Raw genomic sequence first — 72,089 nt, forward strand, 5'->3', positions numbered from 1 at the left:
GAGAGAGAGAGAGAGAGAGAGAGAGAGAGAGAGAGAGAGAGAGAGAGAGCTCCATGTTAATGTATAGGGGACATGAGTCAGTCATGGTTACTCATGGTTATGTGATGAAGTAGCCCCGCCTTCGACTTCAAAATCAGTGTCGGCCCTCGGCCCAATAGGGAATGTCCTCTTGGTGAAACAGTCAAGATGTTGGTTTCTCCCTCAGTAGACCCGGGTTCATATCCCGCCGGTTACATTAAGCAGTCTATTCTCTGAAAGGGGTCCAGACAGCCTGTTCCCAACAGTGGGGTCTGTTGGATTGGATAGGGGCCTCTCTCCCTCTCTCTCTCTCTCTCTGACTGGAGGAGAGATGTGAAATGGTGTGTCTCCTCTGGTCAACAATACTCACCCTGAGACACTCCACAGCCTGTTGGAGCTCCCTTCAGCTCCTCTCTCTCTCCTGGAATCTCTGCTGGACTTTCTGCTGACTCATCCCCAGCTGCCTCTGTGGAGAATCACTCTTCAATGAGCTATCAAGCTTTATTTGTCCAGTAGATCAATAGTATAGTAATGGGACATAGGGCACATTGAAGATAGGGATTAAAATGTTGAGGAAGTGTCTGTGTGAAATTATATTAATAAGTTGTTATGTGAATGATTATAGTTTTAACAGTGCACAAAACAGGGGAGCTGATTGGGTGTTTGATAACGAATGATAATGGTGTTTGACTTTAGAAAATGGTGATACATTTGGAGAATCTGGGTTAGCATATCTATATAATCAAGGTTTGTGTTCATATTTGTTCTGCCGTGGATCGATATCATTTGAATGATCTCATATTCAAACAGCCTTAGTTCCTACTGTATCTTTAATTCTTTGTTTATCAGACAGTCACCATCAAGTAGTTCTGGTCTTACCTGTTTCTCAGTCCTCTCTGCTGCAGCTGACACTGTATCATGGCCTTTATGTTCATCCATTGTACACTGATAACAGATACACTGCTGATCGGTACGACAGAAAACCTCCAGCAGTTTGTCATGATGAGAGCAGATCTTCTCCTGTAGTTGTGCGGTGGCTTTGACCAGCTTGTGCTTCTTCAAAGCAGGAAATTCATAGTGAGGTTGGAGGTGAGTCTCACAGAAAGAGGCCAGACACTGCCAGACAAGACATGAGGGCTTTCTGCTTTCTGGTCCCAGTGCAGAAATCACACGCCACATCTCCAGGTCCAGCATAGCACAGAGCAGGAGGGGGGAGCAGCCTGGAGTCCTGTCTTCTTCAGTTTCTCCACCAACTCAGCCAACATGTTATTTTTCCTCAGATTAGGCCTTGGAGTGAAGGTCTCTCTGCACTGAGGACAGCTATAGACCCCCTTTCAGAACATCCTGATCCCAGCAGCCCTCAATACAGCTCCTACAGTAACTGTGTCCACAGGGGATGGTGACCGGCTCCTTCAGTAGATCCAGACAGACAGAACAACAGAACTGGTCCTGGTCCAGCAGATCTCCGTGCTGAGCCATTTGGACGGTTGTTCACTCTCACACAGACAGACGACACAGAGAATCAGATCAGTTTCGTTTCCTCAGAAGAGAGTTTGTGGCAGGGGGATGGACTTCCTGGTTCTGCCAGAAGGGTGGGGTTAGAGGGAGGGAGGGGTTAGAGGGAGGGAGGGGTTAGAGGGAGGGAGGGGTTAGAGGGAGGGAGGGTTAGAGGGAGAGAGAGAGAGATTGAGAGAGAGAGAGAGAGAGAGAGAGAGAGAGAACTGTACGCAATGTTAATAGAGACAAAGATTTGTGTTCCTAGGTTAGGGCCCTTAATATGGAATAAATTAAATAGATTGGTTAGAATATGTAAAGGGTAACAGTTTCTATGAAGTACATATATATAATGCTTTTAATGAATTGTGTAATGCCTTAAACTTATGTGCTATGACACTAACTATAAGTGTCCATAATAACTAACTCCCCTCTCCTCTCTCTCTCTCTTTCTCTCTCTCTCTCTCTCTCCTCTCTCTCTCTCTCTGTACTCCTGAGTGGCGCAGTGGTCTAAGGCACTGCATCGCAGTGCTAACTGTGCCACTAGAGATCCTGGTTCGAATCCAGGCTCTGTCACGACTGGGAGACTCATGGGCGGCGCACAATTGGCCCAGCGTTGTCCAGGGTAGGGGAGGGAATGGCCGGCAGGGATGTAGCTCAGTTGATAGAGCATGGCGTTTGCAACACCAGGGTTGTGGGTTTGATTCCCACGGGGGGCCAGTAAAAAAAATAATAATTATGTATTCACTAACTGTAAGTCGCTCTGGATAATAGCGTCTGCTAAAAAAATCTTTTCTCTCTGTCTCTCTGTCTCTCTCTCTCTGTCTCTCTGTCTCTCTCTGTGTTCTCTCTCTCTCTCTCTGCTCTCTCTCTCTCTCTCTCTCTCTCTCTCTCTGTCTCTCTCTCTCTCCCATCAAACCGTATAGAAAGCAGCCAACCTCAATATGGTTCCATTCCTGTAGTTATCAGGACTTGACTTATTTATTCTCTCATTAGACTTATTCTGTTTCAATAACATAACTGCATAACACAAAATAAGTAGATTTAAGGAAGTATCCATGTATTATAGATTTTATAATCACTTTTGTACTATTTTCACAAGTATGTGGTAGAATTTCACAACTCTTAATACAAAACTCAAAACAGATCATCAAAAAGGCAGTTTTTTCAAAACTTTAAGCACATTTTCAATTGACTAAGTACAACACACAAAGGAAGTATCCTTGTATTATATCTTAATATGTGAAATGCTCTACTTCCTCCCATAAGTCATCAGTAGTTGATGTAGGGTTTCATCTGTCAAAAGGTAAATCACACCTGGTGACTTATGAGTTATAAATGTTATTGCTGTGGAGTCACCATGATCAGATTACTGTGTGTGTGTGTGTGTGTGTGTGTTAGTCTTTGATTAGTTTAGTCATCAAGGCTGAGAGGATGTATCTATTTGAAAGGGTGTCCTGGTCTTTGATCAGACCAAATGGTTGTAAAGTCCTCAAGACAATAGAATGGTTGTCAGGCAGTGGAGTCTGGTGGGAGGAGCTATAGAGACAGGCTCATTATGATGTCTGGAATGGAATAAATGGAACTCAGTCAAACATGTGGTTTCATGTGTTTTGTGTTTGATACCTTCCATTGATTCCATTCCAGCCATTATAATGAGCCCGTCCTCCTATAGCCCTCCCACCAGCCCTCCTCTGGTGTCAGACCTGCATGGTGCCTCAGGGTCTGTGTAGGAACTGTGAGGTGGGTTTGTTTGGGAACATTATTCCCTATTTTTCATAGTTCCACAATCTATTAATAGCAGAGATGTGAATTAAACATTCTGCCAATCATGGTTATTTTATTTATAACCAGAGAATTGGGCTGATTCAAACAAGACCAAACATGCTTATTTTTAAAGTAAGGACATGTCCAAGAAATGTTACTTGGAAAACTAAAATAACCAACACCCTTTCTTGTGATTGTAATATATAATAATATATTTCCATTCACATTGTGTGTGTGTAGTCCAATGTGTGAGGGGCTTGTTGTGATCCTGGGGGTAGTGCATTGGTCTGTACACTGACTGTATGCCTTCTTAATATTGAGTTGCATCGGGTGGGGGGCTGTTAAAACTGTTTTGAATGGAGTGTGTTTTGGGGTCTGGGGGTGAAATCAAACCGTGTATTCAAACTGGTTAGGGGTAGACTTAGACCCCCCAGAATATTCACACCTGGTCCTTTGTTGCAGGATTTGTTTTAGACATGTTTGTACATTAATTTCTTCCATTTCCATTCCCAGGTTGAATGTCAATAAGAAGTAATATAATTGTGTGTATGACTTGACAATGTCCAGCTACATTATACTCCACATAGCTTATAGGAAGCAGTTCTAATCTACTGAAACTTCTACATTATGGGAATAATTTTGACCCACCCTTGTTTTTTTAATTTATTAAACTTTGAATTTGGCTCTATACACCAGCATTTTAGAATTGATATTAAATGTTTTATATGAGGCGACAGTACAGAATGTCACCTTTTATTTGAGGGTATTTTCATACCTATCTGTTTTACTGTTTAGAAATAAATATACTTTATTTACAGTTGAAGTCGGAAGTTTACATACACTTAGGAGTCATTAAAACTAGTTTTTCAATCACTCCACAAATTTCTTGTTAACAAACTATAGTTTTGGCAAGTCGCGTAGGACATCTACTTTGTGCATGAGACAAGTAATTTTTCCAACAATTGTTTACAGACAGATTATTTCACTTTTAATTCACTGTATCACAATTCCAGTAGGTCAGAAGTTTACATACATTAAGTTGACTGTGCCTTTAAACAGCTTGGAAAATTCCAGAAAATGATGTCATGGCTTTAGAAGCTTTTGATAGGCTAATTGACATCATTTTAGTCAATTGGAGGTGTACTCTGTGGATTTATTTCAAGGCCTACCTTCAAACTCAGTGCTCTCTTTGCTTGACATCATGGGAAAATCAAAAGAAATCAGCCAAGACCTCAGAAAAACAATTGTAGACCTCCACAAGTCTGGTTCATCCTTGGGAGCAATTTCCAAACGCCTGAATGTACCACGTTCATCTGTACAAATAGTACGCAAGTATAAACACCATGGGACCACGCAGCCGTCATACCGCTCAGGAAGGAGATGAGAGAGAGATGAAGGTACTTTGGTGCGAAAAGTGCAAATCAATCCCAGAACAACAGCAAAGGACCTTGTGAAGATGCTGGAGGAAACAGGTACAAAAGTATCTATATCCACAGTAAAATTAGTCCTATATCGACATAACCTGAAAGGCCGCTCAGCAAGGAAGAAGCCACTGCTCCAAAAAGCCAGACTACGGTTTGCAACTGCACATGGGGATAAAGATCATTTTGGAGAAATTTCCTCTGGTCTGATGAAACAAAATAGAACTGTTTGGCCATAATGACCATCGTTATGTTTAGAGGAAAAAGGGGGTCGCTTGCAAGCCGAAGAACACCATCCCAACCGTGAAGCACAGGGGCGGAGCATCATGCTGTGGGGGGTGCTTTGCTGCAGGAGGGACTCGTGCGCTTCACAAAATAATTGGCATCATGAGGAAGGAAAATTATGTGGATGTATTGAAGCAACATCTCAAGACATCAGTCAGGAAGTTAAAGCTTGAGTCGCAATAGAATTGAATGGTAAATAATGTATGGTGTCATTTTGGAGTCACTTAAACATATTATGTTCTTATTTACAATACAAGTGACTCCAAAATGACTCGATATGTAATTTACCATTCAATTCCATTGGGATTTTGTTTTTATGCAGATTTTTGAATATTCGCATGAAAATCTGTTTCCATTTGACTGGCGACAGATTTTCATGTGAATATTGTAAAATCTTCATAAAAACATGGTCATTTTACCAGCAGAGATGTTTCCATCAAATTGACGTGTTGAAGATAAATGGCTGTGCGTGATGACGTAATGCACATACAAATATATATTTGAGAAAATACTAATATATTTTTGCAGTTAAATTCCCATGTACCGGTTAAAAACGTTCTGTTAAATGGGTTTCCATCACATTTTCAACTCTACCGATGGTTTTGTCAGATTTGGTTGTGCATTATATAGTGAACGTGCCCACTCTGGACAGGCTACCTACATGATGACATTATTATGGACAAAAAGACCCTCCATATTTATTGGAAAGGAGCATCAAGCTCATCACCGTGCACTTTCACCACCCTGTGAAGTTCAGCATAACTTATTTCATCTGTAGCTTAATAAACTGCATGGTTTCCTGAGTCGAAGTGGGAGGACCACACCACATATCATCGTGTGACTCCAAGTTTACTTCAATATGATGGTTATTATATCAATATTTGTGCATAAAGCCATTTCCACCGCCATTTCTTGCTTAATTAATTCTACAGAGGTATTTGCACCCCACTGCATCCACGTTTCTTTACAATTTATGATCATTTTACATGACTGAAAATGAAAGAAAACTTTTTGATTTGACATATTCATCATTCACCACTGTGGCTTCTGAATAGGTCACTGTACATTTATGGAACCTTTAAAACGTTGTAATGTTTTACCACAACCTTATATTTGGTTACACGTCACTATGGCTTCCATCCCTATATACCTCAGTGCATCCATCCAGGACTAACGTCTCCAAACAGATCTAAAAGGCCTCCCCCACCACTCAGACTTTCAAAGAAATTAAAGTTATCTCTGATACTCTGCTGTGCTGTTTTTTGTATGGACATTGCAGAGGCCCTTTTAAAATATCCACTCTGCTGTCTGGATCTACCAAAGGATCCAGTTACTATTCCCCTGTGGACACAGCTGTATGCAACGTCATCTTCTTAGCTTGACTTCCATCCCCCAAAAACCTGTAGATACAGAGTACACAGTCAAGAGGAAGCCCCTCCCTGTCCTCTGGTGTAGAGTTCCATGAAACAGAAAGTTACCTTTGACACCCTGTTGCTCAACCTTCAGGTGAAAGCACTAAAATGGCTGACAATCTAGAACTGTTCTGTTGCTCCGTGTGTCTGGATCCACTGAAGGATCCGGTGACTACTGCCTGTGGACACAGCTACTGTATGGGCTGTATTAAAGAAAGCTGGGATCAGGATGATCTGAAAGGGGTCAACACCTGTCCCCACACTCTAAACAATACTGGGTTGTTTGGTTGACCCAAATGTTGGGTTGCAGGCGTTGGGTCACTTAGTTGGGTTGTTTTCTTTAAAAACTGCTGGGTTATGGATGCTGGGTGTTGGGTTATTGTTGCTTGGTTATTGAGATATGACCCATCAGGTCAGATCAGAAGACTGTAGGCATAGTTTAGTAGGGGTGTGGCTTTCAGATAGTTATTTTTAGCCACCCATGAGAGTAAATATAATTCCTGTTCATCTGGTCTGTTGCGTAGTTAGCACATGTTAAGGTTGAACATTGACATTTTTGACCCAGTTGCTAGGTCAACCAAGCATGACATTAAAACAGACCCAGTTGCTAGGTCAACCAAGCATGACATTAGAACAGACCCAGTTGCTAGGTCAACCGAGCATGACATTAAAACAGACCCAGTTGCTAGGTCAACCAAGCATGACATTAAAACAGACCCAGTTGTTAGGTCACTGTCACGATCGTCTGACGAATGAACAGACCAAAGCGCAGCGCGTTGAGCGAACATGACTTTAATATATAAAGCACAGAAATACAAAAACAAAAGACGACTCGTGAAGTCCACAGTACAACGACTGAAACACGGAACATGGAACAAAAACCCCCAACCACAAGGTGAAAACACACAGTTTAAATATGGCTCCCAATCAGAGATAACGAGCCGACAGCTGACACTCGTTACCTCCGATTGGGAGTCACATGACTACGACCGCGCTCAACTAGGGCTAACCAAGGGAGGGCTGGGTGGGCATACCTCTTCGGCGGTGGTTCTGGCTCTGGTCGTGGTCCCCACCCCACCATAGTCACTACCCGCTTCCGTAGCCTCCTCCAACTGACCACCTCCAACTTAACTCACCCGGATTAAGGGGCAGCACCGACAAGAGGCAGCACCGACTAAGGGGCAGCACCGGACTAAGGGGCAGCACCGGACTGAATGGCGGATCCTGGCTGGCTGGCGGATCCTGGCTGGCCTGGCGGATCCTGGCTGGACGGCTCTGGCGGATCCCGCTGGCTGGCGGATCCCGGCTGGACGGCTCTGGGCGGATCCCGCTGGACGGTCTGGCGGATCCCCGCTGGACGGCTGGCGATCCCGGCTGGACGGTGGGATCCCGTGGACGCTCTGGGGATCCCGCTGGACGGCTCTGGTGGATCCCGGCTGGACGGCTCATGGCTGGCTGACGGATCTGGCTGCTCGTGGCTGGCTGACGGATCTGGCTGCTCGTGGCTGGCTGACGGATCTGGCTGCCATGGCTGGCTGACGGATCTGGCTGCTCAGTAGCTGGCTGACGGATCTGGCTGCTCGTGGCTGGCTGGACGGATCTGGCTGCTCATGGCTGGCTGGACGGATCTGGCTGCTCATGGCTGGCTGACGGATCTGGCTGCTCATGGCTGGCTGACGGATCTGGCTGCTCATGGCTGGCTGACGGATCTGGCTGATCCCTGTCTGGCGGAAGGCTCTGGCTGATCCTGTCTGGCGGAAGGCTCTGGCTGATCCTGTCTGAGGCGGAAGGCTCTGGCTGCTCCTGTCTGGCGGGAAGGCCCTGGCTGATCCTGTCTGGCAGAAGGCTCTGGCTGATCCTGTCTGGCGGAAGGCTCTGGCTGATCCTGTCTGGCGGAAGGCTCTGGCTGCTCCTGTCTGGCGGGAAGGCTCTGGCTGCTCCTTTCGGGCGGACGGCTCTGAAGGCTCATGGCAGACGGGGCGGCTTAGGACGGGCGTTGGGCAGACGGGCAGTTCAGGCGCCCTTGGGCAGACGGGCAGTTCAGGCGCCGCGTTGGGCAGACGGGCAGTTCAGGCGTCAGGCAGACGGCAGACTCTGGCCGCCGAGACGCACTATAGGCCTGGTGCGTGAGTGCCGGAACGGTGGTCCCGGTTGAGGACACGCATCGAGGGCTAGTGCGGGGAGAAGGAACAGGGCATGCTGGACCCTGGGGACGCACATAAGGCCTAGTGCGTGGTGCCGGAACTGGTGGTCCCGGGCTGAGGACACGCATCTCTGGCTTAGTGCGAGTAGCAGGAATGGGCTGGACCAGGCTGGCGACTCGCACCCCTGGCTTGGTGCGAGTGGCAAGAACAGGCTGGACCAGGCTGGCGACTCGCACCCCTGACTTGGTGCGAGTGGCAGGAACAGGCCGGGCCGGGCTGGCGACGCGCACCGTAGGTTTGGTGCGAGTGGCAGGAACAGGCCGGGCCGGGCTGGCGACGCGCACCGAGGTTTGGTGCGAGTGGCAGGAACAGGCCGGGCCGGGCTGGCGACGCGCACCGTAGGTTTGGTGCGAGTGGCAGGAACAGGCCGGGCCGGGCTGGCGACGCGCACCGTAGGTTTGGTGCGAGTGGCAGGAACAGGCTGGGCCGGGCTGGCGACGCACACCGTGGGTCTGGTACGTGGAGCAGGAACAGGTCGGGCTGGGCTGGCCACGTACACCGTAGGCTTGAGTACGTGGAGCAGGAACAGGTGGGCTGGACTGGCGACGCACACCGGGGTCTGGTACGTGGAGCAGGAACAGGTCGGGCTGGACTGGCGACGCACACCGTGGGCTTGATGCGTGGAGTAGGAACAGGCGGTCCGCACTGGGAACACACACCACTGGCCTTAAGGGGATCAGGAACGGGCGGACCGGACTGGTAACACACCTCAGTCTCTTACGCGTGCCTCAACTGCTTCCCTCCTCTACTGCCAATGGCTCCCGTGAAACCGGTAGCCTTCTCTCCACGCTCTCCCTGTGGCAGCCTCCTGCTGCCCAGCCGCCGAAGCCATGTGCCCCCCAAAACATTTTTTTTGGGGTTGCCTCTCGTCCTTCCGACGATGGCCCTGCCGACGCCGTTGCTCCTCTCTCCGTCGCCTCTCCACTGTTTCGCTCCATGGACGGCGATCCATCCCATCCAGGATTTCCTCCCAAGTCCAGGACCCTTTTCCGTCCAAAATCTCCTCCCATGTCCAGACCCTTTGCTCCTGGAAACGCTGCTTGGTCCTTTTGTGGTGGGTTTTTCTGTCACGATCGTCTGACGAATGAACAGACCAAAGCGCAGCGCGTTGAGCGAACATGACTTTAATATATAAAGCACAGAAATACAAAAACAAAAGACGACTCGTGAAGTCCACAGTACAACGACTGAAACACGGAACATGGAACAAAAACCCCCAACCACACTCTACCCACAATACCACATAATGACAAAGCCAAAACAGGTTTTTATTTTTACACACTTATTGAAAATACAAGACAGAAATACCTTATTTACATAAGTATTCAGACCCTTTGCTATGAGACTCAAAATTGAGCTCAGGTCCATCCTGTTTCCATTGATCATCCTTGAGATGTTTCTACAACTTGATTGGAGTCCACCTGTGGTAAATTAAATTGATTGGACATGATTTGTAAAGGCACACAGCTGTCTATATAAGGTCCCACAGTTGACAGTGCATGTCAGAGCAAAAACCAAGCCATGAGGTCGAAGGAATTGTCTGTAGAGCTCTGAGACAGGATTGTGTCGAGGCACAGATCTGGGGAAGGGTCCCAAAACATTTCTGCAACATTGAAGGTCCCCAAGATCACAATGGCCTCCATCATTCTTAAATGGAAGAAGTTTGTAAGCACCAAGACTCTTCCTGGCCAAACTGAGCATCGGGGGAGAAGGGCCTTGGTCAGGGAAGTGACCAAGAACCCGATGGTAACTCTGACAGAGCTCCAGAGTTCCTCTGTGGAGATGGGAGAAACTTCCAGAAGGACAGCCACCTCTGCAGCACTCCACCAATTAGGCCTTTATGGTAGAGTGGCCAGACGGAAGCCACTCCTCAGTAAAAGACACATGACAGCCCGCTTGGAGTTTGCCAAAAGGATCCTAACGTACTCTCAGACCATGAGAAAGAAGATTCTCTGGTCTGATGAAACCAAGATTGAACTCTTTGGCCTGAATGCCAAGCGTCACGTCTGTAGAAAAACATGGCACCATCCCTATGGTGAAGCATGGTGGTGGCAGCATCAGGCTGTGGGGATGTTTTTCAGAGGCACGGACTGGGAGAATAGCCAGGATCGAGGGAAAATGAACAGAGCAAAGTACAGAGAGATCCTTGATGAAAACCTGCTTCAGAGCGCTCAGGATCTCAGACTGGGGCGAAGGTTCAACTTCCAACAAGACAACAACCCTAAGCACACAGCCAAGACGCAGGAGTGGCTTCGGGACAAGTCTCTGAATGTCCTTGAGTGGTCCAGCCAGATCCTGGAGTTGAACCCGATCGACCATCTCTGGAGAGACCTGAAAATAGCTGTGCAGCACTGATAGCAACAACAACCACCGCAGAAAAGTTGGTGTGTTTACAGACAGACAGACGTACAGACAGACAGACAGAGGTTGTTTACTATGACTGGATGAAGGGATACAGTGTTGAAGGCTTCCTTTAGGTCTCCTGGTCTCTTGGGATTTAAACAGTGAATACAGTGAGATAGTCCTAACCATTCAATCAATGTACAGAACAAACAGTCATCATTAACACTATACAGAGTGGAGCCTATGGATATAATATATTATCAAAGAATATAATACAATAGAATTTTATGAATAGAAAATAATAAATGTTTTGACATGAAAGCACAGCCAGATGTTTTGAATTGACAGTGTGTCTCTATACCTCAGTCTCTGAAGACACCCAGCAATGGTTAGGATTATTAGAGAAGCTTTTCCTGCTGAAAGGCAGTTTCATTTCATCTGGTTGCAGAAAACAATTCATTGGATATGTTCAGAACCCAGTCCACCTATAAGATGTGGGGGGTTTCTGTCTGACTAAGAAGAGATACAAAGAACTCTGATTGTAAAACGTCTTCTCTTTTTAGTCCTAGATATGGCTAGGGTTAGGGTTACTGCTGAATGTAGTAACTCTAACCCTGACCCTAGGCCTAACAGTAATAACCACACTGTAATGTAAAGTATTACCTCATTCTCAATGATCAGTCAATACATACAGTATTCATTTAAACTACAGTATATTGTATCAATATCAAGCCCCCCCATTACAACCACTTATGAATTATTATAGACACTTATAATCAGTGTTATAACACATAAGTGTATTATAAGGCATTATGAAGCTTGTTATAATAATTATAATATGTACTTCATAGGAACTGTTACCCTTTATATATTCTAACAACTCATATTTGTTAGATTTATTCCAAATGAAGGGCCCTAACCTAGAAACTAAAATATTTGTCTCCCTCTCCACGTTGAACGCAGTTCTCTCTCTATCCCTCCCTCCCTCCCTCCCTCCCTCTAACCTCACCTATCTGGCAGATCCAGAAAGTCCTCACCCTCCCAAAAACTCTCTTCTGTGGAAACGAAACTGATCTGAGTCTCTGTGTCGTCTGTCTGTGTGAGAGTGAACAACTGTCCAAATGGCTCAGCAGGGGAGTTCTGCTGGACCAGGACCAGTTCTGTTGTTCTGTCGTCTGGATCTACTGAAGGAGCGGTCACTACTGCCTGTGGACACAGTTACTGTAGGCGCTGTATTGAGGGCTGCTGGGATCAGGATGTTCTGAAAGGGGGTCTATAGCTGTCCTCAGTGCAGAGAGACCTTCACTCCAAGGCCTAATCTGAGGAAAAATACCATTTTGGCTGAGATGGTGGAGAAACTGAAGAAGACAGGACTCCAGGCTGCTCCCCCTCCTGCTCTGTGCTATGCTGGACCTGGAGATGTGGCGTGTGATGTCTGCACTGGGACCAGAAAGCAGAAAGCCCTCAGTGTCCTGTCTGGTGTGTCTGGCCTCTTACTGTGAGACTCCACCTCCAATCTCACTATGAATCTCCTGCTTTCAAGAAGCACAAGCTGGTCAAAGCCACCACACAACTACAGGAGAAGATCTGCTCTCATCATGACAAACTGCTGGAGGTTTACGTCGTACCGATCAGCAGTGTATCTGTATGCTGTGTACAATGGATGAACATAAAGGCCATGATACAGTGTCAGCTGCAGCAGAGAGGACTGAGAAACAGGTAAGACCAGAACTACTTGTTGGTTACTATCTGATAAACAAAGAATTAAAGATACAGTAGGAACTAAGTCTGTTTGAATATGAGAGAAATAAAAATGAAATTGATCCTCAGCAGAACAAATATGAACACAAACCTTGAGTATATTGAGTTTGATCCAAATGTATCACCATTTTCTGAAGTCAAACACTATTATCATTCCGAATGCCCTTTAAGAGTTCAAAGTTCAGTCTCAACCTGATACATGTACACCTACCATAAACACTATAATCATTAACATAGCAACATAGAAAATGGCATATGGTAAAGGGACTTCCTCAAGATTTTAGACCTTCCTCTCTATGGGCCCTATGTCACATTACTATACTATTGATCTACTGCACAAATAAAGCTTGATAGCTCATTGAAGAGTTATTCTCCACAGATGAAGCTGGGGATGAGTCAGCAGAAGGTCCATCAGAGATTCCAGGAGAGAGAGAAGGACCTGAAGGAGCTCAAACAGGCTGTGGAGTCTCTCAAGGTGAGTATTGTTGACCAGAGGAGACACACCATTTCACTTCTCTCCTCCAGTCAGAGAGAGAGAGAGGGGCCCCTATCCAATCCCACTGTTGGGAACAGGCTGTTTGGACCCCTGTCAGAGAATAGACTGCTTAATGTAACTGACGGGTTATGAACCCGGGTCTACTGTGGGAGAAACCATCATCTTGACCAAAAGGACATTCCCTATTGTTCTGACTGATTTAAAGTCACAAGCGGCTCTACCTCTTCACATAACCATGAGTAACCATGAGCGACTCATGTCTGCTATACATTAACAGGGAGCTCTCTCTCTCGATTCAATTAAATGGGCTTTATTGGCATTGGAAACATATGTTACATTACCAAAGCAAGTGAAATAAATAATAAACAAATCAGAAATTAACAGTAAACGTTACACTCAAAAAAGTTTAAAAGGAATAGAGACATAAAAATAAATCAAAATCAAAATCAAATGTTATAACTCAAGTGCAAACAGAGTGAGCCATTCGCCAGACTGAGTTCTGGAGGTGAAATGGAAATGAATGAGGGAGAGTTAAGTGAGGTAGAAGGTGTGGTGAAGAGCTCAGAACCAGAGCCTGGCATCAATGGACATGATAAAGAAGAATCTGGTGCAGTAGGAGATACATTGTAGGAGAACGTGGATCCATACCTTTTGGCAGATTCATTTGTACTTTCAGGGTGGGTGGGAAAGGAGTTGGGGGTGCAGTTGAATCAGTGAAGGTAACCTGTAGTGGACTTGTGATATTTGTTTGTGTTTCTTCTGACCAGAGGGAGGGGCGCTCCGTGTCACGCAACTTGGGTCAAGATCTGTTTCTTGCTTTGCTCTTAGGAACAGGGCACCATTGAAAGGAGTGATTTCTGGGGGTAGCGTTAGTGTGGAGGTGGAGAAATTGAAGATGAAGATTCCTGGTGTTTGTGATTCCCGCCGTTTGGTGTGAATCAGACCCGGTGGTGAGCGTGGTGAAACAGAGGAGTCAGTCCTTTTGAGTTATGAGTCTTTACCCAACAAAGTCATGGTAGGATATATCAGTTATCCTGTTAGAGCTTTTGTGGCGAATCCACTGTTTTGTTTCAGGTGCAACGTTTATGGTCAGCAGTTTGTAGGAGGGAGATTCAAGATGTGGGAAGTGTGCAGGCGGGCAGTAGGGGATAGAGGATTGTGTAGTTTCGGTGAATAAAGTGTGTGTCAACTGTTGGGATGCCCATGTTGCTGGGGATCGGAAGTGTCCGGTGCGAGAGAGGCAGGTTGAGGTGGCTAGAGTCAGAGTAGTGCAGAAGGTGTGTATGCTGAGACAGTGAAGGAAGTAGAGGAGGATGGGTCAAGGGTGAGAGATCCTGAGAGGATCACTGTGAGTAGTAGATCTGTGCCAGCACAGAGGGATAGGCCAACGAGGGATATATGCTTTAGAAAGTTAGCTTCTTAGAGTTCATAGCAATGGTTATCAACTGTACTGCACAAATGGAACGTAAATCACAGAAAATAGATGTTGTGGTGGCAGCTGCAGAGAAGTATTTGGGCATACAAGATTTGACTTCAGAAGAGTTACAGGTTGTGTTGAGTGGTGGTGTCCCGTGCCTCCAGGCCGTTGGCATGGTGCAGGAGCAGATAGGGTCAAAGTAGTGGAATGGGGTAGTGGGTATTTAATGAGGTAGGGTTAGTTGGAAGGGTATTTTTTTAAATTATTATAGTTTCTCCTTTTCCCATTTTGTATCACAAAGTATAATGGATTTATATTATAGTCCAGTTGGGGGCGGTAATGCAACATATTGGATGCCAACCACTGTTAAACTCCAAAGAAGAAGAACCGTTATATTAAGGCTATGTACAGTGGTGTAAGGATGTCTCTGTCTCTCTCATTCCATCACTTTCACGGTAGTTGGTTGTGTGGGTCTCTGGTTATGAATGGGGTGCTGACAGACAATTGTTGATGGATATTTATAGAGCTCTGATCAGGACGACAATTGATTTCGTGTACAGTTTATGGAACAGAGTTAAAGACTTGGCTTCAGAAGCTGGACATAATCCAGTAAATAGCTTTAAGGATATGTACTGGTGCATTTAAATCAACATCTGTATGTGCCCCTTTACTGGTGGAGGCAGGAGAGATGCCTTTGGATATACAGCGTAAAATTGTCATTATCTTATTGGGTTGGAAAGGCTGTGAGGTTGAGCATCCCACTGCTACTGTTCTAGATGACTGTTGGGAATATACTAGTAGACAAGGCAGTGGTTTTGGTTGGACAGTTGGAAAGCTTGCTGATGAGAGTGGTTTGAGGGAGTTGGAGGTTGGCCCTTCTGTGGTGATAGGGGATGTTCCTCCATGGTTACTCCCAGACCCTGTTGTTGATCTAACCTTGGTAGAGAAAAGGAAATATTCGTCAGAAGTCAGTGATATAGAGAAATTGGATGACAATTACATTGGTAAAAGTTTTTATGCTTTTTTAATGCTTTTCAAAGATGGATCCAAGGACCCAGATAGTGGGCTCACAGGAGCAGGCGTTTACGTTCCTGAATTTGATGTGGAGATATGTAGAAGACAAACAAATGAACTGTCAGTATACTCAGTTGAACTGTTGGTGATAATAGTTGCCCTCCAGTGGGTGGAAGACGTACAACCTGTTAGAATTATAGTTTACTCAGATTCTTTGTCTGTATTGAATAGTTTATCATCTGGTAAATCTAATAGGAGTGACCTGCTATTGGAGGTATTAATGTTATTATGGAGAATTGAGAGAATGGGTGTAGTAGTGAGATTCTGCTGGGTCCGAGGACATTCGGGTGTGGAAGGGAATGAAATTGTAGACCAGTTAGCTAAAAGAGCTTTGAAACAAGATATAATTGATATTAATGTTCCAATGGGTAGAGTGAGGCCAAATGTAAGATCAGAGACATTTTGATAGATGTGTGGCAGAAGAGATGGTACTCTGAGCACAAGGGCCGGCACTTATATGAATAGTTTATAGTTTTACAGAAAGGTCGATGGACCAAGATTCAAAAGTCAGATTAGGAAGGAAGATGTGGTGTTTACTAGATTGCTCTTAGGACATTGTACATTGATCTCGTCATTACATCTGGTTGGCAAGCATGGGAATGGTTTGTGTCTGGGGGGTACGGTCGATGAAACGGTGGAGCATGTGTTGTTATATTGTTGTAAGTATGTTGAAGAGACGGAAAGATTGAAGTGTAGGGTCATTGAGGTTGGACGGGGTTGGGGGGGTTTGGAAGGGATTTTGGAGATGGGGGTCTATTATAAGTTAGTAGGGCTCTTCTTTATTTTCTCAGAAGTACTGAGTTAGGTAGGAGGATTTAGAAATGTTGGAAACCGTGATTGACCACACACTCCAGCACAGTAGGTGGCGCCATGCACCTTTAACGTTGGTTTGTGGACCGCCATTATATCATAGAAGAAGAAGTTGGTTGTGTGAGAGACTTTGTGGTTCATGAGGAGGGCTACTATTCTTTTTTCTTTTGGTTCTTGCGTATTTTCTGAATTTATTTTCTCAAGGTGGAGGGTTTATTTATTGGTTTCCACTGTTTATCGTTTAGAGTTGAGGGGGAGTAGGGGTAGTTTGTTAGGCGGCGTGATGGCCTCAACCGAGTGGAGAAGAAACGCTGTCGCCCGGGTCCGTTCTGGAGAAAGGTGTGGAGGAAGTTTTGCTCATGGTCAGGCGAACAGGTTGGAGCGGAACATCTGGACTCTGCATCCAGAATGAACAAGGCGGTGGTTGGGTTAATGAAAAAGGTTTGTCTTGTTGTGAGGGGTGTGTTGGTGCAGATGTCGCCTCTTTCGATAAGAGTTGTGGTGGCTAATCTGCCTCCGTTTATTGCTTCCGAACAGACCCCAAGTAGTTGGTTAGTTTTGGTAAATTTGCAAGTGGTTTCCGTGTGCTCTCGGCTGGGTGCCAAGCGGAATCCGTTAAACATGTTGTCTCTTTTCGTAGACAAGTGTTTGTTTCTTACCAAACCTCAAGGTTACACAGGGGAGGGGTGGAACACAGGGTTTGGTAGCACAGATAGTTTTGGGTGTTTCTAGTGTGGGGATCATCAGTTATAGGCTACAAGCAGCAATATGATTGATAGGTAGGACAGGTATTGAACCCAAATCATCCCTACTCAGATGCGCTAACCTCAACCCTAGTAAACATGCATTATAAAAACCTTCTATAGAAAATGATCTCATATTGGGAGTAAATAGCCTCTGAATAGAAAAGAAAAAACACTGCATCTTCCAGCCCACCAATAAATGACATAATGCAACCTTTGGCGGTCAGCATATTTACCTCAACATGCCCCTCGCTTGCCTGAGAAGGCAGAGTGCTCGATGCTGGTTGATGAATTTGGCAATTAATGTACTAGGAAAATACGTTTTTGTCGACCAGAGGTGACTGAATTAATGTTTAGGCTTATTGATAATCATTATAGTAATGAAGTATAATTTCAAAACATGACCATAAAAACAGGTAATAATAAACATGAATCATCATTATACCAAATTGATGTTTTTTTCTGGCATGGTGGCTTGATGGGCTTCTCTACTGGTTTCTGATTGTGGTGATTTCCCTCCCACCTCTTATGGAGATTTCACGGTTAGACTTCCTTAACATGAACGCCGGCAAAGACTGGGGGAATATGTAAACCAAAAACATTTAAATGCCATGGCAGAAATCTTAGTGCAGGGGTAGCAAAAGAGGTGTGTAAGGGTAGGTTGTTAGTGTTTAGAGCCCAAATAATGACCTTGTCTTTGCTTTCATAAATGTGTCTGCACCTGGTCCTCTGTAGCTCAGCTGGTAGAGCACGGCGCTTGTAACGCCAGGGTAGTGGGTTCGATCCCCGGGACCACACATACACAAAAAATATATATATTATCGACTGTAAGTCGCTTTGGATAAAAGCGTCTGCAAAATGGCACATTATATTATATTATAGTACAGGGCTCAGTTCTCTGTTTCACCAGAGGGGTTGGAAAAAACAGAGTGGGGAAACCAAGAAAATCCCTTGTTTTACGTTTGTCTGATGGGCGGGTAACTTCTGTTGTGGGGAGATGAGGGAGCCTGATGGGTGGGTAACTTCTGTTGTGGGGGAGATGAGGGAGCCCTGATGGGTGGGTAACTTCTGTTGTGGGGGAGATGAGGGAGCCTGATGGGTGGGTAACTTCTGTTGTGGGGGAGATGAGGGAGCCTGATGGGTGGGTAACTTCTGTTGTGTGGAGATGAGGGAGCCTGATGGGTGGGTAACTTCTGTTGTGGGGAGATGAGGCTGCGGCTGTGGAGTTGTACTCTGATTTATAGAGGGCAGAACTCTGTGGTCCTCTGTAGCTCAATTGGTAGAGCACGGCGCTTGTAATGCCAGGGTAGTGGGTTCGATCCCCGGACCACCCATATGTAAAAATGTATGCACATGACTGTAAGTGGCTTTGGATAAAAGCGTCTGCTAAATGGCATATTATTATTATTATTATTATCCTGGGTTTTCTCAGGTTCTGCCTCACAGACCTTTCCAAATCTCTCTGTCACAGATAAATCAAATTGACATTTCCCTGGCCTTTCACAAACTCTCAGCTGCCGTCTCTCAGACGGTCTGCCTGTGGATTTTTATAAAAAGTTCTGGGGAATTATTTTACAGGACGTGTGTTGCGTGAGTGCGTCGGGGTGGGGGAGCTGTCGCTAAGCTGTAGACGGGAGGCTTTGACTCTCCTGCCCAAAAAAGGGGATTTGAGCGACATAAAGAACTGGAGGCCTGTGGCATTGCTCTGTTTGGACTATAAGGTCTTTACCAAGGTCCTCGTTAACAGACTGAAGTCCCACCTGGACTCTATTGTACACAAGGACCAAACGTACTGTGGACCAGGACGCTCAAACACAGACAATCTGTTCATAATCAGGAGAAAGCCTTTGATAAGGTGGACCATGAATATCTGTTCAATGTGTTGTTTTGGTTGTGGGGAGAATTTTTGTGGCCTGTGTTCAAATGCTGTACGCTGGGGCTTCATGTATGGTCAAGGTGTGGGGAGGGCTCAGTAGGGCCAGTCTGGGTAGGGAGGGGCATTCACCAGGGATGCCCTCTGTCAGGGGCAGCTATACACTCTTGTTATTGAGCCCTTTCTGGGCCTGCTACGCAGGAGGCTACAGGGAGTGTGGGAGCCAGGCATAGGGTTGGGGACAGGCATAGCAGTGGCAGCATACGCTGATGACGTCTGTGTTGGTTAGGGATGAGCAGAACCTACAGGCCCTGGAGAATAGTTTGAGGGTGTACGAGGGGGCGTCTTCTGCTTAGGGAAACTGGGGCAAGAGTGAGGCTCTGTTATGTGGGGCATGGAGGGACAGGGCACCTCCGCAGCTTCCAGGGGGGTTGCAGTGGGGCTGTGAGTGGCTCAAGATGCTTGGGGTGTATCTGGGGTCGGAGGGTTGGGATAGGAAGAACTGGGAAGGAGTGTCACAAGCGGTGGTGTCGAGGCTGACGAAGTGGAGGTGGCTCATCTCGCAAGTGGCATACAGAGGGAGGGTGCTGATCATCAACAACTTGGTGGCATCCTCTCTATGGCTTAAATTGGCCATTCTCAACGCCCCCGGTGGTCTGCTTGTGGACCTGCAGCGCAAGTTAGTGATTTTAAATTCAATCATCATGCGGCAGGAGAGACTCAATACAGCAGGGGTCTCTGATTTCTATGCTGCAGTACTGAGGGCTGGAGCAGCCTGAGGAGGGGCCACCACCGTTTCCACCACTGCAAGTGACAGCAGAGACTGGGGACTGGCAGGAGAGTCCGGAGGACTTACTGACTTTTAACACTCTGAGCTTAGTGGGAGTGAAGGGGCATCAGTGGCAGGGGGTTGTGGGGGCTGAGAGCATGGCAGGGTATAGGTGGAGGGTGCTCTATAAGCTCCCAGTGCTGGAAAGGTCAGGGGGTCGTCCAGTGGAGGGTATTACATGGAGCCCTGGACACCAATAGCTGGTTGGCTCGGGTTGACCTGGGAGTTGGGGAGGGGTGTCCGTTTTCTGCAATGACAGACTGTTCATCATGTTTTACCTTTACCTGATGTCTCTCTCTCTCTCTCTCTCTCTCTCTCTCTCTCTCTCTCTCTGTCTCTGTCTCTGTCTCTGTCTCTGTCTCTGTCTCTGTCTCTGTCTCTGTCTCTGTCTCTGTCTCTCTCTGTCTCTGTCTCTGCTCTCTCTCTCTCTCTCTCTCTCTCTCTCTCTCTCTCTCTCTCTCTCTCTCTCTCTCTCTCTCTCTCTCTCTCTCTCGTCTCTCTGTCTCTGTCTCTGTCTGTCTCTGTCTCTCTCTCTCTCTCTCTCCCATCAAACCGTATAGAAAGCAGCCAACCTCAATATGGTTCCATTCCTGTAGTTATCAGGACACATGAGGTGTGGAACTATTATCTCCTTTCTAAGTGTGAACTTGTCCACTTCCTTCATGGATTTAAAAGGAAATGACTGGTATATGTAAACTCCCTCTACCCCATGCCAACACCAATCCAATGCTGTACAATTAATTCCATAGCTTAACAACATACATCACTCACACACACACTCACACAGACACACCTATTCACTTGGGCCTTCTCCCTCATGCCCTGCTGACATCCATGCAGGCCCACATTGACCTTGTGACCTCTGGAGCTCCATGCATCTTGTTCTACACTCCCTGCCTAGTAAAACCCTTTCTCCCATGGGCCTGAGAGTACAGCTCATTTGAGACCATTTTGGAAAAGATTTTCTGTCATTTTTAAATGCCCACAAAAAAAATTCACATTATACTGCTGTTTTGAATGTATAGCAAAACCAGGTAGTTTTGAGGTTGAATAGCTACTTGAGTTGCTTGGTTCTACTGAAATTACCAACAGGCATTGGTCCAGGGTGATCAGGCCTATAATTTGAGACCATTTGGGTAAAGATTAGAGCTTTCTTTCCTTTTTAAATCACTCCAGGCAATATGTAATACAAATCTGATTTGGTTGCAATGCTGGGAAGAACTACACCACAGTAGATCCACGTTGCCTTTCAACTTTTTTCAAATAAGAAAACCAGGTTTTTATCCGTTAGTTTTTTTATAAAGCTAGAAAAAAAATATATATAAAAAAAAAAAAAAATATGAAGAAAATATGCATCACTAACTGTAAGTCGCTCTGGATAAGAGTGTCTGCTAAATGACTACCAAAAAAATAAAAATAAATTTTTTTCTTAAATATGAAAATGAAAAAAAAGACGACTACCAGGTGAACGCATAACTTACCACGTGCCCGTAGCCAAACACGTCTTTAAATGACCAGTGGGGTCGAATCCGGGTGGGGGGTGTGATAACTGCCTGAATGGAGGTGAAGCTTCACTTAATCTTGTCACGCTCTGGTTCCGGGACGTTGTTATTGAACCAGGGTGTGTTTGTATTGTTGGGTGTTGTGTGGGTTAGGTTGGGTATAGGGTGTGTTCGTTTTGTTGTGTGCTGTTTGGTTGGGGTGTCTGGGTGGTTGTGTTCCTTGTTTGTATTCATGTGACTCCCAATCGGAGGTAACGAGTGACAGCTGTCGGCTCGTTATCTCTGATTGGGAGCCATATTTAATCTGTGTGGTTTCACTTTGTGTTTGTGGGTTTTTGTTCCGTTTTCGGTCTGTGTACCGTGGACTTCATTGAGTCGTCTTTTGTTTTGGATTTTGGTTACTTTGCTAAATAAAGTCATGTTTCTTGGACACGTTGCGCCTTGGTCATACTTGGACGACATAGACGACCGTGACAGAAAAACCCACCACAAAAAGACCAAGCAGCGTGTCAAGCGGCAACAGGACCTACCTACACAGGATTTATGGACTCCCATAAAGGATTCATGGACATGGGAGGAGATTCTGGATGGTGAGGGGCCTTGGGATCAACCGGGAGAATATCGCCGTCCTCGTGAAGAGCTGGAGGCAGCTAAAGCCGAGAGGCGGCGATATGAGAAGGCAGCACGGAGGCAAGGCTGGAAGCCCGAGAGTACTACCCAAAAATGTCTTGGGGGGGGGGCTAAAAGGGAGTGTGGCGAAGTCAGGTAGGAGACCTGCGCCTACTCCCTGTACTTACCGTGGAGAGCGAGAGTGCGGGCAGACACCGTGTTACGCAGTAGAGCGCATGGTGTCTCCTGTACGCGTGCATAGCCCGGTTCGGTACATTCCAGCTCCACGTATCGGCCGGGCTAGTTTGAGCGTTGAGCCGGATGTCATGAGGCCGGCCCCACGCATCCGGTCACCAGTGCGTCTCCTCGGGCCGGCTTATATGGCACCAGCCTTACGCATGGTGTCCCCGGTTCGCCTACATAGCCCGTGCGGGTTATTCCACCTCCCTGTACTGGTCAGGCGACGGGAGCATACAACCAGGTAAGGTTGGTCAGGCTCAGTGCTCAAGGGAGCCAGTACGCCTGCACGGTCCGGTATTTCCGGCGCCACCTCCTGTCTCCAGTCCAGTACCACCAGTGCCTACACCACGCATTAAGCCTCCTGTGTGTTCCCCGAGTCCTGTGCGTCCTGTTCCTGCTTCCCGCACTAGCCCTGAGATGCGTGTCCTCAGCCCGGTACCTCCAGTTCCGGCACCACGCATCAGGCCTACGGGTGCGTCCCCAGGGTCCAGTATGCCCTGTTCCTGCTCCCCGCACTAGCCCTGAGATGCGTGTCCTCAGCCCGGTACCTCCAGTTCCGGCACCACGCATCAGGCCTACGGTGCGTCCCCAGGGCCAAGCATGCCCTGTTGCTGCTTCCCGCACTAGCCCTGAGATGCGTGTCCTCAGCCCGGTACCTCCAGTTCCGGCACCACGCATCAGGCCTACAGTGCGTCTCAGCCGGCCAGAGTCTGCCGTCTGCCCAACGGCGCCTGAACTGCCCGTCTGCCCAACGGCGCCTGAACTGCCCGTCTGCCCAACGGGCGCCTGAACTGCCCGTCTGCCCAACGGCGCTTGAACTGCCCGTCTGCCCTATGGCGCCTGAACTGCCCGTCTGCCAAGCGTTGCATAAGCCGCCCGTCTGTACTGAGCCTGCAAAGCCGCCCGTCTGCCATGAGCCTTCAGAGCCGTCCGCCAGACCGGAGCAGCCAGAGCCTTCCGCCAGACAGGAGCAGCCAGAGCCTTCCGCCAGACAGGATCAGCCAGAGCCTTCCGCCAGACAGGATCAGCCAGAGCCTTCCGCCAGACAGGATCAGCCAGAGCCTTCCGCCAGACAGGATCAGCCAGAGCCTTCCGCCAGACAGGATCAGCCAGAGCCGTCCGCCAGACAGGATCAGCCAGAGCCTTCCGCCAGCCATGAGCAGCCTGATCCGTCAGCCAGCCATGAGCAGCCAGATCCGTCAGCCAGCCATGAGCAGCCAGATCCGTCAGCCAGCCATGAGCAGCCAGATCCGTCAGCCAGCCATGAGCAGCCAGATCCGTCAGCCAGCCATGAGCAGCCAGATCCGTCAGCCAGCCATGAGCCGTCCAGCCAGGATCCGCCAGAGCCGTCCAGCCAGGATCCGCCAGAGCCGTCCAGCCAGGATCCGCCAGAGCCGCCCAACCCGGATCCGCCAGCCAGCCAGGATCCGCCAGAGCCGGCCAGCCAGGATCCGCCATTCAGTCCGGAGCTGCCCCTCAGTCCGGTGCTGCCCCTCAGTCAGGTACTGTCCCTTAGCCCGGTGCTGCCCCTTAGTCCGGTGCTGCCCCTTAGCCCGGTGCTGCCCTTATCCCGGTGCTGCCCCTTATCCCGGTGCTGCCCCTTAGTCCGGTGCTGCCCCTTAGTCCGGTGTTGCCCCTTAGTCCAGGTGGGGTTAGTTGGAGGGTGGTCATTGGGAGGAGGCTACTGAAGCAGGTTGTGACTGTGGTGGGGTGGGGATCACGACCGGGGCCAGAGCCGCCACCGTGGACAGACGCCCACCCAGACCCTCCCCTAGTCCCTATGTTGGTGCGCCCGGGGTTCGCACCTTTAGGGGGGTACTGTCACGCTCTGGTTCCGGGACGTTGTTATTGAACCAGGGTGTGTTTGTATTGTTGGGTGTTGTGTGGGTTAGGTTGGGTATAGGGTGTGTTCGTTTTGTTTTGTGCTGTTTGGTTGGGGTGTCTGGGTGGTTGTGTTCCTTGTTTGTATTCATGTGACTCCCAATCGGAGGTAACGAGTGACAGCTGTCGGCTCGTTATCTCTGATTGGGAGCCATATTTAATCTGTGTGGTTTCACTTTGTGTTTGTGGGTTTTTGTTCCGTTTTCGGTCTGTGTACCGTGGACTTCATTGAGTCGTCTTTTGTTTTGGATTTTGGTTACTTTGCTAAATAAAGTCATGTTTCTTGGACACGTTGCGCCTTGGTCATACTTGGACGACATAGACGACCGTGACAAATCTACTTTGAAGCAGAGAAAAAACCGTCATGTTGGAGAAGCTGACTTAATCTACTTTGAAGCAGAAAAAAATATGAAAAATTATTTTTTCAAAAATATGAAAATGAAAAAAAAGAAGACATGGGGGGCGTGGGGACGCACTCGCTAAGCGGACCCGGCACATTGAACGCGGGTCGGCGACTCCCCGCTTGCCAGGAGCCCTCCGAAAACGTGGGACGGATCCTGCCGAGTAAGAAATGATACTCGGGAGGAGACAGAGAGAGGGAGAGGGGACTCTCTCAATCCCACTGACCTCACTGTTGGGTACATGCTGTCTGGACATTAAAACAGACCCAGTTGCTAGGTCAACAAAGCATAAACAGATAAGATAGAGAGACAATTCATACCCAGGGGAGTTACTGACTCTGGCCCAAATGACACCCTGTTCCCTACGTAGTGCACTAGGCTACTTCTGATCAGATCTAAAGTAGTGCACTACATAGGGAATAGGGTGGAGATTTGCTCACTGTCATTAGAATGAAGATTTCCATACAGGAGTTACTGTCTCTGTCCCAAATCTCTCCCTGTTCCCTGCGTAGTGCACTAGGCTTCTTCTGACCAGATCTAAAGTAGTCTTCTAGATTTTACATGTTTTCTCCCTGTCGTTAGAAAATGACAATATGGTAATGACTTTAGTGGTTTCCTCCCCCTTTGTTTTTATTGGTTGTGTGTTATGTGTGTTGTTGTGTTAGGTTTTCCCCCTGTGTTCCTAATGGAAAATACATTAACAATGAATCACAAACAAATTATATTCCAGTTGTGTTTAGACAACTTCATGGCTGACATCCCCCAGTTCTGTTAAGACCCATTGAACTGGGTCACATTCCCTAAATGGTCACTTGTATTGATAGTCCATACTGGGCCTAACTGGGGTTAACCATACTGGAGGGTTTCTTTCTGCACACATATTCCCTCATCTCCAGAACTTTACCTGATGTCCTCTCTCTCTCTCTCTCTCTCTCTGTCTCTCTCTCTCTCTCTCTCTCTCTCTCTCTCTCTCTCTCTCTCTCTCTCTCTCTCTCTCTCTCTCTCTCTCTGTCTCTCTGTCTCTCTCTGTCTCTCTGTCTCTCTCTCTCTCTGCCTCTCTCTCTCTCTCTCTCTCTCTCTCTCTGTCTCTGTCTCTGTCTCTGTCTCTGTCTCTGTCTCTGTCTCTGTCTCTGTCTCTGTCTCTGTCTCTGTCTCTGTCTCTGTCTCTGTCTCTGTCTCTCTCTCTCTCTCTCTCCCATCAAACCGTATAGAAAGCAGCCAACCTCAATATGTTTCCATTCCTGTAGTTATCAGGACACATGAGGTGTGGAACTATTATCTCCTTTCTAAGTGTGAACTTGTCCACTTCCCTTCATGGATTTAAAAGGAAATGACTGGTATATGTAAACTCCCTCTACCCCACGCCAACACCAATCCAATGCTGTACAATTAATTCCATAGCTTAACAACATACATCACTCACACACACACTCACACAGACACACCTATTCACTTGGGCCTTCTCCCTCATGCCCTGCTGACATCCATGCAGGCCCACATTGACCTTGTGACCTCTGGAGCTCCATGCATCTTGTTCTACACTCCCTGCCTAGTAAAACCCTTTCTCCCATGGGCCTGAGAGTACAGCTCATTTGAGACCATTTTGGAAAAGATTTTCTGTCATTTTTAAATGCCCACAAAAATTTCACATTATACTGCTGTTTTGAATGTATAGAAAAACCAGGTAGTTTTGAGGTTGAATAGCTACTTGAGTTGCTTGGTTCTACTGAAATTACCAACAGGCATTGGTCCAGGGTGATCAGGCCTATAATTTGAGACCATTTGGGTAAAGATTAGAGCTTTCTTTCCTTTTAAATCACTCCAGGCAATATGTAATACAAATCTGATTTGGTTGCAATGCTGGGATGAACTACACCACAGTAGATCCACGTTGCCTTTCAACTTTTTTCAAATAGGTTAAATCCTTCCAAAATGTCATATGAGGTGCATTAGGCTAGGAGAAAGGGGGGGAGAGAGTGGCCAGCCTCCACAGGGGATATAGAAATACATTGCCTGCTGCCCTAACTTCAACTTGATGCCTATGTGGGTTTATATTGCCATATCAAACTGTCTTCTTTGTCAACCCATCAGGCCACTATAAGGATTACCTGTGTTGAGTTTAAGCTTCCTGGAGCAACCGGAAGTGGGAAGATTGACCCTAAACATGGTTTAGATGTATCCACCAACAGATAGTGAAAACGCTACATTCAACCCTCTGTAAAAAGTTTAGTTTTTCACGGATTGACCTGAAACTCAGGATTCTGTAAGAGCTTGTCCCAATGAGGATATGTGTTTAATTACAGCTTCCTGTGACAACCGGAAGTGCCTTACATTGTGGTCATAGGTGCTGTTTCGAAGGGTTAAAATGGTCACATCCTTCCAAAATGTCACATGTGTGATTAGGCAACCCTCATGAACCCGTACATATTAGAAAACCAGGTTTTTATCCGTTTGTTTTTTTATAAAGCTAGAAAAAATATATAAAAAAATAAAAAATATGAAGAAAATATGCATCACTAACTGTAAGTCGCTCTGGATAAGAGTGTCTGCTAAATGACTACCAAAAAAATATATATATATTTTTTTTTCATAAATATGAAAATGAAAAAAAAGACGACTACCAGGTGAACGCATAACTTACCACGTGCCCGTAGCCAAACACGTCTTTAAATGACCAGTGGGGTCGAATCCGGGTGGGGGGGTGTGATAACTGCCTGAATGGAGGTGAAGCTTCACTTAATCTACTTTGAAGCAGAGAAAAAAATATGAAAAATTATTTTTTCAAAAATATGAAAATGAAAAAAAGAAGACATGGGGGCGTGCGGGGACGCACTCGCTTAAGCGGACCGGGCACATTGAACGCGGGTCGGCGATCCCCGCTGCCAGGAGCCCTCCGAAAACGTGGACGGATCCTGCCGAGTAAGAAATGATACTCGGAGGTGTTTACCCAGCTGCCGAGTATACCAGGTGATGTAGGACAGGTTCACTCACACACACACTCACACAGACACACCTATTCACTTGGGCCTTCTCCCTCATGCCCTGCTGACATCCATGCAGGCCCACATTGACCTTGTGACCTCTGGAGCTCCATGCATCTTGTTCTACACTCCCTGCCTAGTAAAACCCTTTCTCCCATGGGCCTGAGAGTACAGCTCATTTGAGACCATTTTGGAAAAGATTTTCTGTCATTTTTAAATGCCCACAAAAAATTTCACATTATACTGCTGTTTTGAATGTATAGAAAACCAGGTAGTTTTGAGGTTGAATAGCTACTTGAGTTGCTTGGTTCTACTGAAATTACCAACAGGCATTGGTCCAGGGTGATCAGGCCTATAATTTGAGACCATTTGGGTAAAGATTAGAGCTTTCTTTCCTTTTTAAATCACTCCAGGCAATATGTAATACAAATCTGATTTGGTTGCAATGCTGGGAAGAACTACACCACAGTAGATCCACGTTGCCTTTCAACTTTTTTCAAATAGGTAAAATCCTTCCAAAATGTCATATGAGGTGCAGTAGGCTAGAGAAAGGGGGAGAGAGTGGCCAGCCTCCACAGGGGATATAGAAATACATTGCCTGCTGCCCTAACTTCAACTTGATGCCTATGTGGGTTTATATTGCCATATCAAACTGTCTTCTTTGTCAACCCATCAGGCCACTATAAGGATTACCTGTGTTGAGTTTAAGCTTCCTGGAGCAACCGGAAGTGGGAAGATTGACCCTAAACATGGTTTAGATGTATCCACCAACATATAGTGAAAACGCTACATTCAACCCTCTGTAAAAAGTTTAGTTTTTCACGGATTGACCTGAAACTCAGGATTCTGTAAGAGCTTGTCCCAATGAGGATATGTGTTTAATTACAGCTTCCTGTGACAACCGGAAGTGCCTTACATTGTGGTCATAGGTGCTGTTTCGAAGGGTTAAAATGGTCACATCCTTCCAAAATGTCACATGTGTGATTAGGCAACCCTCATGAACCCGTACATATTAGAAAACCAGGTTTTTATCCGTTTGTTTTTTTATAAAGCTAGAAAAAAATATATAAAAAAAATAAAAAATATGAAGAAAATATGCATCACTAACTGTAAGTCGCTCTGGATAAGAGTGTCTGCTAAATGACTACCAAAAAAATATATATATTTTTTTTTTCATAAATATGAAAATGAAAAAAAAGACGACTACCAGGTGAACGCATAACTTACCACGTGCCCGTAGCCAAACACGTCTTTAAATGACCAGTGGGGTCGAATCCGGGTGGGGGTGTGATAACTGCCTGAATGGAGGTGAAGCTTCACTTAATCTACTTTGAAGCAGAGAAAAAAATATGAAAAATTATTTTTTCAAAAATATGAAAATGAAAAAAAAAGAAGACATGGGGGCGTGCGGGGACGCATTCGCTAAGCGGACCGGCACATTGAACGCTGGTCGGCGACTTCCCCGCTTGCCAGGAGCCCTCCGAAAACGTGGGACGGATCCTGCCGAGTAAGAAATGATACTCGGGAGGTGTTTACCCAGCTGCCGAGTATACCAGGTGATGTAGGACAGGTTCACTCACACACACACTCACACAGACACACCTATTCACTTGGGCCTTCTCCCTCATGCCCTGCTGACATCCATGCAGGCCCACATTGACCTTGTGACCTCTGGAGCTCCATGCATCTTGTTCTACACTCCTGCCTAGTAAAACCCTTTCTCCCATGGGCCTGAGAGTACAGCTCATTTGAGACCATTTTGGAAAAGATTTTCTGTCATTTTTAAATGCCCACAAAAAAATTTCACATTATACTGCTGTTTTGAATGTATAGAAAAACCAGGTAGTTTTGAGGTTGAATAGCTACTTGAGTTGCTTGGTTCTACTGAAATTACCAACAGGCATTGGTCCAGGGTGATCAGGCCTATAATTTGAGACCATTTGGGTAAAGATTAGAGCTTTCTTTCCTTTTTAAATCACTCCAGGCAATATGTAATGCAAATCTGATTTGGTTGCAATGCTGGGAAGAACTACACCACAGTAGATCCACGTTGCCTTTCAACTTTTTTCAAATAGGTTAAATCCTTCCAAAATGTCATATGAGGTGCAGTAGGCTAGGAGAAAAGGGGGGAGAGTGGCCAGCCTCCACAGGGGATATAGAAATACATTGCCTGCTGCCCTAACTTCAACTTGATGCCTATGTGGGTTTATATTGCCATATCAAACTGTCTTCTTTGTCAACCCATCAGGCCACTATAAGGATTACCTGTGTTGAGTTTAAGCTTCCTGGAGCAACCGGAAGTGGGAAGATTGACCCTAAACATGGTTTAGATGTATCCACCAACAGATAGTGAAAACGCTACATTCAACCCTCTGTAAAAAGTTTAGTTTTTCACGGATTGACCTGAAACTCAGGATTCTGTAAGAGCTTGTCCCAATGAGGATATGTGTTTAATTACAGCTTCCTGTGACAACCGGAAGTGCCTTACATTGTGGTCATAGGTGCTGTTTCGAAGGGTTTAAATGGTCACATCCTTCCAAAATGTCACATGTGTGATTAGGCAACCCTCATGAACCCGTACATATTAGAAAACCAGGTTTTTATCCGTTTGTTTTTTTATAAAGCTAGAAAAAAATATATAAAAAAATAAAAAATATGAAGAAAATATGCATCACTAACTGTAAGTCGCTCTGGATAAGAGTGTCTGCTAAATGACTACCAAAAAAATATATATATATATTTTTTCATAAATATGAAAATGAAAAAAAGACGACTACCAGGTGAACGCATAACTTACCACGTGCCCGTAGCCAAACACGTCTTTAAATGACCAGTGGGGTCGAATCCGGGTGGGGGGGTGATAACTGCCTGAATGGAGGTGAAGCTTCACTAATCTACTTTGAAGCAGAAAAAAAAATATGAAAAATTATTTTTTCAAAAATATGAAAATGAAAAAAAAGAAGACATGGGGGCGTGCGGGACGCACTCGCTAAGCGGACCGGCACATTGAACGCGGGTCCTGTGTAAGGCAGGGTCGTACTCTCCGAATGTTGTAGAGCATGAACCTACAGGATCGGGTCACCGCCTTGATGTTAGCGGAGAACGACAGGGTGTTGTCCAGGGTCACGCCAAGGCTCTTCGCACTCTGGGATGAGGACACAACAGAGTTGTCAACCGTGATGGCAAGATCATGGAACGGGCAGTCCTTCCCGGGAGGAAGAGCAGCTCCGTCTTGCCAAGGTTCAGCTTGAGGTAGTGATCCGTCATCCATACTGATATGTCTGCCAGACATGCAGATATACAATTCGCCACCCGGTTATCAGAAGGGGAAAGGAGAAGATAAGTTGTGTGTCGTCTGCGTAGCAATGATAGGAGAGGCCATGTGAGGATATGACAAAGCCAAGTGACTTGGTGTATAGCGAGAATAGGGAGAGGGCCTAGAACTGAGCCCTGGGGACACCAGTGGTGAGAGCACGTGGTGCGGAGACAGATTCTCGCCATGCCACTTGGTAGGAGCGACCGGTCAGGTAGGGACGCAATCCAAGAGTGAGCCGCGCCGGAGATGCCCAACTCGGAGAGGGTGGAGAGGAGGATCTGATGGTTCACAGTATCAAAGGCAGCAGACAGGTCTAGAAGGACAAGAGCAGAGGAGAGAGAGTTAGCTTTAGCAGTGCGGAGAGCCTCCGTGACACAGAGAAGAGCATTTTCAGTTGAATGACCAGTCTTGAAACCTGACTGGTTTGGATCAAGAAGGTCATTCTGAGAGAGATAGCAAGACAGTTGGCTAAAGACGGCACGCTCAAGAGTTTTGGAGAGAAAAGAAAGAAGGGATACTGGTCTGTAGTTGTTGACATCGGAGGGATCGAGTGTAGGGTTTTTTGAGAAGGGGTGCAACTCTCGCTCTCTTGAAGACGGAAGGGACATAGCCAGCGGTCAAGGATGAGTTGATGAACGAGGGTGAGGTAAGGGAGAAGGTCACCGGAGATGGTCTGGAGAAGAGAGGAGGTGATAGGGCAGGTTGTTGGGCAGCCGGCCGTCACAAGTCGGAAGACTTCATCTGGAGAGAGAGTGGAGAAAGAAGTCAAAGCATAGGGTAGGGCAGTGTGAGCAGGACTAGCAGTGTCATTTGACTTAACAAACGAGGATCGGATGTCGTCAACCTTCTTTTCAAAATGGTTGACGAAGACATCCACAGAGAGGGGGGAGGGGGAGGATGATTCAGCAGGGAGGAGAAGGTGGCAAAGAGCTTCCTAGGGTTAGAGGCAGATGCTTGGAATTTAGAGTGGTAGAAAGTGGCTTTAGAGCAGAAACAGAGGAAGAAAATGTAGAGAGGAGGGAGTGAAAAGATGCCAGGTCCGCAGGGGAGTCTAGTTTTCCTCCATTTCCGCTCGGCTGCCCGGAGCCCTGTTCTGTGTGCTCGCAATGAGTCATCAAGCCACGGAGCAGGAGGGGAGGACCGAGGCCGGCCGGGAGGATAGGGGACATAGAGAGTCAAAGGATGCAGAAAGGGAGGAGAGGAGGATTGAGGGGGCAGAATCAGGAGATTGGAGGAGAAGGATTGAGCAGAGGGAAGAGATGATAGGATGGAAGAGGAGAGAGTAGCGGGAGAGAGAGAGCGAAGGTTGCGACGGCGCATTACCATCTGAGTAGGGGCAGAGTGAGTAGTGTTGGAGGAGAGTGAGAGAGAAAAGGATACAAAGTAGTGGTCGGAGACATGGAGGGGAGTTGCAGTGAGATTAGTAGAAGAACAGCATCTAGTAAAGATGAGGTCAAGCGTATTGCCTTTCTTGTGAGTAGGGGGGACGGTGAGAGGGTGAGGTCAAAAGAGGAGAGGAGTGGAAAGAAGGAGGCAGAGAGAAATTAGTCAAAGCTAGACGTAGGGAGGTTAAAGTCACCCAGAACTGTGAGGGGTGAGCCATCCTCAGGAAAGGAATTTATCAAGGCGTCAAGCTCATTGATGAACTCTCCAAGGGAACCTGGAGGGCGATAAATGACAAGGATGTTAAGCTTGAATGGGCTAGTGACTGTGACAACATGGAATTCAAATGAGGAGATAGACAGATGGGTCAGGGGAAAAAGAGAGAATGTCCACTTGGGAGAGATGAGGAGTAGAGAATGTCCACTTGGGAGAGATGAGGATTCCTGTGCCACCACCCCGCTGACCAGATGCTCTCGGGGTATGCGAGAACACATGGTCAGACGAGGAGAGAGCAGTAGGAGTAGCAGTGTTTTCAGTGGTAATCCATGTTTCCGTCAGCGCCAAGAAGTCGAGGGACTGGAGGGTAGCATAGGCTGAGATGAACTCTGCCTTGTTGGCAGCAGAACGGCAGTTCCAGAGGCTGCCTGAGACCTGGAACTCCACGTGGGAGTTGTTGTATCTGTTATTATTACTATACAACTATTAATTTGTATCTGTGCTAACCAGACATTTACACAATAACTTAATGACCTATTAAGTTGTATCTGTGCCAACAAGACATTTACAGAATAACAAAAAATGGCATCAAACACACATTTTATAACATACCCCGTCTTAAGCAACAAATGCACAATACCAGAAGCATTCCCCAACTCCCTCATGAAATGAAAATGAAGATATGTAGGCTCTGCTGTATCAAGTGTGTGAATGTACACTTCTGAGGAGGAAGCTCAGGAGAAATACCCCCTAGTCTGGATAGATGAGCCAGGGCATTTTTTTGTAAATCTCAATCTGGCAACCGTCAATCTGCCAACCGTCAATCTGGCAACCTTCAATCTGGCAACCGGGGGCATATCTGATCCTGTTCATTTCAGCTGAAATTTCATGCGACCCTCACAGCTTGTATGGAGAGAGAACAGCCATCTAAGAGTACGTTTGACATCAGGGTTCATGTCTCGTGATGTGTCCCAGCAATGGGAGCTGACTTTCTTTCCTAGTCTCTTTTCCTGGTCTCCTTTCTTTGTCTCCTCATCCAATTGGTAAGGATCCCCCAGAACCTATTTCTCAATAACATACGGTGCATTACCCAGAATGTCTGTGAGGCAGATTTCTATATACACCTACTTTAATAGTGTGGTGTATAACATTATGACTGTGTTAGAGTAACAGAAGGGGGGATGTTTTATGATCTTATTTGAAATGTGGTGTTTGGAGGGTGACGCCCCAGGGAAGACTGGTGATTGGCCAGAAGAGGGGGCCACCCATATTTTGGCATTGTCTATATAAGAAGGGGTTAGACAAATAAAGAACGGGGCGGTTATTATAATTTGAGGACGCCGTTCTCCAGACCTCGCGAGTCTGCAAATTTATGCTGTAAGCTGTGATAATGAATAAATACTTCAAATCAAGTTGCAGTTTAAGCTGACTCTTTGTTGACAGCCACACCAGCCGCCGACGCGACACGACAATAGACTGTGCAATGACTGGATTATTGATCACATCCTGAACTAGAGGGCACTATCCCACAGCATTATCCAGCTGAGAATATGTGTTTGAATATGTATTCATGCTGACATATAGGCATTTGACTTGTATCTCCATTAAGATGATGTATTGGCATGCACAGAGACAGAGAGAGGCCGAAGAGAGAGAGGGAGGGCGAGAGAGAGAGGGCGAGAGGGGGGAGCGAGAGAGAGAGAGAGAGAGATAGATATATATACATCTCAAGCCATGCATGTTTGGATACTGGACGGGTGCAATCTCCATACAGGGCAGACTGGGAAACAGGCGCAACCAACCATGGATGGGGTGGGGGTGGGGGTGTGGGAACTTGACGACAACTTGCGGACAGTGGGTTTAGAACAACAATGGCAAAAACTGTATACAAAAAAGTATAAATATACCACCAAAAGGGCACTTGTGAGTGGGAGGGCAAAGGGCAGGTGCTCAGGCACAGGTAGACCCCTATCTGTGAATGAGGTTTCATTTCCAGTTTTTAGGACTACAAACTGGCGAGCTCTATGGCCACAACCATCTGTGACAATCTAAAGAGAGAAAGAATGCTTTGAGTACAAAACTGTGGATACATTAGAGACCATTAGAGACCATTTTCTCTGGCACGCTCAATTATCTTAGCATATCTTTCAAGTCTAATGCGACAAAATAATTGTTGAGAATCTAAGGCTGGTGACAATTTTTTTTTTGAAAGTCTTGGCAAAACTAGAGGTTAGGAATCTGGGCTAATATTCACACAGTTTCTCTCTAGCAAAATACAGAACACAGAATTGGTCTTGACCTGACCCTTAAAAAGAATGTGCACACACAAACATTTGATGCTAAAATTATTTTTATTATTTTATAATGCTTGAAGAATTTAATATAGAAATCGATATAGAAAACAAGGGAAAGCATGAGAATGAATTTCAGAAAATATTTGTAAAATTGCAGAGGTCACTTGTTAGCAAGGAAAACGTCAGGAGCTGAAAAAATACAAAAAGGTATCATTGTTAGAATCATGTAATACTGTGTGTCAAACAAACTTCAGTCATCAGCTTTAACATTCTCTGAGTTGGAACATTCTCCTCTCTTACCTATGCATCATGCCTTCGTTCTTCTGCACACAAGAGTTTTCAAGAATGTAGCCAAGCGATTTTTCCCAGCTGCAAATATAGAGACATCAGAGAGAGAGAGAGAGAGAGAGAGAGAAAGAGAGAGAGAGAGAGAGAGAGATAGAGAGAGAGAGAGAGAGAGAGAGAGAGAGAGAGAGAGAGAGAGAGAGAGAGAGATAGAGAAGAGAGAGAGAGAGAGAGAGAGAGAGAGAGAGAGAGAGAGAGAGAGAGAGAGAGAGAGAGAGAGAGAGAGAGAGAGAGAGAGAGAGAGATGTTGATTCAACGTCATCACATAAAAAACAAAATTGGGTGGAAAGAAGGGTGATTCAACCAGAAAACTCCACTGATATCAGACAGCTAAATGCGTCGTTAGATTATTTTTTGCCCTTCAGCGTCACTTTCTACACAGAAGACATCCGCTAAACATAGAATCAAGCTGTTTATCTGTCTCTCTGTGACTGACGATAACTTCGGCAGGAAGTTGACTACAAATACAAAGTTGCCAATATCTTTGCAATTCAACAAGCGAAGGATAAAAATATGCTTCAACTGAAAACCGAGATGACTGCATTAGAAAATAAATCCAGTAGGCTGTATAGGCCTATATTTCAATCATATTGAAATCAATTTCATGTTCAGTCAATTTACTTCTATTTGTAGGCTACACTGTCTGTAATTTTTGACATCTTCGGCCATTATAAAAACGATACATCGTTAAAAAACTAGTAAGCTTAAGTTCCATCGCTATCAGGAAACCGGGCCCTGGTCTTTACCTTTGCACTTTGCTGGCTGGTCCTTCTGAGGGTTCAGATTCTTTGAGTCAGTTGCAGTAACCATGGAGACATCTGACAAGACAAAGGAAAATGGGGGGATGTTAATACCACACTCCATGTGTGCAGTTGTATAACACTTTCAATGTACAAAAGAACTGTAAACTAAGATGACCTTTGCACTGGGTCTGTTTGACCTCATAATACCATTAGAGAGAGAGAGAGAGAGAGAGAGAGAGAGAGAGAGAGAGAGAGAGAGAGAGAGAGAGAGAGAGAGAGAGAGAGAGAGAGAGAGAGAGAGAGAGAGAGAGAGAGAGAGAGAGAGAGAGAGAGAGAGAGAGATTGGAAATAAACATCATCGCTGTTATTTAGAGCCTAGTGTGTCTCAGTTGGTATGGCATGGCGCTTGCAACACCAGGGTTGTGGGTTCGATTCCCACGTGGGGCCAGTATAAAAAGTATGAGAGTGTGTGAGTGAGAGTGTAGCTTTGACTATATACAGACTCAGTGAGCATAGCCTTGCTATTGAGAGAGGCTGCCGTAGGCACTGCCCACAAAATGAGGTGGAATCCCTCAGATTACACAGACCCACAAAGAATTTTGAACTATTTGCCCATCGTTACAAAACTGTATATAGACGTAATATGACATTTGAAATGTCTTTATTCTTTTGGAACTTCTGAGTGTATTGTTTACTGTTAATATTTATTGTTTATTTCTCTTTTGTTTACTACATACTTCACTTGCTTTGACAATGTTAACATACGTTTCCCCATGCCAATAAAGCCCTTAAATTGAAATTGAATTGAGAGAGAAAGAGAGAGACCACATTTACACACTCCACACTCTAATTGACAAACAAGTCAACCAAAACAAAGGCAAAATCTACTCGTGTTTTGTAGACTTCAAGAAAGCATTTGATTCAATTTTGCACTAAGGTATTTTATTACAACGAATGGTAAGTGGTATTGGAGGGAAAACATATGATGTTATTAAATCAATGTACACTAAAAACAACTTAAAATCGGCAACAAGCCGAGACTTCTTCTCTCAGGGACGTGGAGTGAAACAGGGCTGCCCAATAAGTGCAACACTATTTAACCTCTATGAATTGGCAAAAACATTAGAAGAATCGGCAGCACCTGGTCTCACCCTACACAACACTGAAATCAAGTGTCTGCTGTACGCAGATGACCTGGTGCAACTGTCTCCCACTTAGGAGGGGTTACAGCAGCATCTAGATCATCTGCACAGGTTAATCTAAAAAAAAACGAATATAATGATATTCCAAAAAAAGGTCAGGAAATCAGGATGACAAATATACATTCTATTTGGACAAAGTTCTATTAGAACCACCAAAAATTACACGTATCTAGGACTAAATATCAGCAACACAGGTAGCTTTCACATGGCTGTGAATGAGCTGAGAGACAAAGCAAGAAGAGCCATTAAAAGGAATATTAAAATCGAAATTCCAATTAGAATCTGGCTCAATCAGTTATAGAACCAAGTGCTCTATATGGCAGCGAAGTATGGGGTCCGCTCTCTAATAATGAATTTCTCTCTGTCTCTCTCTCTTTCTCTGTCTCTCTCTCTGTTTCTCTCTCTGTCTCTCTCTCTGTTTCTCTGTCTCTCTCTCTCTCTCTCTCACTTTCTCTCTCTCTTTCTCTCTCTCGTCCTTTTTTGTCTCCCTCTCTATATCTCTCGTCCTTTTTATCTTTGCACTGTGTCATCAAATACTTTGTGAAAAGTCTGTCCCTCTCTATCCCCCTTCATGTTTTACCTTTGCATTTTGCTGACTGTTGATCATGCGGGTCCTTGCTCTTTAGCCCTGATGCAGTGAAAATAGAGTAATCTAAGGACAGAAAAGGAATATATATGAATGGAGATTTGATAGGACAATAACACACAGCAGTAAAAGTAGAGTTAAGTCCTATAGGCTGTTTCAATGCACCAGAGGAGTAGTCACACATAACTCAGTACCTTAGTGAGATACACAGCTGTTACTTAAATGTAATACAGTTTTATTAGCCTCCCCATGGGGATTAAGATGGCATCGTCTGAGTACAACGTGATGCTAAACCACCCTGAAGGATGCAAAGCAGAAACATCTGTGTACGCTATCCCTCATGCAGTGAAAAAGACAAAAACAAAAACAAAAAAATGACGTCAGCTTTATGCGACATCTTTTTGAGTGCGGACCATCACACTTTATTGCTTATTTGAATTTAAGGGTTTTACGCACCAACCTAACTTTAGGGAGAGCGTGAGGGTGCTCTTTGCTTTTAAACCACAGAGAATGAAATGTTTTGTGTTTGAGTCCCTTGTCACTTTGCCTGGTCCTACCTTTACATTGTGGTTGTCTGGTCTGTTTGCCCGTCCTTTCCCGGATTCTTTACCCTGTCCAGGTGTTCCTGTAAGGCCTTCTCATTCCTCAGCCTGCGCTGCTCTTCTTTAGACAGCACCTCCTCCTCCTTTCTCTTTCCCTCTATCTCTTTGGCCTGGTCTTTATCTCTCCTATCCTTCTGACAAGGCCAAATTCTCTCCTCTTCTGCCATCCTCTCAAATTTGTCCATAAGGAGCTCTGCCTCTGTCTTTGGCGCTGTTACTTTGTCATTCCCATCTTTCTTTTGGACACTCTCACTTTTATTACTCACTTTGACCTGCAGAACCTGGGGGACCTTGGTACGCCTTGACTGCTCGTGGAAAACACAGAGAAATCTGAGAGAGCGAGAGAGAGAGAGAGAGAGAGAGAGAGAGAGAGAGAGAGAGAGAGAGAGAGAGAGAGAGAGAGAGAGAGAGAGAGCAGAAACATCTGTGTACGCTATCCCTCATGCAGTGAAAAAGACTAAAACAAAAACAAAAAAAATTACGTCAACTTTATGCGACATCTTTTTGAGTGCGGACCATCACAATTTATTGCTTATTTGAATATAAGGGTTTTACGCACCAACCTAACTTTAGGGAGAGCGCGATGGTGCTCTTTGCTTTTAAACCACAGAGAATGAAATGTTTTGTGTTTGAGTCCCTTGTCACTTTGCCTGGTCCTACCTTTACATTGTGGTTGTCTGGTCTGTTTGCCTGTCCTTTCCGGATTCTCTACCCTGTCCAGGTGTTCCTGTAAGGCCTTCTCATTCCTCAGCCTGCGCTGCTCTTCTTTAAACAGCACCTCCTCCTCCTTTCTCTTTCCCTCTATCTCTTTGGCCTGGTCTTTATCTCTCCTATCCTTCTGACAAGGCCAAATTCTCTCCTCTTCTGCCATCCTCTCAAATTTGTCCATAAGGAGCTCTGCCTCTGTCTTTGGCGCTGTTACTTTGTCATTCCCATCTTTCTTTTGGACACTCTCACTTTTATTAGTCACTTTGACCTGCAGAACCTGGGGGACCTTGGCCACGCCTTGACTGCTCGTGGAAAACACAGAGAAATCTGAGAGAGAGAGAGAGAGAGAGAGAGAGAGAGAGAGAGAGAGAGAGAGAGAGAGAGAGAGAGAGAGAGAGAGAGAGAGAGAGAGAGAGATTGGAAATAAACATCATCGCTGTTATTTAGAGCCTAGTGTGTCTCAGTTGGTATGGCATGGCGCTTGCAACACCAGGGTTGTGGGTTCGATTCCCACTGTACACAGACGTCAGTTCAACATCTAATTTTGATTTACATTTGACTGAGTTGTCAACTAACGTGAATTCAACGTGAAATCAACTAAATGTGAACCATGTCATTGGATTTAGGTTAAAAGTTGGGTGAAAAAAAAATACAAACATTACTGAAATTCCTTTACATTGATGACGTTTTGCAAATCCAAGCAGTTTTCCATGTTGATTCAACGTCATCACATAAAAACAAATTTGGGTGGAAAGAAGGGTGATTCAACCAGTTTGTGCCCAGTGGGTAGTGGGTCTTATATGACACAGCAATTCATAATGCTGCACCCCTCCTATTTCTTACCTTTGCACTGCTGCGTCTGAGCATCAGCTGAAAAGATGGATAAATCTGCGGAGAGAGGTGGGAAAGAGGAGAGATAGATAAACATACTGAAGGATTTCATGCTTACTTCACATTCTGAACTTTAATCATTGAGCTCTTCTTTGTGAAAAGTATGTCCCTCTCTATCCCCCTTGATGTTTTACCTTTGCATTTTGCTGACTGTTGATCATGCGGGTCCTTGCTCTTTAGCCCTGATGCAGTGAAAATAGAGTAATCTGAGGACAGAAAAGGAATATATATGAATGGAGATTTGATAGGACAATAACACACAGCAGTAAAAGTAGAGTTAAGTCCTATAGGCTGTTTCAATTCACCAGAGGAGTAGTCACACATAACTCAGTACCTTAGTGAGATACACTGCTGTTACTTAAATGTAATACAGTTTTATTAGCCTCCCCATGGGGATTAAGATGGCATCGTCTGAGTACAACGTAATGCTAAACCACCCTGAAGGATGCAAAGCAGAAACATCTGTGTACGCTATCCCTCATGCAGTGAAAAAGACAAAAACAAAAACAAAAAAAAGACGTCCAGCTTTATGCGACATCTTTTTGAGTGCGGACCATCACACTTTATTGCTTATTTGAATTTAAGGATTTTACGCACCAACCTAACTTTAGGGAGAGCACGATGGTGCTCTTTGCTTTTAACCCACAGAGAATGAAATGTTTTGTGTTTGAGTCCCTTGTCACTTTGCCTGGTCCTACCTTTACATTGTGGTTGTCTGGTCTGTTTGCCTGTCAATTCCGGATTCTTTACCCTGTCCAGGTGTTCCTGTAAGGCCTTCTCATTCCTCAGCCTGCGCTGCTCTTCTTTAGACAGCACCTCCTTATCCTTTCTCTTTCCCTCTATCTCTTTGGCCTGGTCTTTATCTCTCCTATCCTTCTGACAAGGCCAAATTCTCTCCTCTTCTGCCATCCTCTCAAATTTGTCCATAAGGAGCTCTGCCTCTGTCTTTGGCGCTGTTACTTTGTCATTCCCATCTTTCTTTTGGACACTCTCACTTTTATTACTCACTTTGACCTGCAGAACCTGGGGGACCTTGGCCACGCCTTGACTGCTTGTGGAAAACACAGAGAATTCTGAGAGAGAGAGAGAGAGAGAGAGAGAGAGAGAGAGAGAGAGAGAGAGAAGCTTTGACTATATACAGACTCAGTGAGCATAGCCTTGCTATTGAGAGAGAGCCGCCGGCCCACAAAATGAGGTGGAATCCCTCAGATTACACAGACCCAAAAAGAATTTTGAACTATTTGCCCATCGTTACAACACTGTATATAGACGTAATATGACATTTGAAATGTCTTTATTCTTTTGGAACTTCTGAGTGTAATGTTTACTGTTAATATTTATTGTTTATTTCTCTTTTGTTTACTACCTACTTCACTTGCTTTGACAATGTTAACATACGTTTCCCATGCCAATAAAGCCCTTAAATTGAAATTGAATTGAGAGAGAGAGAGAGAGAGACCACATTTACACCCTCCACACTCTAATTGACAAACAAGTCAACCAAAACAAAGGCAAAATCTACTCGTGTTTTGTAGACTTCAAGAAAGCATTTGATTCAATTTTGCACTAAGGTATTTTATTACAAACGAATAGTAAGTGGTATTGGAGGGAAAACATATGATGTTATTAAATCAATGTACACTAAAAACAACTTAAAATCGGCAACAAGCCGAGACTTCTTCTCTCAGGGACGTGGAGTGAAACAGGGCTGCCCAATAAGTGCAACACTATTTAACCTCTATGAATTGGCCAAAACATTAGAAGAATCGGCAGCACCTGGTCTCACCCTACACAACACTGAAATCAAGTGTCTGCTGTACGCAGATGACCTGGTGCAACTGTCTCCCACTTAGGAGGGGTTAGAGCAGCATCTAGATCATCTGCACAGGTTCTGTCAGACCTGGGCTCTGACCGTTAATCTAAAAAAAAATGAATATAATGATATTCCAAAAAAAGGTCAGGAAATCATGATGACAAATATACATTCTATTTGGACACAGTTCTATTAGAACACACCAAAAATTACACGTATCTAGGACTAAATATCAGCAACACAGGTAGCTTTCACATGGCTGTGAATGAGCTGAGAGACAAAGCAAGAAGAGCCATTAAAAGGAATATTAAAATCGAAATTCCAATTAGATTCTGGCTCAATCAGTTATAGAACCAAGTGCTCTATATGGCAGCGAAGTATGGGATCCGCTCTCTAATAATGAATTTCTCTCTGTCTCTCTCTCTCTGTCTCGCTCTTTCTCTCTCTCTCTCTCTCTTTCTCTGTCTCTCTCTCTGTTTCTCTCTCTGTCTCTCTCTCTGTTTCTCTCTGTCTCTGTCTCTGTCTCTGTCTCTCTCTCTCTCTCTCTCTCTCTCTCTCTGTGTCTCTCTGTCTCTCTCTCTGTCTCTCTCTCTGTCTCTCTCTCTTGTCCTTTTTTGTCTCCCTCTCTCTAGATCTCTCGTCCTTTTTATCTTTGCACTGTTACATCAAATACTTTGTGAAAAGTCTGTCCCTCTCTTCCCCCTTCATGTTTTACCTTTGCATTTTGCTGACTGTTGATCATGCGGGTCCTTGCTCTTTAGCCCTGATGCAGTGAAAATAGAGTAATCTAAGGACAGAAAAGGAATATATATGAATGGAGATTTGATAGGACAATAACACACAGCAGTAAAAGTAGAGTTAAGTCCTATAGGCTGTTTCAATGCACCAGAGGAGTAGTCACACATAACTCAGTACCTTAGTGAGATACACTGCTGTTACTTAAATGTAATACAGTTTTATTAGCCTCCCCATGGGGATTAAGATGGCATCGTCTGAGTACAACGTAATGCTAAACCACCCTGAAGGATGCAAAGCAGAAACATCTGTGTACGCTATCCCTCATGCAGTGAAAAAGACAAAAACAAAAACAAAAAAAAGACGTCAGCTTTATGCGACATCTTTTTGAGTGCGGACCATCACACTTTATTGCTTATTTGAATTTAAGGATTTTACGCACCAACCTAACTTTAGGGAGAGCACGATGGTGCTCTTTGCTTTTAACCCACAGAGAATGAAATGTTTTGTGTTTGAGTCCCTTGTCACTTTGCCTGGTCCTACCTTTACATTGTGGTTGTCTGGTCTGTTTGCCTGTCAATTCCGGATTCTTTACCCTGTCCAGGTGTTCCTGTAAGGCCTTCTCATTCCTCAGCCTGCGCTGCTCTTCTTTAGACAGCACCTCCTTATCCTTTCTCTTTCCCTCTATCTCTTTGGCCTGGTCTTTATCTCTCCTATCCTTCTGACAAGGCCAAATTCTCTCCCTCTTCTGCCATCCTCTCAAATTTGTCCATAAGGAGCTCTGCCTCTGTCTTTGGCGCTGTTACTTTGTCATTCCCATCTTTCTTTTGGACACTCTCACTTTTATTACTCACTTTGACCTGCAGAACCTGGGGGACCTTGGCCACGCCTTTGACTGCTCGTGGAAAACACAGAGAATTCTGAGAGAGAGAGAGAGAGAGAGAGAGAGAGAGAGAGAGAGAGAGAGAGAGAGAAGCTTTGACTATATACAGACTCAGTGAGCATAGCCTTGCTATTGAGAGAGGCCGCCGGCCCACAAAATGAGGTGGAATCCCTCAGATTACACAGACCCAAAAAGAATTTTGAACTATTTGCCCATCGTTACAACACTGTATATAGATGTAATATGACATTTGAAATGTCTTTATTCTTTTGGAACTTCTGAGTGTAATGTTTACTGTTAATATTTATTGTTTATTTCTCTTTTGTTTACTACCTACTTCACTTGCTTTGACAATGTTAACATACGTTTCCCATGCCAATAAAGCCCTTAAATTGAAATTGAATTGAGAGAGAGAGAGAGAGAGAGAGCACATTTACACCCTCCACACTCTAATTGACAAACAAGTCAACCAAAACAAAGGCAAAATCTACTCGTGTTTTGTAGACTTCAAGAAAGCATTTGATTCAATTTTTGCACTAAGATATTTTATTACAAACGAATAGTAAGTGGTATTGGAGGGAAAACATATGATGTTATTAAATCAATGTACACTAAAAACAACTTAAAATCGGCAACAAGCCGAGACTTCTTCTCTCAGGGACGTGGAGTGAAACAGGGCTGCCCAATAAGTGCAACACTATTTAACCTCTATGAATTGGCCAAAACATTAGAAGAATCGGCAGCACCTGGTCTCACCCTACACAACACTGAAATCAAGTGTCTGCTGTACGCAGATGACCTGGTGCAACTGTCTCCCACTTAGGAGGGGTTAGAGCAGCATCTAGATCATCTGCACAGGTTCTGTCAGACCTGGGCTCTGACCGTTAATCTAAAAAAAAAACGAATATAATGATATTCCAAAAAAAGGTCAGGAAATCAGGATGACAAATATAAATTCTATTTGGACACAGTTCTATTACAACACACCAAAAATTACACGTATATAGGACTAAATATCAGCAACACAGGTAGCTTTCACATGGCTGTGAATGAGCTGAGAGACAAAGCAAGAAGAGCCATTAAAAGGAATATTAAAATCGAAATTCCAATTAGAATCTGGCTCAATCAGTTATAGAACCAAGTGCTCTATAAGGCAGCGAAGTATGGGGTCCGCTCTCTAATAATGAATTTCTCTCTGTCTCTCTCTCTCTGTCTCGCTCTTTCTCTCTCTCTCTCTCTCTCTTTCTCTGTCTCTCTCTCTGTTTCTCTCTCTGTCTCTCTCTCTGTTTCTCTCTGTCTCTGTCTCTGTCTCTGTCTCTCTCTCTCTCTCTCTCTCTGTCTCTCGTCCTTTTTTGTCTCCCTCTCTCTAGATCTCTCGTCCTTTTTATCTTTGCACTGTGTCATCAAATACTTTGTGAAAAGTCTGTCCCTCTCTATCCCCCTTCATCTTTTACCTTTGCATTTTGCTGACTGTTGATCATGCAGGTCCTTGCTCTTTAGCCCTGATGCAGTGAAAATAGAGTAATCTAAGGACAGAAAAGGAATATATATGAATGGAGATTTGATAGGACAATAACACACAGCAGTAAAAGTAGAGTTAAGTCCTATAGGCTGTTTCAATGCACAAGAGGAGTAGTCACACATAACTCAGTACCTTAGTGAGATACACTGCTGTTACTTAAATGTAATACAGTTTTATTAGCCTCCCCATGGGGATTAAGATGGCATCGTCTGAGTACAACGTAATGCTAAACCACCCTGAAGGATGCAAAGCAGAAACATCTGTGTACGCTATCCCTCATGCAGTGAAAAAGACAAAAACAAAAACAAAAAAAATGACGTCAGCTTTATGCGACATCTTTTTGAGTGCGGACCATCACACTTTATTGCTTATTTGAATATAAGGGTTTTACGCACCAACCTAACTTTAGGGAGAGCACGATGGTGCTCTTTGCTTTTAACCCACAGAGAATGAAATGTTTTGTGTTTGAGTCCCTTGTCACTTTGCCTGGTCCTACCTTTACATTGTGGTTGTCTGGTCTGTTTGCCTGTCAATTCCGGATTCTTTACCCTGTCCAGGTGTTCCTGTAAGGCCTTCTCATTCCTCAGCCTGCGCTGCTCTTCTTTAGACAGCACCTCCCTTATCCTTTCTCTTTCCCTCTATCTCTTTGGCCTGGTCTTTATCTCTCCTATCCTTCTGACAAGGCCAAATTCTCTCCTCTTCTGCCATCCTCTCAAATTTGTCCATAAGGAGCTCTGCCTCTGTCTTTGGCGCTGTTACTTTGTCATTCCCATCTTTCTTTTGGAAACTCTCAATTTTATTACTCACTTTGACCTGCAGAACCTGGGGGACCTTGGCCACGCCTTGACTGCTCGTGGAAAACACAGAGAATTCTGAGAGAGAGAGAGAGAGAGAGAGAGAGAGAGAGAGAGAGAGAGAGAGAGAGAGAGAGAGAGAGAGAGAGAGAGAGAGAGAGAGAGAGAGAGAGAGAGAAGCTTTGACTATATACAGACTCAGTGAGCATAGCCTTGCTATTGAGAGAGGCCGCCGGCCCACAAAATGAGGTGGAATCCCTCAGATTACACAGACCCAAAAAAGAATTTTGAACTATTTGCCCATCGTTACAACACTGTATATAGACGTAATATGACATTTGAAATGTCTTTATTCTTTTGGAACTTCTGAGTGTAATGTTTACTGTTAATATTTATTGTTTATTTCTCTTTTGTTTACTACCTACTTCACTTGCTTTGACAATGTTAACATACGTTTCCCATGCCAATAAAGCCCTTAAATTGAAATTGAATTGAGAGAGAGAGAGAGAGAGAGAGCACATTTACACCCTCCACACTCTAATTGACAAACAAGTCAACCAAAACAAAGGCAAAATCTACTCGTGTTTTGTAGACTTCAAGAAAGCATTTGATTCAATTTTGCACTAAGGTATTTTATTACAAACGAATAGTAAGTGGTATTGGAGGGAAAACATATGATGTTATTAAATCAATGTACACTAAAAACAACTTAAAATCGGCAACAAGCCAAGACTTCTTCTCTCAGGGACGTGGAGTGAAACAGGGCTGCCCAATAAGTGCAACACTATTTAACCTCTATGAATTGGCAAAAACATTAGAAGAATCGGCAGCACCTGGTCTCACCCTACACAACACTGAAATCAAGTGTCTGCTGTACGCAGATGACCTGGTGCAACTGTCTCCCACTTAGGAGGGGTTAGAGCAGCATCTAGATCATCTGCACAGGTTCTGTCAGACCTGGGCTCTGACCGTTAATCTAAAAAAAAACGAATATAATGATATTCCAAAAAAAGGTCAGGAAATCAGGATGACAAATATAAATTCTATTTGGACACAGTTATATTACAACACACCAAAAATTACACGTATATAGGACTAAATATCAGCAACACAGGTAGCTTTCACATGGCTGTGAATGAGCTGAGAGACAAAGCAAGAAGAGCCATTAAAAGGAATATTAAAATCGAAATTCCAATTAGAATCTGGCTCAATCAGTTAAAGAACCAAGTGCTCTATATGGCAGCGAAGTATGGGGTCCGCTCTCTAATAATGAATTTCTCTCTGTCTCTCTCTCTCTGTCTCGCTCTTTCTCTCTCTCTCTCTCTCTTTCTCTGTCTCTCTCTCTGTTTCTCTCTCTGTCTCTCTCTCTGTTTCTCTCTGTCTCTGTCTCTGTCTCTCTCTCTCTCTCTCTCTGTGTGTCTCTCTCTCTGTCTCTCTCTCTGTCTCTCTCTCTGTCTCTCTCTCTTGTCCTTTTTTGTCTCCCTCTCTCTAGATCTCTCGTCCTTTTATCTTTGCACTGTTACATCAAATACTTTGTGAAAAGTCTGTCCCTCTCTTTCCCCCTTCATGTTTTACCTTTGCATTTTGCTGACTGTTGATCATGCGGGTCCTTGCTCTTTAGCCCTGATGCAGTGAAAATAGAGTAATCTAAGGACAGAAAAGGAATATATATGAATGGAGATTTGATAGGACAATAACACACAGCAGTAAAAGTAGAGTTAAGTCCTATAGGCTGTTTCAATGCACCAGAGGAGTAGTCACACATAACTCAGTACCTTAGTGAGATACACTGCTGTTACTTAAATGTAATACAGTTTTATTAGCCTCCCCCATGGGGATTAAGATGGCATCGTCTGAGTACAACGTAATGCTAAACCACCCTGAAGGATGCAAAGCAGAAACATCTGTGTACGCTATCCCTCATGCAGTGAAAAAGACAAAAACAAAAAAAATGACGTCAGCTTTATGCGACATCTTTTTGAGTGCGGACCATCACACTTTATTGCTTATTTGAATTTAAGGATTTTACGCACCAACCTAACTTTAGGGAGAGCACGATGGTGCTCTTTGCTTTTAACCCACAGAGAATGAAATGTTTTGTGTTTGAGTCCCTTGTCACTTTGCCTGGTCCTACCTTTACATTGTGGTTGTCTGGTCTGTTTGCCTGTCAATTCCGGATTCTTTACCCTGTCCAGGTGTTCCTGTAAGGCCTTCTCATTCCTCAGCCTGCGCTGCTCTTCTTTAGACAGCACCTCCTTATCCTTTCTCTTTCCCTCTATCTCTTTGGCCTGGTCTTTATCTCTCCTATCCTTCTGACAAGGGCAAATTCTCTCCTCTTCTGCCATCCTCTCAAATTTGTCCATAAGGAGCTCTGCCTCTGTCTTTGGCGCTGTTACTTTGTCATTCCCATCTTTCTTTTGGACACTCTCACTTTTATTACTCACTTTGACCTGCAGAACCTGGGGGACCTTGGCCACGCCTTGACTGCTCGTGGAAAACACAGAGAATTCTGAGAGAGAGAGAGAGAGAGAGAGAGAGAGAGAGAGAGAGAGAGAGAGAGAGAGAGAGAGAGAGAGAGAGAGAGAGAGAGAGAGAGAGAGAGAGAGAGAGAGAGAGAGAGAGAGAGAGAGAGAGAGAGAGAGAGAGAGAGAGAGAGAGAGAGAGAGAGAGAGAGAGAGAGAGAGAGAGAGAGAGAGAGAGAGAGAGAGAGAGAGAGAGAGAGAGAGAGAGAGAGAGAGAGAGAGAGAGAGAGAGATGTTGATTCAACGTCATCACATAAAAACAAAATTGGGTGGAAAGAAGGGTGATTCAACCAGAAAACTCCACTGATATCAGACAGCTAAATGCGTTGTTAGATTCTTTTTTGCCCTTCCGCGTCACTTTCTACACAGAAGACATCTGCTAAACATAGAATCAAGCTGTTTATCTGTCTCTCTGTGACTGACTATAACTTCGGCAGGAAGTTGACTACAAATACAAAAGTTGCCAATATCTTTGCAATTCAACAAGCGAAGGATAAAAATATGCTTCAACTGAAAACCGAGATGACTGCATTAGAAAATAAATCCAGTAGGCTGTATAGGCCTATATTTCAATCATATTGGAATCAATTTCATGTTCAGTCAATTTACTTCTATTTGTAGGCTACACTGTCTGTAATTTTTTACATCTTCGGCCATTATAAAAACGATACATCGTTAAAACACTAGTAAGCTTAAGTTCCATCGCTATCAGGAAACCGGGCCCTGGTCTTTACCTTTGCACTTTGCTGGCTGGTCCTTCTGAGGGTTCAGAGTCTTTGACTCAGTTGCAGTAACCATGGAGACATCTGACAAGACAAAGGAAAATGGAGGATGTTAATACCACACTCCATGTGTGCAGTTGTATAACACTTTCAATGTACAAAAGAACTGTAAACTAAGATGACCTTTGCACTGGGTCTGTTTGACCTCAGCACCAGCTGAGAAGATGGAGGAATCTGGGAGAGAGGGAGTTGGGAAACAGACAGTATAAGTTAAGGTGTTGAAGCTAACCTCACATATCACACTTTATTCTCTGTCTATTCCCTCTCCTTTTTACCTTTGACCTCCAGCTCTCTCATTTGTTTCTCCATGTGTGTCATATTTTCTTCTGCACTTAGTCTCTTTTCTTTCAGGAGCTCTCTCCTGTCTCCTTCCCTTGCTTCCTTCACACACTTATTTTCATCTTCCTTTCTCTCTTCCCCGTCTCTTCTTTTTCTATCGCTCAGGGTCTCCGTTAGCCTGGCTTGCTTTTTCAGCATCTGTTGTTCTTCTCCCATCTTTCTCTTTGCTTCTTCCACCTTTCTCTTTGCTTCTTCCATCTTTCTCTTTGCTTCTTCCACCTTTCTCTTTGCTTCTTCCACCGTTCTCTTTGCTTCTTCTATCATTCTCTTTGCTTCTTCCACCTTTCTCTTTGCTTCTTCCATCTTTCTCTTTGCTTCTTCCACCTTTCTATTTGCTTCTTCCACCTTTCTCTTTGCCTTCCTCTCTGCTTTCATCCATGCATCTTCCTTTCGGTTTTCTTCTTCCTTCCAGTAAAACTCTTTCCATTCCTCCACTCTCTTCTTTTCAGATATCTCCCACTTGTCTCTCTCCTCCTGTCTTTTCTTCTGGAGCGCCATCTGTTTCTCTACCTTTTGCCTCTCAGATTTCTCCATTAACCTCCTCCTTTCCTCCTCCATCTCTCTCTCCCTTTCCCTCATTCTAATATCCATCAACAGCAACTCTTCATCCTTCATCTGATTTATTTTTGCATGCTCCTTCTTCTCCTCCCTCTCCACTTCCTTCAACACCATCTCTCTATTCATCTCCAGAGACTGTCTCTCTATCCATCTCATCTCCCCCATACAGGCCAATTGCTTCAGCAGGCCCACCTCCTTCCTTAGCAGGCCCACCTCAACATGCAAGTCGCCCTGACCAATACTGTGCACTTCCAATACGAATGAGCTCTAAAAGAGAGTTCCTAAATGTTAGCAACCTACAGGATGCTGCTAATGGAAAACAAATCCTTAAACAACCTAAAGACAGCATCGGCATCAAAAGAAATTAAGCAAATCACTTTTAACAGTTCCACATACATTTTTTACCCAATTGCCAAAGATTAATTTGACATTAACGTAAATTCCAAATTGACAGAATTTACATTTACAGTGGGGGAAAAAAGTATTTAGTCAGCCACCAATTGTGCAAGTTCTCCCACTTAAAAAGATGAGAGAGGCCTGTAATTTCATCATAGGTACACGTCAACTATGGCAGACAAATAGAGAAAAAAAAATCTAGAAAATCACATTGTAGGATTTTTAATGAATTTATTTGCAAATTATGGTGGAAAATAAGTATTTGGTCACCTACAAACAAGCAAGATTTCTGGCTCTGGGGACTCTAGTATGTTGAGCCAGGGTGTGAGTTTTCATTTGTGTTTGTTCTGGTTTTGTATATCTATGTTGGCCAGGGTGGCTCCCAATCAGAGACGGCTGTAGCTCGTTGTCTCTGATTGGGAGTCATACTTAGGTAGCCGTTAGGCATTCATTTGGTGTGGTTTCTTGTTCCGTGTTGGTTTGTGAATGTAACCAGGGACGTCACGTTTTCATTTTGTTTTTGTTCTTGTGATCATCAATTAATAAATATGTTCGCATTCCACGCTGCGCCTTGGTCCTCCCTCTGTTCCCGGCGATCGTGACAACTACTTCCCGCGGCTATGCATCCTGTGATTATAGTGACAGTTTGTCCAATAAACATGACCTCCCAGTGTCCCTATAGCCATTCAAACTACTATTAAAGCCTATTACCCTATGCAGTGCCTTTCATCAATGCTTACATTTCTAGTGCCTCTAACACATTATTTTGCATCTCACCATAAAACAGCCCTGTATCCAAACTAAACAAGCTGTGACCAACCAATTATGCAAACTCTTTATACTATAGATTTTGTGTAAATCTTTTCAAAATGTTTATAGTATAGTACACTATGCTGTTAAATGTGTTTTAAGACAGTACTAATCAATTCAATCTCATCAGAAATCACTCTCAGGTTCGGTAATCTAGATTATACAGTAATCAGTTTAGATAAATGAATGCATACCAATATTTAACCATGAAAATATTCATTTAAACATAAGACAGGAATTTGATACTCGCAGTAGGCTACGCAAAGTGATATGAAATTCTATCATATATTTGCCTAAAACCGTCCTCTCCATTATAGTAGATTCACCATAACTTTAGGAACAATTTTAGAAACATGACTTACCAATATGATGACTTTCTCCAACTAACCTTCTCTCTGAATGTTCTCCCACCTAAGATTCTGGCCTAATGGCAAGAGGATTCTATCTTCTTATGACCCCATTATGACATCACTCCAAGACGGCATTCTACTCATCCTCAATGCTTCACTATGTACAACTACAGACTCCCAGTTCATTGTAATGGGACTCTGACAAAGCTGTCATTGCTCACACAGCCACTACATAACAGAGATGTGTTGTGTTCCAATTAAACCAATGATGCTTGGTTAGTGAGATCATTGATTATACAGTACTGGCCATTGAAGACGTTGTTTTCTTGAATGATCTACTGCAGTGACTAACTAGCACATAGATTGATCTGCTTTGCAGCAATACATTTTGTGAGAAATGCATTCAAATCCCTTTCAACGTCCAAACTTCATGGAATTAACAAAAGCATAATTTTACAATACAGAGAAACTGTTTATGACCTGCTTGACCTCAAACGAGAGTCCAGAGAAATAAGAAAAAAATGACCTCACGCTAGGGAAGATTTACAAACCACCTCCAGGAGAGTCTAAAGACCTACTGCACCCAATGTACTAGTTACTTTTAGCAACGCAGCTGTATTTACAGTACACACACTAGCGTTGCTTTCAAATGTACTCGGTTGCACAACAACAGTCCGTGGGAAGCCAGAAGTTAAATACAATTCCATTTAAACTTAATGTGCCGGTGGGCAGGGCGGTTGGTCATTATGAGAGGGGTAATTTGAGACAAAATATCTAAAGGATAATATTATTGAACAGACTTTACAAACGTGGGTCTGTTGTAGACCCACTTCCTCTCGGCTTGTATGTATTATATGTAATGTAGCATTTAGGCCTGGGATCAAATATGGTATGACTAACCTAAAATAACCATTATAATGTCCTCGGCTACAAATGACCAATAGTGTACATTCAGCAGGCCAATGTTAAGATCTATATATCTTACAGTGACATTGTTATAGCTGTAAGTTGTCATACCAAAATGAAATGATCCTGTCATACTTATGTAATGGCTTCCTTTATAGTGGCCTGATGGGTTGACAAAGAAGACAGTTTGATATGGCAATATAAACCCACATAGGCATCAAGTTGAAGTTAGGGCAGCAGGCAATGTATTTCTATATCCCCTGTGGAGGCTGGCCACTCTCTCCCCCCTTTCTCCTAGCCTGCTGCACCTCATAAGACATTTTGGAAGGATTTAACCTATTTGAAAAAAGTTGAAAGGCAACGTGGATCTACTGTGGTGTAGTTCTTCCCAGCATTGCAACCAAATCAGATTTGTATTACATATTGCCTGGAGTGATTTAAAAAGGAAAGAAAGCTCTACTCTTTACCCAAATGGTCTCAAATTATAGGCCTGATCACCCTGGACCAATGCCTGTTGGTAATTTCAGTAGAACCAAGCAACTCAAGTAGCTATTCAACCTCAAAACTACCTGGTTTTGCTATACATTCAAAACAGCAGTATAATGTGACATTTTTTGTGGGCATTTAAAAATGACAGAAAATCTTTTTCCAAAATGGTCTCAAATGAGCTGTACTCTCAGGCCCATGGGAGAAAGGGTTTTACTAGGCAGGGAGTGTAGAACAAGATGCATGGAGCTCCAGAGGTCACAAGGTCAATGTGGGCCTGCATGGATGTCAGCAGGGCATGAGGGAGAAGGCCCAAGTGAATAGGTGTGTCTGTGTGAGTGTGTGTGTGAGTGATGTATGTTGTTAAGCTATGGAATTAATTGTACAGCATTGGATTGGTTTTGGCATGGGGTAGAGGGAGTTTACATATACCAGTCATTTCCTTTTAAATCCATGAAGGGAAGTGGACAAGTTCACACTTAGAAAGGAGATAATAGTTCCACACAGGGGCGGCCTGTTCAATAGGGCGATATGGGCGACGCACTGCCAAACGGGAAAAGGAAGGGATTTTTTTTCTAATCAATTATATCATGGCAACAGTAGTTATCAGTGTTGTAATCTATACGTCTGATCTGCCACAGTGCCACACTGCCACTAAATGTCGAATCAGGCTAAAGTCGTGCTTCAAATGGCTCCCCCCTTTGGGGCGATTTCAGTCAGGTTGAAAATCGCCCAGAAGTCTGTCATAGACTCCCATGTAAAATCTATTTTTTTCAAATTTCAGAGCCTTCAATACAATCTCAATGGGTGTCTGTGGGCTTGCACTTACGCGCTTTCGTCATGCGTTACGTAACCATGAACGTAACTGAGAAAAGAGCGGATTGTTTGAAAGAAGTTCCTTTTTGTCGGCGAACAAATGAAGATAAATTGGCAACGGAAACAATTAGGACCTCCCAGACCAAATTTAATAATTCAACAGGTTTCTACTAAAAGCGGAAAGTCCTACACCCGAGGATTTTCCAAAAATTGGTACTGAACGAAAAAGACATTGCCACTCACTCAACTGGATGACGAGGGATACAGGCTAGCTGTCCGCCGCCACAACGATGAGGTTAGTGTTGATAATCACAAGTTTACTGGAACTGAGACCAAGTAGAGGTATAATAAAGGCAGTTTATTCAGAGGTAAAGATATCTGGAATCGCGCTCATGGACCCGTTCGTCAAACTCTTAGGGAGCTATAAATTAAGCCCCATTACTTACCATATCAGATAAGAGAAATTGCTGCAGCTACATATATTTTACATCCTGGCCCTATATAGTTCACTATTTGCATCACTTACCAAAATATTACATGTGGTCATATATGCTTGGAAAGTGGAGATGCCATAGAACGTCAAAAAAGTAAACATTGCTGGAGACACATTGTCGTTTTGGAGAAGACATCGCGTTTGCTAGCGAAGAGATTTGTTGTGGCAAATGAACTTGGGCTGGGAATTGCCAGGAACCTCACGATAAGATATATGCATCAGCATTGCGAGTCTCATGATTCTATACGTATTGCGATTCGATACTGTGATTTTATTGCGCACCATATGTCTGTTGCAGAGGGATCAGAAAGCCATGAGAACGAGTTTTGATCAGTCATGGAAATAAAAGTGCTGAAAACAAATTGGCTCCCAATGTGAAAAGATTGAGAACAAGCTATGAAGGAACAATAATGGTGTTTTGGTGCAGGTACAGCCAACTAGCGCTAAAATATTGCGATATTGTCAATACAGTATATCGTAAAGTATCACTATGTAACTCGATTTCTTTCACCCCAATCCCTCAAATTAACGGTAAATAACTGAATTGTTTGCCCCACATTTAGCTAAGATGATTAGCTAGCCAGCTAAAATGTTTTATTTAGTTAGCAGTCGCATCTACAATAGTTTACTGTCAATAACATGTCTCCAAAAATGACGTGGTGTCTCCAATTGTGTTGACATTTTACAATTGCAATGCGCATCCATGAGTATCCACTTTCTGTAGCTCAGCTGGTAGAGCATGGTGCTTGTAACGCCAAGGTAGTGGGTTCGATCCCGGGACCACCCATACACAAAAATGTATCCACGCATGACTGTAAGTCGCTTTGGATAAAAGCGTCTGCTAAATGGCATATTATTATTATTATTATTATTATTATCTGAAGAGAGCCCCAAAACATTGTGTGCAGACATTTTATGCAATAAATGAAGTAGATTGAATCTAGTAGTTCTGATCTTCTGATTGGTCCTGATGAGTTGGGCGAGGTCCCCTCCAGGCTACTGTCACTGTTGCATTGGCTCTGAGTCGGGTTCTCTGTCTTCAAATGTTCAGCCTAAGAGAGGGATTTTTGTGTGTGTGTGTGTGTGTGTGTGTGTTTAACAGTGATGATGTGTGTGTGTGTGTGTGTGTGTGTGTGTTTAACAGTGATGATGTGTGTGTGTGTTTGTGTGTGTGTGTGTCCTCAGAGCAAGAACTCGTGAGTTGGAAGAACTGAGAGGCCTATGGCGTGGGTGTTGTCCTTGGCCACCTACTGACAAGGCTGACAAGATAGGACTCTTTTGTCCATTGTTATAGGATAGGAACAGCATTAATTGAAAACAAACGCCCAACACAAAATGGGTCATGCACAAGATTTTAGTCATACCAAGCTATAACATTATATATTTACTACGACAGTACATTCAACCAAAAGCTAATATAACAAAGGCATCAGAGATTATTTATAATCTGTCACAGAAACTGGAATCCATCTCCCCAGATCAGTCAATAAATGCTTCTGGTATTGACTTATATGCTGCCCCTGTCTTCATGTTGTTGCTGGACATATCTTTTTTTAAATGTGTGTAGGTCACCTAAATCATCAGAAAAATTGCCCCTCCTGAGAATTTTTCAGGAGCCGCCACTGGTTCCACACCTCATGTGTCCTGATAACTACAGGAATGGAACCATATTGAGGTTGGCTGCTTTCTATACGGTTTGATGGGAGAGAGAGAGAGAGAGAGAGACAGAGACAGAGACAGAGACAGAGACAGAGACAGAGACAGAGACAGAGAGAGAGAGAGAGAGAGAGAGAGAGAGAGACAGAGACAGAGACAGAGACAGAGACAGAGACAGAGACAGAGAGAGAGAGAGAGAGAGAGAGAGAGAGAGAGAGAGAGAGAGAGAGAGAGAGAGAGAGAGAGAGAGAGAGAGAGAGCTTTTTAACCCTTCGAAACAGCCTGTCCAGAGTGGGCACGTTCACTATATAATGCACAACCAAATCTGACAAAACCATCAGTAGAGTTGAAAATGTGATGGAAACCCATTTAACAGAACGTTTTTAACCGGTACATGGGAATTTAACTGCAAAAATATATTAGTATTTTCTAAAATATATATTTGTATGTGCATTACGTCATCACGCACAGCCATTTATCTTCAACACGTCAATTTGATGGAAACATCTCTGCTGGTAAAATGACCATGTTTTTATGAAGATTTTACAATATTCACATGAAAATCTGACGCCAGTCGAATGGAAACAGATTTTCATGCGAATATTCAAAAATCTGCATAAAAACAAAATCCCAATAGAATTGAATGGTAAATTACTTATCAAGTCATTTTGGAGTCACTTGTATTGTAAATAAGAACATAATATGTTTAAGTGACTCCAAAATGACACCATACATTATTTACCATTCAATTCTATTGCGACCAAGCTTTAACTTCCTGACTGATGTCTTGAGATGTTGCTTCAATACATCCACATAATTTTCCTTCCTCATGATGCCAATTATTTTGTGAAGCGCACGAGTCCCTCCTGCAGCAAAGCACCCCCACAGCATGATGCTGCCACCCCCGTGCTTCACGGTTGGGATGGTGTTCTTCGGCTTGCAAGCGACCCCCTTTTTCCTCCAAACATAACAATGGTCATTATGGCCAAACAGTTCTATTTTGTTTCATCAGACCAGAGGAAATTTCTCCAAAATGTATGATCTTTATCCCCATGTGCAGTTGCAAACCGTAGTCTGGCTTTTTGGAGCAGTGGCTTCTTCCTTGCTGAGCGGCCTTTCAGGTTATGTCGATATAGGACTCATTTTACTGTGGATATAGATACTTTTTGTACCTGTTTCCTCCAGCATCTTCACAAGGTCCTTTGCTGTTGTTCTGGGATTGATTTGCACTCTTCGCACCAAAGTAGGTTCATCTCTCTCTCATCTCCTTCCTGAGCGGTATGACGGCTGCGTGGTCCCATGGTGTTTATACTTGCGTACTATTTGTACAGATGAACGTGGTACATTCAGGCGTTTGGAAATTGCTCCCAAGGATGAACCAGACTTGTGGTCTACAATTGTTTTTCTGAGGTCTTGGCTGATTTCTTTTGATTTTCCCATGATGTCAAGCAAAGAGGCACTGAGTTTGAAGGTAGGCCTTGAAATACATCCACAAGTACACCTCCAATTGACTAAAATGATGTCAATTAGCCTATCAGAAGCTTCTAAAGCCATGACATCATTTTCTGGAATTTTCCAAGCTGTTTAAAGGCACAGTCAACTTAGTGTATGTAAACTTCTGACCCACTGGAATTGTGATTAAATGTAGTAATCTGTCTGTAAACAATTGTAGGAAAAATTACTTGTCTCATGCACAAAGTAGATGTCCTAAGCGACTTGCCAAAACTATAGTTTGTTAACAAGAAATGTGTGGAGTGGTTGAAAAACTAGTTTTAATGACTCCTAAGTGTATGTAAACTTCCGACTTCCGACTTCAACTGTAAATAAAGTATATTTATTTCTAAACAGTAAAACAGATAGGTATGAAAATACCCTCAAATAAAAGGTGACATTCTGTACTGTCGCCTCATATAAAACATTTAATATCAAATCTAAAATGCTGGACTATAGAGCCAAATTTAAAGTTTAATAAATTAAAAAACCAAGGGTGGGTCAAAATTATTCCCAAGATGTTTAAATAAAACAACTTGGCCATGAAGACGTTTCAGTAGATTAGGAACTGCTTCCTATAAAGCTATGTGTAGTATAATGTAGCTGGACATTGTAAAGTCTGCTTCCTATAATGTTATGTGGTGTATAATGTAGCTGGACATTGTAAAGTCTGCTTCCTATAAAGCTATGTGGAGTATAATGTAGCTGGACATTGTAAAGTCTGCTTCCTATAATGTTATGTGGTGTATAATGTAGCTGGACATTGTAAAGTCTGCTTCCTATAAAGCTATGTGGTGTATAATGTAGCTGGACATTGTAAAGTCTGCTTCCTATAAAGCTATGTGGAGTATAATGTAGCTGGACATTGTAAAGTCTGCTTCCTATAATGTTATGTGGTGTATAATGTAGCTGGACATTGTAAAGTCTGCTTCCTATAAAGCTATGTGGTGTATAATGTAGCTGGACATTGTAAAGTCTGCTTCCTATAAAGCTATGTGGTGTATAATGTAGCTGGACATTGTAAAGTCTGCTTCCTATAAAGCTATGTGGAGTATAATGTAGCTGGACATTGTAAAGTCTGCTTCCTATAATGTTATGTGGTGTATAATGTAGCTGGACATTGTAAAGTCTGCTTCCTATAATGTTATGTGGTGTATAATGTAGCTGGACATTGTAAAGTCTGCTTCCTATAAAGCTATGTGGTGTATAATGTAGCTGGACATTGTAAAGTCTGCTTCCTATAAAGCTATGTGGAGTATAATGTAGCTGGACATTGTAAAGTCTGCTTCCTATAAAGCTATGTGGTGTATAATGTAGCTGGACATTGTAAAGTCTGCTTCCTATAAAGCTATGTGGAGTATAATGTAGCTGGACATTGTAAAGTCTGCTTCCTATAAAGCTATGTGGTGTATAATGTAGCTGGACATTGTAAAGTCATACACACAATTATATTACTTCTTATTGACATTCAACCTGGGAATGAAAATGTAAGGAATTAATGTACAAACATGTCTAAAACAAATCCTGCAACAAAGGACCAGATGTGAATGTTCTGGGGGGTCTAAGTCTACCCCTAACCAGTTTGAATACACTGTTTGATTTCACCCCCAGACCCCAAAACACACCCCATTCAAAACAGTTTTAACAGCCCCCCACCCGATGCAACTCAATTTTAAGAAGGCATAAAGTCAGTGTACAGACCAATGCACTTCCCCCAGGATCACAACAAGCCCCTCACACCTGGGACCACACACACACAATGTGAATGGAAAAATATTATCATATTTTTATATATATTACAATCCATCACAAGAAAGGGTGTTGGTTATTTTAGTTTTACAAGTAACCTTTCTTGCACATGTCCTTACTTTAAAAATAAGCATGTTTGGTCTTGTTTGAATCAGCCCAATTCTCTGGTTATAAATAAAATAACCATGATTGGCAGAATGTTTAATTCACATCTCTGGCTATTAATAGATTGTGGAACTATGAAAAATAGGGAATAATGTTCCCAACACACCCACCTCACAGTTCCTACACAGACCCTGAGGCACCATGCAGGTCTGACACCAGAGAGGCTGGTGGGAGGAGCTATAGGAGGACGGGCTCATTGTAATGGCTGGAATGGAATCAATGGAACGTATCAAACACAAACATTTGAAACCACATGTTTGACTGAGTTCCATTTATTCCATTCCAGACATCACAATGAGCCTGTCCTGCTATAGCTCCTCCCACCAGACTCCACTGCCTGACAACCATTCTATTGTCTTGAGGACTTTACAACCATTTGGTCTGATCAAAGACCAGGACACCCTTTCAAATAGATACATCCTCTCAGCCTTGATGACTAAACTAATCAAAGACTAACACACACACACACACACACACACACCACAGTAATCTGATCATGGTGACTCCACAGTAATAACATTTATAACTCATAAGTCACCAGGTGTGATTTACCTTTTGACAGATGAAACCGTACATCAACTACTGATGACTCTTATGGGAGGAAGTGAGCATTTCACATATTGCAGTTTTTTCTCAATTGCTAAAACACTAAACCCTATTGTCTGAACCAAATGCTCAGTTGCCTGAACCCACTGATTGAATCAATCACTCTTTTGGCAAAACCATAAGCACTTTTCACCTGTTTAGACATAACTTGCCAACACATTTTCATTGTGATGCACCCGTGCTGCATAATGGTGAGCACAGGTGACAAAAGTCAAACACAATTAGAGCACAGGTGTCACCACTTGAACACAACAACTCAAAATTGATCACACGTGTGGCTAATGATGTGAAGGAACATATACAGTAAGCCAGTTCAGAGAGCACTGGTTTGTGAGGCCCTACAATGGATAGAAATCTGAGAGGAAGAGTTCGGTGTGAGAGGAGGTCAAGGTGGTCGAGGTGGTCAGCGAAGACAAAGAATAGTAATATCTGATGAAATCAGAGCTACTGTGATTGACCATGTTCTTGTCCATGGTATGAGCATGAGGGAGGCTGGACAAAGGGTACAACCAAACATCAGTAGATTCACTGTGTCCACCATAATCCGAAGGTTTAGAGAAGAGAACAGGTAATTACCTTTTTTTGACATTACAGTACAGTATGTAAATGTTGACAGCAATTACTGTATGACATACTATATACTGTACCACAGTATACTGTAAGTAAATATATGTTTCAGTACATCACTGTACCAATGTACTGTAGTATTGTAATGGAGGGTTGGTCTAACTGTTTGTAGGCCTAGTATTCCATGTATATTTTTTGTAACTCCATGTTCTCTTTTTGTAGAATTGAAAGACTGCCACATGGGGGTGGGAGGACAGGTATGTTCTCCCCACACCAAGATACCCCTAATTGTTGATATGGTCCGTGAGAACAATGCCATTAAACTGAGCGAAATTCAGCAGAAGATCATTGAGGACCATTTAAATTTTGAGGGTATCAACAGTGTCAGCCTCTCTACTGTTGATCGTGTCCTCAAGCGCAACAGACTGCGCATGAAACAGCTATACAGAGTGCCCTTTGATCGCAACTCAGAGTCAAAGAGCAAAGATTCCAGTATGTACAGGTTGGCATATATCCAGACACATTCAATGTTGATTACTCTAAGTAGTGATTTACTGTAGTGGCCTAAATCACTTTTTCCGTATCACTTACAAAACTATATCTATTTCTACAGAGGGTTTTTCAACTGGATGCAATGGAAAGACCCCATCAATACATCTACATGGATGAAGCTGGGTTTAATCTCACCAAAAGGAGAAGGAGAGGCCGTAATGTGATTGGCCATCGGGCCATTGTTGGTGTTCCTGGGCAGCGTGGTGGTAATGTCACATTATGTGCTGCCATCAGCAATCATGGGGTTGTCCACCATCATGCCAACCTGGGGGCCCTACAACACTCACCAGCTCCTCATTTTCCTCAATCACATGCGAGATGCTTTGTTAGGGCAGCAGGATGAGCATCTATCTATGTTGTTGTTTGGGACTATGTGAGTTTTCACAGAGCCCTCCAGGTTAGAGAGTGGTACAATATGAACCAAGGTTTTATCAATCTTTGCCTTCCACCGTACTCCCCTTTCCTAAACCCCATTGAGGAATTCTTCTCCTCATGGCGGTGGAAGGTATATGAATGCCAACCTTACACCGGGGTAAATCTCCTGCAAGCCATGGGACTTGCCTGTGGTGACATAGGTGTGGAGGCATGCCAAGCCTGGATACGGCATTCCAGGGTTTTTTTCCCCGTTGCCTGGCCAGACAAAATGTGGCCTGTGATGTGGATGAAGTCCTGTGGCCTGACCCAGTACGGGAGACATGATGCTGTGGCTGAGTAATGCACTTATTTGAATATTTTTGTACTTTATTTTTACATGGGCTTACTGTACACAAGTGGCAAACACATAAGATTTCTGTTTGTTTTTACAAGTGCTACATGTAAATGCACAAGATTTGTTTTGTCTTTTTTGTACAAGTGCTAAATGCACAGGTTTTTTTGTTTTGCAACATGCATTTAGCCTACAGTGAACAATAAACATTTATTTCTCCAGCTTCATGTCCTGAGCATTATGTTTTCTATTTTTCTACGTAGTGTTTAGTGACTGTTCAGTAGTGTTTTTTATTTTGATTGACTCGGGTTGACTCACGATTTGACAACATAGTTCAGTTTTGAGCACAGATTGAACTGTTTTGAGGTGAAAGTTTGGTTTTGCAAGAAGAGTCTGAGGTTTTGTGAATGTAGCTTGAAAATTGGGTTTTGTGTTCACAGTTAAGAGAAAAGGAGAGCAGCTTTCAAGAAATGTGTCTTAACAATTGAGAAAAACTGTAAGATATAATACAAGGATACTTCCTTTGTGTGTTGTACTTAGTCAATTGAAAATGTGCTTAAAGTTTTGAAAAAACAGCCTTTTTGATGATCTGTTTTGTATTAAGAGTTGTGAAATTTTACCACATACTTGTGAAAATAGTACAAAAGTGATTATAAAATCTATAATACATGGATACTTCCTTAAAATGTACTTATTTTGTGTTATGCAATTATGTTATTGAAACAGAATAAGTCTAGTGAGAATAAATAAGTCAAGTCCAACCATTACCTCTCTCCTCTTTCACATCCCTCTATCATCACTCCATGGGTGTGTCCCAATAATCTCTCCTTCCTCCTGAAGTGTAGCATTCCTTCACTACTCCTCTCAAATGTAAAAGCATTGGATTGGTGTTGGCATGGGGTAGAGGGAGTTTACATATACCAGTCATTTCCTTTTACATACATGAAGGGAAGTGGACAAGTTCACACTTAGAAAGGAGATAATAGTTACACACCCCATGTGTCCTGATAACTACAGGAATGGAACCATATTGAGGTTGGCTGCTTTCTATACGGTTTGATGGGAGAGAGAGAGAGAGAGAGAGAGAGAGAGAGAGAGAGAGAGAGAGAGGACATCAGGTAAAGTTCTGGAGATGAGGGAATATGTGTGCAGAAAGAAACCCTCCAGTATGGTTAACCCCAGTTAGGCCCAGTATGGACTATCAATACAAGTGACCATTTAGAATGTGACCCAGTTCAATGGGTCTTAACAGAACTGGGGGGATGTCAGCCATGAAGTTGTCTAAACACAACTGGAATATAATTTGTTTGTGATTCATTGTTAATGGATTTTCCATTAGGAACACAGGGGGAAAACCTAACACAACAACACACATAACACACAACCAATAAAAACAAAGGGGGAGGGAAACCACTAAAGGCATTACCATATTGTCATTTTCTAACGACAGGAGAAAACATGTAAAATCTAGAAGACTACTTTAGATCTGGTCAGAAGAAGCCTAGTGCACTACGTAGGGAACAGGGAGAGATTTGGGACAGAAACAGTAACTCCTGTATGGAAATCTTCATTCTAATGACAGTGAGCAAATCTCAAATCTCCACCCTATTCCCTATGTAGTGCACTACTTTAGATCTGGTCAGAAGTAGCCTAGTGCACTACGTAGGGAACAGGGTTTCATTTGGGCCAGAGTCAGTAACTCCCCTGGGTATGAATTGTCTCTCTATCTTATCTGTCTTCTATATGATGTTCTCCTCTCCTCCTCTCTTCTCTCCTCTATTCACTCTATTCTATCATCCACACCATATGCCAGCTTCAACACAATCCATTTACAAGTTAAAGACACACCTTGGAATAAATAGCAAAGGAAAACTACTACTAGATGGATTTTTTATTTCCCATCACCATGAATCATATTTAATAACTGAACAGTAGCAGACCTAACTTCATCTGTTCCTGACTCTAGATAGTGGATTAAAAATACCATCAATCTCCAATGATATTAAAGTACAATTCTGAACATTACTGATATACTGAGTGGCAAGATAGCTGATGTTTTTATTGTTTGGTTAATAACACCACCTGCTGGACAGGTTTAATGTTGCTTGACTGAGCAGTACGGGAGAATAAAAGATGCCAAACTTAGGGCCGGTTTCCCGTATATCTCCATTGAACATGCTTTTTAGTCTAGGACTAGGCTTCATCTGTGTCCGGGAAACCAGCCCATATAGTTCAATTAGCAAGTAAGTAACACTACCTGTTCCATGATACTGAGGAAAATTACATTGAGACAGAGAACCAATTGGGAAAACATTTCAAGTGTTGTGAATGACAACCAACATACATTATCAGCATACATCATGATTAATGTAAATGTATAAGATTAAAACATTGCACTTAAAAAAAAATATGAATGCATTGAATTGTAATTCATAACATCTCCTGAAGATCAAATCAATCAAATCATTGTACATAAAAACAGAGCAGAATGAATCATCACATCTGGGGACAATCACCACCAGCATGACTAGTATCTATGTGGACCCTACTACAGTTTAACCAGCTCAGCTATAGACTACACCAGCATGACTAGTATCTATGTGGACCCTACTACCAGTTTAACCAGCTCAGCTATAGACTACACCAGCATGACTAGTATCTATGTGGACCCTACTACAGTTTAACCAGCTCAGCTATAGACTACACCAGCATGACTAGTATCTATGTGGACCCTACTACAGTTTAACCAGCTCAGCAGTACCATTATAGAGCCCAAACCCAGGATAGAGGGGCTGAGTGAATGTGGTCTGGACTCTGTGGAGGAGGGTCATTGTGTCAGAGACACTGTAGAAGGACAGAGTTCCTGCCTTGTGATCCAGGTCCACTCCTACTCTGGAGGACTGAGGGTCTGATACTTTAGTCTCAACATTATTGTGTCTGAACCAATAACTACCTCTATAACACTGTAAACTCCAGGACTTGTCATTGAGTCCAAATTCACCATCTGACCCTGTTCTGCTGATGTCTTTATATGAGACTGCTGTAACAACACACCACCCACTCCACTCCACCTCCCAGTAACAGCGTCCAGACAGACCCCTCTCTACACAGAACCTGGTAGATGTTGGTGAATCTGTCTGGATGATCAGGATATGGTTGGACTTGGCCTGTATAGGTCACCTTTCTGTTCCTTCAGACAGAGAGAGGCGTTTCTGTGCTGTGTTTGGGTCCAGTGTGAGCTGACAGGAATCTGGGAGAAGAGCAGAGCAGAGACCAATGAGGGGAGTTAGAACAATAAGTGAAGTCAGATACTGTATCTACCCTGTCTTTGATTAGAGCACAGCAGAGATCAAATCAGAGAAATATGAGGAGTCAGATAGATACCCAGTCTTTGATTAGATCTACTATTGCTATATATTTCTAGAGGGATTGTTAGGAGTGTCAGTAAAAAGAGACTGTTAGTTACTTCAGAATAAAGAGACTCACATTGTAAGAACTGTTCTCTGGTCTTGGGCTCTGGAGGCAGTAAAACATCCACTACAGACACACAAACACATTCACAGAGAGAGGGAATGTTATCATCATACCATATTCCACATGTATATGACTAGTAGGGAACTTTCAATGGTCTAAAGTTGATGTTCTTATTATTTTCAACACACCTGTAGTGGAGATCTTGGTCCATTCTCCTTTAAGGACGTCTTCTAGTTTCTCTCTCAGTTCAGACACAGTCTTACTCACATCTCCAAAGTACTGAAGAGGACGGACAACGATGCTGGGTAAGTCTGAAGATACACTGGTACCGGAGAGAGACTGATAACTCTGGAGAGAGAGAGAGAGGGAGAGAGAACAGAAGCAAATTATTGAGAGTTTTAATTTCATATCACATGTATCAAGGCAGTTGAGTTACCTGGAGGAAATGGATGTGATCCTCTGTGTGTGAGAGCTGCTCCAGCTCAGTGCTTCTCTTCCTCAGCTCAGCTATCTCCTGCTCCAGTTGCTCCAGGAGTCCTTCAGCTTGACTCACTTGAGCCTTCTCTTGGGCTCTGATCAGCTCCTTCACCTCAGAGCGCCTTCTCTCAATGGAGCGGATCAGCTCAGTAAAGATCTTATCACTGTCCTCCACTGCTGCCTGTGCAGAGCGCTGTTAAGAGAGAGAGAGAGAGAGAGAGAGAGAGAGAGAGAGAGAGAAAGAGAGAGATACTGACTTGTCTTACTTTAATGAGCCATCCTCATTACACTAACACCCCCCACCCTAAAAGCACATTGCGTGCCACCACAACCTCCACACAATCACATTTATCCAGTACCCAACACCACAGTACAATACACCATCGCTGGAAGCCGATGGACAGATTGTCTGTGTTTGAGCGTCCTGGTACACAGTACGTTTGGTCCTTCTGTACAATAGAGTCCAGGTGGGACTTCAGTCTGTTAACAGGACCCTTGGTAAAGACCTTATAGTCCAAACAGAGCAATGCCACAGGCCTCCAGTTCTTTATGTCGCTCAAATCCCTATTTTGGGCAGGAGAGTCAAAGCCTCCCCGTCTACAGCTTAGCAACAGCTCCCCCACCCCGACGCACTCACACAACACACGTCCCTGTAAAATAATTCCCCAGAAAGTTACTCAACCATCAGGCTCCCGCATCTCCCCACAACAGAAGTTACCCACCCATCAGGCTCCCCTCATCTCCCCACAACAGAAGTTACCCACCCATCAGGCTCCCTCATTTCCCCCACAACAGAAGTTACCCGCCCATCAGACAAACCTAAAACAAGGGGATTTTCTTGGTTTCCCCCACTCTGTTTTTCCAACCCCTCTGGTGAAACAGAGAACTGAGCCCTGTACTATAATATAATATAATATGCCATTTAGCAGACGCTTTTATCCAAAGCGACTTACAGTCATGCGTGCATACATTTTTGTGTATGGGTGGTCCCGGGGGTCGAACCCACTACCTTGGCGTTACAAGCGCCGTGCTCTACCAGCTGAGCTACAGAGGACCAGGTGCAGACACATTTATGAAAGCAAAGACAAGGTCATTATTTGGGCTCTAAACACTAACAACCTACCCTTACACACCTCTTTTGCTACCCTGCACTAAGATTTCTGCCATGGCATTTAAATGTTTTTGGTTTACATATTCCCCAGGCTTTGCCGCCGTTCATGTTAAGGAAGTCTAACCGTGAAATCTCCATAAGAGGTGGGAGGGAAATCACCACAATCAGAAACCAGTAGAGAAGCCCATAAAGCCGCCATGCCAGAAAAAACCATCCATTTAAGCAGATTCTGAAGACATGCCCTTAAGACCGTCTGAGAGACAGCAGCTGAGAGTTTGTGAAAGGCCAGGGAAAGGTCTATTTGATTTATCTGTGACAGAGAGAGTTTGGAAAGGTCTGTGAGCAGAACCTGAGAAAACCCAGGATAATAATAATATGCCATTTAGCAGACGCTTTTATCCAAAGCGACTTACAGTCATGTGCATACATTTTTACATATGGGTGGTCCCGGGGATCGAACCCACTACCCTGGCATTACAAGCGAAAATGTGGTCCTCTGTAGCTCAATTGGTAGAGCATGGTGCTTGCAATGCCAGGGTTGTGGGTTCGTTTCCCATGGGGGGACAGTATGAAAATGTATGCACTCACTAACTGTAAGTCGCTCTGGATAAGAGCATCTGCTAAATGTGGTCCTCTGTAGCTCAATTGGTAGAGCATGGTGCTTGTAATGCCAGGGTAGTGGGTTTGATCCCCGGGACCACCCATATGTAAAAATGTATGCATTCATGACTGTTAGTCGCTTTGGATAAAAGCGTCTGCTAAGTGGCATATTATATTATTATAAGAACCCATGACCCATTTTCTCAGCCTATACCGCTTCCTGGGTGAGAGGACACTAAACCCCCTCATTCTTCATCACGTGTTGTACTGACCTTACAAACCTTCCAGGATCAATCAAATAAGACTCCAGCAGAACCTTCTTTTTTCCCCTTTAGTCTCCATCAGGAACCTAGAAAGTTCTCTCACCGTATATACTGGGCCCTCAGCCTGACTGGCTGTCAGCTCTGGATCCAATGAGCCGTCTGGAAAACGAGACGCCTTGTCCTCCGCTCCCGCAGACTCACCTCCCCCTCTTCCTCCTCCTCCATTGGCACGGTGCCGTCCTCCTCCTCCCCAGTCTCTGCCCCCCTGCACTTCCCCCTGATCAGAGCCTCTTCCCCAATGACAGGCAATATTTCCTGGGATGAGCCCACCAAGCCTTCGCCCACCGGAGTCTCTGTTACTACAGAAACCTGCCTCAGATCATGTAGCCCAGCTGCAACCCTCCCCACCACCGCTTTCTCCACGGCCTGCGCACCACCACTTGGCCATTGACTACTCTCCTCCTTCCTGGTACCACCACCACTTGACCCTGCTCTACTCTCCTCCCTCCTGGTACCACCACCACTTGACCCTGCTCTGCTCTCCTCCCTCCTGGTACCACCACCACTTGACCCTGCTCTACTCTCCTCCCTCCTGGTACCACCACCACTTGACCCTGCTCTACTCTCCTCCCCTCCTGGTACCACCACCACTTGACCCTGCTCTACTCTCCTCCCTCCTGGTACCACCACCACTTGACCCTGCTCTACTCTCCTCCTTCCTGGTACCACCACCACTTGACCCTGCTCTACTCTCCTCCTTCCTGGTACCACCACCACTTGACAACTTTCATGTTTTGAAATTATACTTCATTACTATAACGATTATCAATAATTATAAACATTAATTCAGTCTACCTCTGGTCGACAAAACGTATTTTCCTAGTACATTAATTGTCAAATTCATCAACCAGCATCGAGCACTCTGCCTTCTCAGGCAAGCGAGGGGCATGTTGAGGTAAATATGCTAACCGCCAAGGTTGCATTATGTAATTTATTGGTGGGCTGGAAGATGCAGTGTTTTTTCTTTTCTATTCAGAGGCTATTTACTCCCAATATGAGATCATTTTATATAGAAGGTTTTATAATGCATGTTTACTAGGGTTGAGGTTAGCGCATCTGAGTAGGGATTATTTGGGTTCAATACCTGTCCTACCTATCAATCATATTGCTGCTTGTAGCCTATAACTGATGATCCCCACACTAGAAACACCCAAAACTATCTGTGCTACCAAACCCTGTGTTCCACCCTTCCCTGTGTAACCTTGAAGTTTGTTAAGAAACAAACACTTGTCTATGAAAAGAGACATGTTTAACGGATTCCGCTTGGCACCCAGCCGAGAGCACACGGAAACCACTTGCAAATTTACCAAAACTAACCAACTACTTGCGGTCTGTTCGGAAGCAATAAACGGAGGCAGATTAGCCACCACAACTCTTATCGAAAGAGGCGACATCTGCACCAACACACCCCTCACAAAAATCCCACTCACAACAAGACAAACCTTTTTCATTAACACAACCACCGCCTTGTTCATTCTGGATGCAGAGTGCAGATGTTCCGCTCCAACCTGTTCGCCGACCATGAGCAAAACTTCCTCCACACCTTTCTCCGGAACGGACCCGAAGCGACAGCGTTTCTTCTCCACTCGGTTGAGGCCATCACGCCGCCCTAACAAACTACCCCTACTCCCCCTCAACTCTAAACGATAAACAGTGGAAACCAATAAACAAACCCGCCACCATGAGAAAATAAATTCAGAAAATACGCAAGAACGAAAAGAAAAAAGAATAGTAGCCCTCCTCACGAACCACAATCTCTCACACAACCAACTTCTTCTTCTATGATATAATGGCGGTCCACAAACCAACGTTAAAGGTGCATGCCGCCACCTACTGTGCTGGAGTGTGTGGTCAATCACGGTTTCCAACATTTCTAAATCCTCCTACCTAACTCAGTACTTCTGAGAAAATAAAGAAGAGCCCTACTAACTTCTAATAGACCCTCCCCCATCCCCAAAATCCCTTCCAAACCCCCCCAACCCCGTCCAACCCAGCAGAATCTCACCACTAAACCCATTCTCTCAATTCTCCATAATAACATTAATACCTCCAATAGCAGGTCACTCCTATTAGATTTACCAGATGATAAACTATTCAATACAGACAGAGAATCCGACCATACTATAATTCTAACAGGTTGTACGTCCTCCACCCACTGGAGGGCAACTATTATCACCAACAGTTCAACTGAGTATACTGACAGTTCATCTGTTAGTCTTCTACATATCTGCACATCAAATTCAGGAACGTAAACGCCTGCTCCTGTGAGCCCACTATCTGGGTCCTTGCATCCGTCTGTGAAAAGCATTAAAAAAGCATGAAAACTTTTACCAATGTAATTGTCAACCAGTTTCTCTATATCACTGACTTCTGACCAATCTTTCCTTTTCTCTACCAAGGTTAGATCAACAACAGGGTCTGGGAGTAACCATGGAGGAACATCCCTATCACCACAGAAGGGCCAACCTCCAACTCCTCAAACCACTCTCATCAGCAAGCTTTCCAACTGTCCAACCAAAACCACTGCCTTGTCTACTAGTATATTCCCAACAGTCATCTAGAACAGTAGCAGTGGGATGCTCAACCTCACAGCCTTTCAACCCAATAAGATAATGACAATTTTTTACGCTGTATCCCCAAAAGCATCTCTCCTGCCTCCACCAGTAAGGCACATACAGATGTTGATTTAAATGCACCAATACATATCCTTAAAGCTATATACTGGATTCTGTCCAGCTTCTGAAGCCAAGTTTTGCCTTGTTCGATAAACTATACACCCGTAATCAATTGTCGTCCTGATCAGAGCTCTATAAATATCCATCAACGATTGGTTATGAATGGGGTGCTGACAGAGACCCACACAACCAACTACTGCAAAAGTGATGGAATGAGAGAGGCAGAGACACTGTACATTGCCATAATGTAACGTTTCTTCTTCTTTGGAGTTTAACGGCGGTTGGCATCCAATATGTTGCATTACCGCCCCCAACTGGACTATAATATAACTCTATTTTACTTTGTGATACAAAATGGGAAAAGGGGAAAGGAACATTTAATTAAAAACCTTCCAACTAACCCTACACTCATTAAATACCCACTACCCCATTCCACTACTTTGACCCTATCTGCTCCTGCACCATGCCAACGGCCTGGGAGGACGGGACACCACCACTCAACACACCCTGTAACTCTTCTGAAGTCAAATCTTGTATGCCCAAATACTTCTTCTGCAGCTGCCACCACAATATCTATTTTCGGTGATTTACGTTCCATTTCTGCGGTACAGTTGATAACCATTGCTATGAACTCTAAGAAGCTATCTTTACTAAAGCATATATCACTCATTGGCCTATCCCTCTGTGCTGGCACAGATCTACTACTACAGGGATCCTCTCAGGATCTCTCACCCTTGACCCATCCTCCTCTACTTCCTTCACTGTCTCAGCATACGACACCTTCTGCACTACTCTGACTCTAGCCACCTCAACCTGCCTCTCTCTCACTTTGGACACTTCAGATCCCCAGCAACATGGGCATCCCTACAGTTGACACACACAACTTTATCCACCGAAACTACACAATCCTCTATCCCATGCCCTCCTGCACACTTCTCACATCTTGGAATCTCCCTCCTACAAACTGCTGCGACATGACCATAAACGTTGCACCTGAATCAGCACAGTGGATTCGGCACAAAAGCTCTAACAGGATAACTGATATATCCTACCATGACTTTGTTGGGTAAAGACTCAAAACTCAAAAGGACTGACACTGACTCCTCTGTTTCACCACGCTCACCACCGGGTCTACGTCCCACCAAACGGCGGGAATCACAAACACCAGAAATCTTCAACTTGAATTTCTCCACCTCCACACTTAACGCTACCCCAGAAATCACTACTTTCAATGGTGCCCTGTTCCTAAGAGCAAAGCAAGAAACAGATCTTGACCCAAGTTGCGTGACACGGAGCGCCCACTCCCTCTGGTCAGAAGAAACACAAACAAATATCACAAGTCCACTACAGGTTACCTTCACTGATTCAACTGCACCCAACTCCTTTCCACCCACCCTGAAACCACAAATGGATCTACCAAAAGGTATGGATCCACTTTCTACAACAATGTAACTCCTACAGCACCAGATTCTTCTTTATCATGTCCATTGATGCCAGGCTCTGGTTCTGAGCTCTTCACCACAAATTTTACCTCACTTAACTCTCCCTCATTCATTTCCATTTCACCTCCAGAACTCGGTCTGGCGAATGGCTCACTCTGTTTGCACTTGAGTTATAACATTTGAAATGTCTCTATTCCTTTGAAACTTTTGTGAGTGTAATGTTTACTGTTCATTTCTGGTGGTTTATTTCACTTTTGTTTATTATCTATTTCACTTGCTGTGGCAATGTAAACATATGTTTCCCATGCCAATAAAGCCCTTTGAATTCAATTGAATTGAGAGAGAGAGAGAGAGAGAGAGAGAGAGAGCTCCATGTTAATGTATAGGGGACATGAGTCGGTCATGGTTACTCATGGTTATGTGATGAGGTGGCCCCGCCTCGA

General features: G+C 44.0%; 1 protein-coding gene across 1 annotated transcript; it reads right to left on the minus strand.

Moving 5' to 3' along the window:
* Nucleotides 1-35,835: 35,835 nt before the first annotated feature.
* On the minus strand, nt 35,836-43,150 carry LOC121556850 (vicilin-like seed storage protein At2g18540). The gene is made up of 8 exons (XM_045215516.1): nt 42,939-43,150; nt 42,376-42,447; nt 40,546-40,920; nt 39,982-40,053; nt 39,800-39,844; nt 38,909-39,283; nt 37,641-37,712; nt 35,836-35,933 (listed from the first exon to the last, which is right to left on the minus strand). The coding sequence occupies exons 3-8, from the start codon at nt 40,772-40,774 to the stop codon at nt 35,836-35,838; spliced, it is 891 nt and encodes a 296-aa protein (XP_045071451.1). The 5' UTR covers nt 40,775-40,920; nt 42,376-42,447; nt 42,939-43,150.
* Between the last annotated feature and the right edge of the window lie 28,939 nt (nt 43,151-72,089).

This window comes from Coregonus clupeaformis, unplaced genomic scaffold, assembly GCF_020615455.1.
Source record: "Coregonus clupeaformis isolate EN_2021a unplaced genomic scaffold, ASM2061545v1 scaf0462, whole genome shotgun sequence".
Taxonomy (NCBI): domain Eukaryota; kingdom Metazoa; phylum Chordata; class Actinopteri; order Salmoniformes; family Salmonidae; genus Coregonus; species Coregonus clupeaformis.

Excerpts from the sequence above, each read along its gene's own strand:
- LOC121556850 (XM_045215516.1), bottom strand. The coding sequence starts at position 40,774 with ATGGACAAATTTGAGAGGATGGCAGAAGAGGAGAGAATTTGGCCTTGT. Across the intron at positions 39,284-39,799 it reads TCAGACGCAGCAGTGCAAAG|ATTTCTCTGTGTTTTCCACG; the intron begins GTAAGAAATAGG and ends TCTCTCTCTCAG. Across the intron at positions 37,713-38,908 it reads CAGACAACCACAATGTAAAG|ATTACTCTATTTTCACTGCA; the intron begins GTAGGACCAGGC and ends TTCTGTCCTTAG.